The 58497-nt window shown below is 53.1% G+C and overlaps 1 protein-coding gene across 1 annotated transcript; it reads left to right on the top strand.

Moving 5' to 3' along the window:
* Nucleotides 1-46167: 46167 nt before the first annotated feature.
* Nucleotides 46168-54019, top strand: LOC139554378 (dynein regulatory complex protein 9-like). The gene is made up of 7 exons (XM_071367126.1): nucleotides 46168-46383; nucleotides 46980-47124; nucleotides 47280-47482; nucleotides 51336-51464; nucleotides 52574-53079; nucleotides 53317-53414; nucleotides 53513-54019. Exons 2-5 carry the CDS (start codon nucleotides 47086-47088, stop codon nucleotides 52617-52619), a joined length of 417 nt encoding a protein of 138 aa, XP_071223227.1. The 5' UTR covers nucleotides 46168-46383; nucleotides 46980-47085; the 3' UTR covers nucleotides 52620-53079; nucleotides 53317-53414; nucleotides 53513-54019.
* Nucleotides 54020-58497: the final 4478 nt, after the last annotated feature.

Raw genomic sequence — 58497 nt, forward strand, 5'->3', positions numbered from 1 at the left:
GCACCCTGACGCACCCTAACGACGCACCCTGACGCACCCTAACGACGCACCTTGACGAACCCTAACGACGCACCCTGACGCACCCTAACGACGCACCCTGACAAACCCTAACGACGCACCCTGACGCACCCTAACGACGCACCCTGACGAACCCTAACGACGCACCCTGACGAACCCTAACGAAGCACCCTGACAAACCCTAACGACGCACCCTGACGAACCCTAACGACGCACCCTATCGCACCCTAACGACGCACCCTAACGACGCACCCTATCGCACCCTAACGACGCACCCTGACACACCCTAACGACGCACCCTGACGCACCCTAACAACGCACCCTGACGACACAACGCACCCTGACGAACCATAACGACGCACCCTGACGCACCCTAGTGATGCACCCTGACGCACCCTAACGACGCACCCTGACGCACCCTAACGACGCACCCTGACAAACCCTAACGACGCACCCTGACGCACCCTAACAACGCACCCTAACGACACAACGCACCCTGACGCACCGTAACGACGCACCCTGACGCACCCTAACGACGCACCCTGACGCACCCTAACGACGCACCCTGACGCACCCTAACAACGCACCCTGACGAACCCTAATGACGCACCTTGACGCACCCTAACGATGCACCCTGACGCACCCTAACGACGCACCCTGACGAACCCTAACGACGCACCCTAACCCTGACAGGACGCACCCTGACGCACCCTAACGACGCACCCTGACGACACAACGCACCCTGACGAACCATAACGACGCACCCTGACGCACCCTAACGATGCACCCTGACGCACCCTAACGACGCACCCTGACGCACCCTAACGACGCACCCTAACGACGCACCCTGACAAACCCTAATGACGCACCCTGACGCACCCTAACAACGCACCCTAACGACACAACGCACCCTGACGAACCCTAACGGCGCACCCTGACGAACCCTAACGACGCACCCTAACGACAGGACGCACCCTGAAGCACCCTAACGACGCACCCTGACGCACCCTGACGCACCTTAACAACGCACCCTAACGACACAACGCACCCTGACGCACCGTAACGACGCACCCTGACGCACCCTAACGACGCACCCTGACGCACCCTAACGACGCACCCTGACGCACCCTAACAACGCACCCTGACGAACCCTAACGACGCACCTTGACGCACCCTAACGACGCACCCTGACGCACCCTAACAACGCACCCTGACGACACAACGCACCCTGACGAACCATAACGACGCACCCTGACGCACCCTAACGATGCACCCTGACGCACCCTAACGACGCACCCTGACGCACCCTAACGACGCACCCTAACGACGCACCCTGACAAACCCTAACGACGCACCCTGACGCACCCTAACAACGCACCCTAACGACACAACGCACCCTGACGAACCCTAACGGCGCACCCTGACGAACCCTAACGACGCACCCTGACGCACCCTAACGACGCACCCTGACGCACCCTAACGACGCACCCTGACGCACCCTAACAACGCACCCTAACGACAGGACGCACCCTGAAGCACCCTAACGACGCACCCTGACGCACCCTGACGCACCCTAACAACGCACCCTAACGACACAACGCACCCTGATTCACCGTAACGACGCACCCTGACGCACCCTAACGACGCACCCTGACGCACCCTAACGACGCACCCTGACGCACCCTAACGACGCACCCTGACGCACCCTAACAGCGCACCCTGACGAACCCTAACGACGCACCTTGACGCACCCTAACGATGCACCCTGACGCACCCTAACGACGCACCCTGACGCACCCTAACGACGCACCCTAACGACGCACCCTGACAAACCCTAACGACGCACCCTGACGCACCCTAACAACGCACCCTAACGACACAACGCACCCTGACGAACCCTAACGACGCACCCTGACGAACCCTAACGAAGCACCCTGACAAACCCTAACGACGCACCCTGACGAACCCTAACGACGCACCCTATCGCACACTAACGACGCACCCTAACGACGCACCCTATCGCACCCTAACGACGCACCCTGACACACCCTAACGACGCACCCTGACGCACCCTAACAACGCACCCTGACGACACAACGCACCCTGACGAACCCTAACGACGCACCCTGACGCACCCTAACGACGCACCCTGACGCACCCTAACGACGCACCCTGACGCACCCTAACGACGCACCTTGACGAACCCTATCGACGCACCCTGACGCACCCTAACGACGCACCCTGACGCAATCTAACGACGCACCCTGACGAACCCTAACGACGCACCCTAACGACGCACCCTATCGCACCCTAACGACGCACCCTGACGCACCCTAACGACGCACCCTAACGACGCACCCTATCGCACCCTAACGACGCACCCTGACGCACCCTAACAACGCACCCTGACGACACAACGCACCCTGACGAACCCTAACGACGCACCCTGACGCACCCTAACGACGCACCCTGACGCACCCTAACGACGCACCCTGACGCACCCTAACAACGCACCCTGACGAACCCTAACGACGCACCCTGATGCACCCTAACGACGCACCCTGACGAACCCTAACGACGCACCATAACGACAGGACGCACCCTGACGCACCCTAACGACGCACCCTAACGACAGGACGCACCCTGACGCACCATAACGACGCACCCTGACACACCCTAACAACGCACCCTGACGACACAATGCACGCTGACGAACCCTAACGACGCACCCTGACGCACCCTAACGACGCACCCTGACGCACCCTAACGACGCACCCTGACGAACCCTAACGACGCACCCTAACGACAGGACGCACCCTGAAGCACCCTAACGACGCACCCTGACGCACCCTGACGCACCTTAACAACGCACCCTAACGACACAACGCACCCTGACGCACCGTAACGACGCACCCTGACGCACCCTAACGACGCACCCTGACGCACCCTAACGACGCACCCTGACGCACCCTAACAACGCACCCTGACGAACCCTAACGACGCACCTTGACGCACCCTAACGACGCACCCTGACGCACCCTAACAACGCACCCTGACGACACAACGCACCCTGACGAACCATAACGACGCACCCTGACGCACCCTAACGATGCACCCTGACGCACCCTAACGACGCACCCTGACGCACCCTAACGACGCACCCTAACGACGCACCCTGACAAACCCTAACGACGCACCCTGACGCACCCTAACAACGCACCCTAACGACACAACGCACCCTGACGAACCCTAACGGCGCACCCTGACGAACCCTAACGAAGCACCCTGACAAACCCTAACGACGCACCCTGACGAACCCTAACGACGCACCCTATCGCACCCTAACGACGCACCCTAACGACGCACCCTATCGCACCCTAACGACGCACCCTGACACACCCTAACGACGCACCCTGACGCACCCTAACAACGCACCCTGACGACACAACGCACCCTGACGAACCCTAACGACGCAACCTGACGCACCCTAACGACGCACCCTGACGCACCCTAACGACGCACCCTGACGCACCCTAACGACGCACCTTGACGAACCCTATCGACGCACCCTGACGCACCCTAACGACGCACCCTGACAAACCCTAACGACGCACCCTGACGCACCCTAACAACGCACCCTAACGACACAACGCACCCTGACGAACCCTAACGGCGCACCCTGACGAACCCTAACGAAGCACCCTGACAAACCCTAACGACGCACCCTGACGAACCCTAACGACGCACCCTATCGCACCCTAACGACGCACCCTAACGACGCACCCTATCGCACCCTAACGACGCACCCTGACACACCCTAACGACGCACCCTGACGCACCCTAACAACGCACCCTGACGACACAACGCACCCTGACGAACCATAACGACGCACCCTGACGCACCCTAGTGATGCACCCTGACGCACCCTAACGACGCACCCTGACGCACCCTAACGACGCACCCTGACAAACCCTAACGACGCACCCTGACGCACCCTAACAACGCACCCTAACGACACAACGCACCCTGACGAACCCTAACGACGCACCCTGACGAACCCTAACGACGCACCCTGACAAACCCTAACGATACACCCTGACGCACCCTAACGACGCACCCTGACGCACCCTAACGACGCACCTTGACGAACCCTATCGACGCACCCTGACGCACCCTAACGACGCACCCTGACGCAACCTAACGACGCACCCTGACGAACCGCACCCTAACGACGCACCCTATCGCACCCTAACGACGCACCCTGACGCACCCTAACGACGTACCCTAACGACGCACCCTATCGCACCCTAACGACGCACCCTGACACACCCTAACAACGCACCCTGACGACACTAACGACGCACCCTGACGAACCCTAACGACGCACCCTGACGCACCCTAACAACGCACCCTGACAACACAACGCACCCTGACGAACCCTGACGACGCACCCTGACGCACCATAACGACGCACCCTGACGCACCCTAACGACGCACCCTGACGCACCCTAACAACGCACCCTGACGAACCCTAACGACGCACCCTGATGCACCCTAACGACGCACCCTGACGAACCCGAACGACGCACCATAACGACAGGACGCACCCTGACGCACCCTAACGACGCACCCTAACGACAGGACGCACCCTGACGCACCATAACGACGCACCCTGACACACCCTAACAACGCACCCTGACGACACAACGCACCCTGACGCACCCTAACGACGCACCCTGACGCACCCTAACGACGCACTCTGACGCACCCTAACGACGCACCCTGACGCACCCTAACAACGCACCCTGACGAACCCTAACGACGCACCTTGACGCACCCTAACGACGCACCCTAACAACGCACCCTGACGACACAACGCACCCTGACGAACCCTAACGACGCACCCTGACGCACCCTAACGACGCACCCTGACAAACCCTAACGACGCACCCTGACGCACCCTAACAACGCACCCTAACGACACAACGCACCCTGACGAACCCTAACGACGCACCCTGACGAACCCTAACGAAGCACCCTGACAAACCCTAACGATGCACCCTGACGAACCCTAACGACGCACCCTATCGCACCCTAACGACGCACCCTAACGACGCACCCTATCGCACCCTAACGACGCACCCTGACACACCCTAACGACGCACCCTGACGCACCCTAACAACGCACCCAGACGACACAACGCACCCTGACGAACCCTAACGACGCACCCTGACGCACCCTAACGACGCACCCTGACGCACCCTAACGACGCACCCTGACGCACCCTAACAACGCACCCTGACGAACCCTAACGACGCACCCTGATGCACCCTAACGACGCACCCTGACGAACCCTAACGACGCACCATAACGACAGGACGCACCCTGACGCACCCTAACGACGCACCCTAACGACAGGACGCACCCTGACGCACCATAACGACGCACCCTGACACACCCTAAAAACGCACCCTGACGACACAATGCACCCTGACGAACCCTAACGACGCACCCTGACGCACCCTAACGACGCACCCTGACGCACCCTAACGACGCACCCTGACGCACCCTAACAACGCACCCTAACGACAGGACGCACCCTGAAGCACCCTAACGACGCACCCTGATGCACCCTGACGCACCCTAACAACGCACCCTAACGACACAACGCACCCTGACGCACCGTAACGACGCACCCTGACGCACCCTAACGACGCACCCTGACGCACCCTAACGACGCACCCTGACGCACCCTAACGACGCACCCTGACGCACCCTAACGACGCACCCTGACGAACCCTAACGACGCACCTTGACGCACCCTAACGATGCACCCTGACGCACCCTAACGACGCACCCTGACGCACCCTAACGACGCACCCTAACGACGCACCCTGACAAACCCTAACGACGCACCCTGACGCACCCTAACAACGCACCCTAACGACACAACGCACCCTGACGAACCCTAACGACGCACCCTGACGAACCCTAACGAAGCACCCTGACAAACCCTAACGACGCACCCTGACGAACCCTAACGACGCACCCTATCGCACACTAACGACGCACCCTAACGACGCACCCTATCGCACCCTAACGACGCACCCTGACACACCCTAACGACGCACCCTGACGCACCCTAACAACGCACCCTGACGACACAACGCACCCTGACGAACCCTAACGACGCACCTTGACGCACCCTAACGACGCACCCTGACGCACCCTAACGACGCACCCTGACGCAACCTAACGACGCACCCTGACGAACCCTAACGACGCACCCTAACGACGCACCCTATCGCACCCTAACGACGCACCCTGACGCACCCTAACGACGCACCCTAACGACGCACCCTATCGCACCCTAACGACGCACCCTGACACACCCTAACAACGCACCCTGACGACACAACAAACCCTAACGACGCACCCTGACGCACCCTAACGACGCACCCTGACGCACCCTAACGACGCACCCTGACGAACCCTAACGACGCACCCTGACGCACCCTAACAACGCACCCTGACGACACAACGCACCCTGACGAACCATAACGACGCACCCTGACGCACCCTAACGACGCACCCTGACGCACCCTAACGACGCACCCTAACGACGCACCCTAACGACGCACCCTGACAAACCCTAACGACGCACCCTGACGCACCCTAACAACGCACCCTAACGACACAACGCACCCTGACGAACCCTAACGGCGCACCCTGACGAACCCTAACGAAGCACCCTGACAAACCCTAACGACGCACCCTGACGAACCCTAACGACGCACCCTATCGCACCCTAACGACGCACCCTAACGACGCACCCTATCGCACCCTAACGACGCACCCTGACACACCCTAACGACGCACCCTGACGCACCCTAAAAACGCACCCTGACGACACAATGCACCCTGACGAACCCTAACGACGCACCCTGACGCACCCTAACGACGCACCCTGACGCACCCTAACGACGCACCCTGACGCACCCTAACAACGCACCCTAACGACAGGACGCACCCTGAAGCACCCTAACGACGCACCCTGATGCACCCTGACGCACCCTAACAACGCACCCTAACGACACAACGCACCCTGACGCACCGTAACGACGCACCCTGACGCACCCTAACGACGCACCCTGACGCACCCTAACGACGCACCCTGACGCACCCTAACGACGCACCCTGACGCACCCTAACGACGCACCCTGACGAACCCTAACGACGCACCTTGACGCACCCTAACGATGCACCCTGACGCACCCTAACGACGCACCCTGACGCACCCTAACGACGCACCCTAACGACGCACCCTGACAAACCCTAACGACGCACCCTGACGCACCCTAACAACGCACCCTAACGACACAACGCACCCTGACGAACCCTAACGACGCACCCTGACGAACCCTAACGAAGCACCCTGACAAACCCTAACGACGCACCCTGACGAACCCTAACGACGCACCCTATCGCACACTAACGACGCACCCTAACGACGCACCCTATCGCACCCTAACGACGCACCCTGACACACCCTAACGACGCACCCTGACACACCCTAACAACGCACCCTGACGACACAACGCACCCTGACGAACCCTAACGACGCACCTTGACGCACCCTAACGACGCACCCTGACGCACCCTAACGACGCACCCTGACGCAACCTAACGACGCACCCTGACGAACCCTAACGACGCACCCTAACGACGCACCCTATCGCACCCTAACGACGCACCCTGACGCACCCTAACGACGCACCCTAACGACGCACCCTATCGCACCCTAACGACGCACCCTGACACACCCTAACAACGCACCCTGACGACACAACAAACCCTAACGACGCACCCTGACGCACCCTAACGACGCACCCTGACGCACCCTAACGACGCACCCTGACGCACCCTAACGACGCACCCTGACGCACCCTAACAACGCACCCTGACGACACAACGCACCCTGACGAACCATAACGACGCACCCTGACGCACCCTAACGATGCACCCTGACGCACCCTAACGACGCACCCTAACGACGCACCCTAACGACGCACCCTGACAAACCCTAACGACGCACCCTGACGCACCCTAACAACGCACCCTAACGACACAACGCACCCTGACGAACCCTAACGGCGCACCCTGACGAACCCTAACGAAGCACCCTGACAAACCCTAACGACGCACCCTGACGAACCCTAACGACGCACCCTATCGCACCCTAACGACGCACCCTAACGACGCACCCTATCGCACCCTAACGACGCACCCTGACACACCCTAACGACGCACCCTGACGCACCCTAACAACGCACCCTGACGACACAACGCACCCTGACGAACCCTAACGACGCAACCTGACGCACCCTAACGACGCACCCTGACGCACCCTAACGACGCACCCTGACGCACCCTAACGACGCACCTTGACGAACCCTATCGACGCACCCTGACGCACCCTAACGACGCACCCTGACGCAACCTAACGACGCACCCTGACGAACCCTAACGACGCACCCTAACGACGCACCCTATCGCACCCTAACGACGCACCCTGACGCACCCTAACGACGTACCCTAACGACGCACCCTATCGCACCCTAACGACGCACCCTGACACACCCTAACAACGCACCCTGACGACACAACAAACCCTAACGACGCACCCTGACGCACCCTAACGACGCACCCTGACGAACCCTAACGACGCACCCTGACACACCCTAACAACGCACCCTGACGACACAACGCACCCTGACGAACCCTAACGACGCACCCTGACGCACCCTAACGACGCACCCTGACGCACCCTAACGACGCACCCTGACGCACCCTAACAACGCACCCTGACGAACCCTAACGACGCACCCTGATGCACCCTAACGACGCACCCTGACGAACCCGAACGACGCACCATAACGACAGGACGCACCCTGACGCACCCTAACGACGCACCCTAACGACAGGACGCACCCTGACGCACCATAACGACGCACCCTGACACACCCTAACAACGCACCCTGACGACACAACGCACCCTGACGCACCCTAACGACGCACCCTGACGCACCCTAACGACGCACTCTGACGCACCCTAACGACGCACCCTGACGCACCCTAACAACGCACCCTGACACACCCTAACGACGCACCCTGACGAACCCTAACAACGCACCCTGACGACACAACGCACCCTGACGAACCCTAACGACGCACCCTGACGCACCCTAACGATGCACCCTGACGCACCCTAACGACGCACCCTGACGCACCCTAACGACGCACCCTGACAAACCCTAACGACGCACCCTGACGCACCCTAACAACGCACCCTAACGACACAACGCACCCTGACGAACCCTAACGACGCACCCTGACGAACCCTAACGAAGCACCCTGACGCACCCTAACGATGCACCCTGACGAACCCTAACGACGCACCCTATCGCACCCTAACGACGCACCCTAACGACGCACCCTATCGCACCCTAACGACGCACCCTGACACACCCTAACGACGCACCCTGACGCACCCTAACAACGCACCCAGACGACACAACGCACCCTGACGAACCCTAACGACGCACCCTGACGCACCCTAACGACGCACCCTGACGCACCCTAACGACGCACCCTGACGCACCCTAACAACGCACCCTGACGAACCCTAACGACGCACCCTGATGCACCCTAACGACGCACCCTGACGAACCCTAACGACGCACCATAACGACAGGACGCACCCTGACGCACCCTAACGACGCACCCTAACGACAGGACGCACCCTGACGCACCATAACGACGCACCCTGACACACCCTAAAAACGCACCCTGACGACACAATGCACCCTGACGAACCCTAACGACGCACCCTGACGCACCCTAACGACGCACCCTGACGCACCCTAACGACGCACCCTGACGCACCCTAACAACGCACCCTAACGACAGGACGCACCCTGAAGCACCCTAACGACGCACCCTGACGCACCCTGACGCACCCTAACAACGCACCCTAACGACACAACGCACCCTGACGCACCGTAACGACGCACCCTGACGCACCCTAACGACGCACCCTGACGCACCCTAACGACGCACCCTGACGCACCCTAACGACGCACCCTAACGACGCACCCTGACGAACCCTAACGACGCACCTTGACGCACCCTAACGATGCACCCTGACGCACCCTAACGACGCACCCTGACGCACCCTAACGACGCACCCTAACGACGCACCCTGACAAACCCTAACGACGCACCCTGACGCACCCTAACAACGCACCCTAACGACACAACGCACCCTGACGAACCCTAACGACGCACCCTGACGAACCCTAACGAAGCACCCTGACAAACCCTAACGACGCACCCTGACGAACCCTAACGACGCACCCTATCGCACACTAACGACGCACCCTAACGACGCACCCTATCGCACCCTAACGACGCACCCTGACGCACCCTAACAACGCACCCTGACGACACAACGCACCCTGACGAACCCTAACGACGCACCTTGACGCACCCTAACGACGCACCCTGACGCACCCTAACGACGCACCCTGACGCAACCTAACGACGCACCCTGACGAACCCTAACGACGCACCCTAACGACGCACCCTACCCTAACGACGCACCCTGACGCACCCTAACGACGCACCCTAACGACGCACCCTATCGCACCCTAACGACGCACCCTGACACACCCTAACAACGCACCCTGACGACACAACAAACCTTAACGACGCACCCTGACGCACCCTAACGACGCACCCTGACGCACCCTAACAACGCACCCTGACGAACCCTAACGACGCACCCTGACACACCCTAACAACGCACCCTGACGACACAACGCACCCTGACGAACCGTAACGACGCACCCTAACGACGCACCCTGACGAACCCTAACGACGCAGCCTGACGCACCCTAACGACGCACCCTGACGCACCCTAACTGACGCACCCTAACGCACGCACCCTAACGACGCACCCTAACACCGCACCCTGACGACACAACGCACCCTGACGAACCCTAACGACGCACCCTGACGCACCCTAACGACGAACCTTGACGCACCCTAACGACGCACCCTGACGAACCCTAACGACGCACCCTGACGCACCCTAACGACGCACCCTGACGAACCCTAACGACGCACCCTAACGACGCACCCTGACACACCCTAACGACGCACCCTAACGACGCACCCTATCGCACCCTAACGACGCAACCTGACGCACCCTAACGACGTACCCTAACGACGCACCCTATCGCACCCTAACGACGCACCCTGACACACCCTAACAACGCACCCTGACGACACAACAAACCCTAACGACGCACCCTGACGCACCCTAACGACGCACCCTGACGCACCCTAACGACGCACCCTGACGAACCCTAACGACGCACCCTGACACACCCTAACAACGCACCCTGACGACACAACGCACCCTGACGAACCGTAACGACGCACCCTAACGACGCACCCTGACGAACCCTAACGACGCACCCTGACGCACCCTAACGACGCACCCTAACGACGCACCCTGACACACCCTAACGACGCACCCTGACGCACCCTAACAACGCACCCTGACGACACAACGCACCCTGACGAACCCTAACGACGCACCCTGACGCACCCTAACGACGAACCTTGACGCACCCTAACGACGCACCCTGACGAACCCTAACGACGCACCCTGACGCACCCTAACGACGCACCCTGACGAACCCTAACGACGCACCCTAACGACGCACCCTGACACACCCTAACGACGCACCCTAACGACGCACCCTATCGCACCCTAACGACGCACCCTGACGCACCCTAACGACGTAACCTAACGACGCACCCTATCGCACCCTAACGACGCACCCTGACACACCCTAACAACGCACCCTGACGACACAACAAACCCTAACGACGCACCCTGACGCACCTTAACGACGCACCCTGACGACACAACGCACCCTGACGAACCGTAACGACGCACCCTAACGACGCACCCTGACGAACCCTAACGACGCACCCTGACGCACCCTAACGACGCACCCTAACGACCCTAACGACGCACCCTGACGCACCCTAACAACGCACCCTGACGACACAACGCACCCTGACGAACCCTAACGACGCACCCTGACGCACCCTAACGACGAACCTTGACGCACCCTAACGACGCACCCTGACGAACCCTAACGACGCACCCTGACGCACCCTAACGACGCACCCTGACGAACCCTAACGACGCACCCTAACGACGCACCCTGACACACCCTAACGACGCACCCTGACGCACCCTAACAACGCACCCTGACGACAAAACGCACCCTGACGAACCCTAACGACGCACCCTGACGCACCCTAACGACGCACCCTGACGCACCCTAACGACGCACACTGATGCACCCTAACGACGCACCCTGACGCACCCTAACGACGCACCCTGACACACCGCACCCTGACGCACCCTGACGACACAACGCACCCTGACGAACCCTAACGACGCACCCTGACGCACCCTAACGACGCACCCTGACGCACCCTAACGACGCACCCTGACGCACCCTAACAACGCACCCTGACGAACCCTAACGACGCACCCTGATGCACCCTAACGACGCACCCTGACGAACCCGAACGACGCACCATAACGACAGGACGCACCCTGACGCACCCTAACGACGCACCCTAACGAGGACGCACCCTGACGCACCATAACGACGCAACCTGACGCACCCTAACGACGCACCCTGACGCACCCTAACGACGCACTCTGACGCACCCTAACGACGCACCCTGACGCACCCTAACAACGCACCCTGACGAACCCTAACGACGCACCTTGACGCACCCTAACGACGCACCCTGACGAACCCTAACAACGCACCCTGACGACACAACGCACCCTGACGAACCATAACGACGCACCCTGACGCACCCTAACGATGCACCCTGACGCACCCTAACGACGCACCCTGACGCACCCTAACGACGCACCCTGACAAACCCTAACGACGCACCCTGACGCACCCTAACAACGCACCCTAACGACACAACGCACCCTGACGAACCCTAACGACGCACCCTGACGAACCCTAACGAAGCACCCTGACAAACCCTAACGATGCACCCTGACGAACCCTAACGACGCACCCTATCGCACCCTAACGACGCACCCTAACGACGCACCCTATCGCACCCTAACGACGCACCCTGACACACCCTAACGACGCACCCTGACGCACCCTAACAACGCACCCAGACGACACAACGCACCCTGACGAACCCTAACGACGCACCCTGACGCACCCTAACGACGCACCCTGACGCACCCTAACGACGCACCCTGACGCACCCTAACAACGCACCCTGACGAACCCTAACGACGCACCCTGATGCACCCTAACGACGCACCCTGACGAACCCTAACGACGCACCATAACGACAGGACGCACCCTGACGCACCCTAACGACGCACCCTAACGACAGGACGCACCCTGACGCACCATAACGACGCACCCTGACACACCCTAAAAACGCACCCTGACGACACAATGCACCCTGACGAACCCTAACGACGCACCCTGACGCACCCTAACGACGCACCCTGACGCACCCTAACGACGCACCCTGACGCACCCTAACAACGCACCCTAACGACAGGACGCACCCTGAAGCACCCTAACGACGCACCCTGACGCACCCTGACGCACCCTAACAACGCACCCTAACGACACAACGCACCCTGACGCACCGTAACGACGCACCCTGACGCACCCTAACGACGCACCCTGACGCACCCTAACGACGCACCCTGACGCACCCTAACAACGCACCCTGACGAACCCTAACGACGCACCTTGACGCACCCTAACGACGCACCCTGACGCACCCTAACAACGCACCCTGACGACACAACGCACCCTGACGAACCATAACGACGCACCCTGACGCACCCTAACGATGCACCCTGACGCACCCTAACGACGCACCCTGACGCACCCTAACGACGCACCCTAACGACGCACCCTGACAAACCCTAACGACGCACCCTGACGCACCCTAACAACGCACCCTAACGACACAACGCACCCTGACGAACCCTAACGACGCACCCTGACGAACCCTAACGAAGCACCCTGACAAACCCTAACGACGCACCCTGACGAACCCTAACGACGCACCCTATCGCACCCTAACGACGCACCCTAACGACGCACCCTATCGCACCCTAACGACGCACCCTGACACACCCTAACGACGCACCCTGACGCACCCTAACAACGCACCCTGACGACACAACGCACCCTGACGAACCCTAACGATGCACCCTGACGCACCCTAACGACACACCCTGACGAACCCTAATGAAGCACCCTGACAAACCCTAACGACGCACCATAACGACAGGACGCACCCTGACGCACCCTAACGACGCACCCTAACGACAGGACGCACCCTGACGCACCATAACGACGCACCCTGACACACCCTAACAACGCACCCTGACGACACAATGCACCCTGACGAACCCTAACGACGCACCCTGACGCACCCTAACGACGCACCCTGACGCACCCTAACGACGCACCCTAACGACAGGACGCACCCTGAAGCACCCTAACGACGCACCCTGACGCACCCTGACGCACCCTAACAACGCACCCTAACGACACAACGCACCCTGACGCACCGTAACGACGCACCCTGACGCACCCTAACGACGCACCCTGACGCACCCTAACGACGCACCTTGACGCACCCTAACGACGCACCCTGACGCACCCTAACAACGCACCCTGACGACACAACGCACCCTGACGAACCATAACGACGCACCCTGACGCACCCTAACGATGCACCCTGACGCACCCTAACGACGCACCCTGACGCACCCTAACGACGCACCCTAACGACGCACCCTGACAAACCCTAACGACGCACCCTGACGCACCCTAACAACGCACCCTAACGACACAACGCACCCTGACGAACCCTAACGACGCACCCTGACGAACCCTAACGAAGCACCCTGACAAACCCTAACGACGCACCCTGACGAACCCTAACGACGCACCCTATCGCACCCTAACGACGCACCCTAACGACGCACCCTATCGCACCCTAACGACGCACCCTGACACACCCTAACGACGCACCCTGACGCACCCTAACGACGCACCCTAACGACGCACCCTGATGCACCCTAACGACGCACCCTGACGCACCCTAACGACGCACCCTGACGCACCCTAACGACGCACCTTGACGAACCCTATCGACGCACCCTGACGCACCCTAACGACGCACCCTGACGCAACCTAACGACGCACCCTATCGCACCCTAACGACGCACCCTGACGCACCCTAACGACGCACCCTAACGACGCACCCTATCGCACCCTAACGACGCACCCTGACACACCCTAACAACGCACCCTGACGACACAACAAACCCTAACGACGCACCCTGACGCACCCTAACGACGCACCCTGACGCACCCTAACGACGCACCCTGACGAACCCTAACGACGCACCCTGACACACCCTAACAACGCACCCTGACGACACAACGCACCCTGACGAACCGTAACGACGCACCCTAACGACGCACCCTGACGAACCCTAACGACGCACCCTGACACACCCTAAAAACGCACCCTGATGACACAATGCACCCTGACGCACCCTAACGACGCACCCTGACGCACCCTAACGACGCACCCTGACGCACCCTAACAACGCACCCTAACGACAGGACGCACCCTGAAGCACCCTAACGACGCACCCTGACGCACCCTGACGCACCCTAACAACGCACCCTAACGACACAACGCACCCTGACGCACCGTAACGACGCACCCTGACGCACCCTAACGACGCACCCTGACGCACCCTAACGACGCACCCTGACGCACCCTAACAACGCACCCTGACGAACCCTAACGACGCACCTTGACGCACCCTAACGACGCACCCTGACGACACAACGCACCCTGACGAACCATAACGACGCACCCTGACGCACCCTAACGATGCACCCTGACGCACCCTAACGACGCACCCTGACGCACCCTAACGACGCACCCTGACAAACCCTAACGACGCACCCTGACAAACCCTAACGACGCACCCTGACGCACCCTAACAACGCACCCTAACGACACAACGCACCCTGACGAACCCTAACGACGCACCCTGACGAACCCTAACGAAGCACCCTGACAAACCCTAACGACGCACCCTGACGAACCCTAACGACGCACCCTATCGCACCCTAACGACGCACCCTAACGACGCACCCTATCGCACCCTAACGACGCACCCTGACACACCCTAACGACGCACCCTGACGCACCCTAACGACGCACCCTAACGACGCACCCTGACGCACCCTAACGACGCACCCTGACGCACCCTAACGACGCACCCTGACGCACCCTAACGACGCACCTTGACGAACCCTATCGACGCACCCTGACGCACCCTAACGACGCACCCTGACGCAACCTAACGACGCACCCTATCGCACCCTAACGACGCACCCTGACGCACCCTAACGACGCACCCTAACGACGCACCCTATCGCACCCTAACGACGCACCCTGACACACCCTAACAACGCACCCTGACGACACAACAAACCCTAACGACGCACCCTGACGCACCCTAACGACGCACCCTGACGCACCCTAACAACGCACCCTGACGAACCCTAACGACGCACCCTGACACACCCTAACAACGCACCCTGACGACACAACGCACCCTGACGAACCGTAACGACGCACCCTAACGACGCACCCTGACGAACCCTAACGACGCACCCTGACGCACCCTAACGACGCACCCTAACGACGCACCCTGACACACCCTAACGACGCACCCTGACGCACCCTAACAACGCACCCTGACGACACAACGCACCCTGACGAACCCTAACGACGCACCCTGACGCACCCTAACGACGAACCTTGACGCACCCTAACGACGCACCCTGACGAACCCTAACGACGCACCCTGACGCACCCTAACGACGCACCCTGACGAACCCTAACGACGCACCCTAACGACGCACCCTGACACACCCTAACGACGCACCCTGACGCACCCTAACAACGCACCCTGACGACAAAACGCACCCTGACGAACCCTAACGACGCACCCTGACGCACCCTAACGACGCACCCTGACGCACCCTAACGACGCACCCTGACGCACCCTAACAACGCACCCTGACGCACCCTAACGACGCACCCTGACGCACCCTAACGACGCACCCTGACGAACCCTAACGACGCACCATAACGACAGGACGCACCCTGACGCACCCTAACGACGCACCCTAACGCACCTAACAACGCACCCTAACGACGCACCCTGACGCACCCTGACACACCCTAACGACGCACCCTGACGCACCCTAACAACGCACCCTAACGACACAACGCACCCTGACGAACCCTAACGACGCACCCTGACGCACCCTAATGACGCACCCTGACGCACCCTAACGACGCACCCTGACGCACCCTAACAACGCACCCTGACGAACCCTAACGACGCACCCTGATGCACCCTAACGACGCACCCTGACGAACCCTAACGACGCACCATAACGACAGGACGCACCCTGACGCACCCTAACGACGCACCCTAACGACAGGACGCACCCTGACGCACCATAACGACGCACCCTGACACACCCTAACAACGCACCCTGACGACACAATGCACCCTGACGAACCCTAACGACGCACCCTGACGCACCCTAACGACGCACCCTGACGCACCCTAACGACGCACCCTGACGAACCCTAACGACGCACCCTGACAGCACCCACCCTGACGCACCCTAACGACGCACCCTGACGCACCCTAACAACGCACCCTAAAGACAGGACGCACCCTGACGCACCCTGACGCACCCTAACAACGCACCCTAGCGACACAACGCACCCTGACGCACCCTAACGACGCACCCTGACGCACCCTAACGACGCACCCTGACGCACCCTAACGATGCACCCTGACGCACCCTAACAACGCACCCTGACAATGCACCCTAACGACGCACCCTGACGCACCCTAACGACGCACCCTGATATACCCGAATAACGCACCCTGAACAACGCACCCTGACGAACCATAACGACGCACCCTGACGCACCCTAACGATGAACCCTGACGCACCCTAACGACGCACCGTGACGCACCCTAACGACGCACCCTGACAAACCCTAACGACGCACCCTGACGCACCCTAACAACGCACCCTAACGACACAACGCACCCTGACGAACCCTAACGACGCACCCTGACGAACCCTAACGAAGCACCCTGACAAACCCTAACGACGCACCCTGACTAACCCTAACGACGCACCCTATCGCACCCTAACGACGCACCCTAACGACGCACCCTGACGCACCCTAACGACGCACCCTGACGAACCCTAACGACGCACCCTAACGACAGGATGCACCCTGAAGCACCCTAACGACGCACCCTGACGCACCCTAACAACGCACCCTAACAACAGGACGCACCCTGACGCACCCTGACGCACCCTAACAACGCACCCTAACGACACAACGCACCCTGACGCACCCTAACGACGCACCCTGACGCACCCTAACGACGCACTCTGACGCACCCTAACGACGCACCCTGACGCACCCTAACAACGCACCCTGACGAACCCTAACGACACACCTTGACGCACCCTAACGACGCACCCTGACGCACCCTAACGACGCACCCTGACGACACAACGCACCCTGACGAACCATAACGACGCACCCTGACGCACCCTAACGACGCACCCTAACGACGCACCCTAACGCACCCGCACCCTAACGACACGCACCCTGACGAACCCTAACGACGCACCCTGACGAACCCTAACGAAGCACCCTGACAAACCCTAACGATGCACCCTGACGAACCCTAACGACGCACCCTATCGCACCCTAACGACGCACCCTAACGACGCACCCTATCGCACCCTAACGACGCACCCTGACACACCCTAACGACGCACCCTGACGCACCCTAACAACGCACCTTGACGACACAACGCACCCTGACGAACCCTAACGACGCACCCTGACGCACCCTAACGACGCACCCTGATGCACCCTAACGACGCACCCTGACGCACCCTAACGACGCACCCTGACGCACCCTAACGACGCACTCTGACGCACCCTAACGACGCACCCTGACGCACCCTAACAACGCACCCTGACGCACCCTAACGACGCACCCTGACGAACCCTAACGACGCACCCTAACGACAGGACGCACCCTCAAGCACCCTAACGACGCACCCTGACGCACCCTAACAACGCACCCTAAAGACAGGACGCACCCTGACGCACCCTGACGCACCCTAACAACGCACCCTAGCGACACAACGCACCCTGACGCACCCTAACGACGCACCCTGACGCACCCTAACGACGCACCCTGACGCACCCTAACGATGCACCCTGACGCACCCTAACAACGCACCCTGACGAACCCTAACGACACACCTTGACGCACCCTAACGACGCACCCTGACGCACCCTAACAACGCACCCTGACGACACAACGCACCCTGACGAACCATAACGACGCACCCTGACGCACCCTAACGATGAACCCTGACGCACCCTAACGACGCACCCTGACGCACCCTAACGACGCACCCTGACAAACCCTAACGACGCACCCTGACGCACCCTAACAACGCACCCTAACGACACAACGCACCCTGACGAACCCTAACGACGCACCCTGACGAACCCTAACGAAGCACCCTGACAAACCCTAACGACGCACCCTGACTAACCCTAACGACGCACCCTATCGCACCCTAACGACGCACCCTAACGACGCACCCTGACGAACCCTAACGACGCACCCTGACGAACCCTAACGACGCACCCTAACGACAGGACGCACCCTGAAGCACCCTAACGACGCACCCTGACGCACCCTAACAACGCACCCTAACAACAGGACGCACCCTGACGCACCCTGACGCACCCTAACAACGCACCCTAACGACACAACGCACCCTGACGCACCCTAACGACGCACCCTGACGCACCCTAACGACGCACTCTGACGCACCCTAACGACGCACCCTGACGCACCCTAACGACGCACCCTGACGAACCCTAACGACGCACCCTGACGCACCCTAACGACGCACCCTGACGAACCCTAACAACGCACCCTGACGACACAACGCACCCTGACGAACCATACGAACGACGCACCCTGACGCACCCTAACGACGCACCCTGACGCACCCTAACCCTGACGCACCCTAACAACGCACCCTAACGACACAACGCACCCTGACGAACCCTAACGACGCACCCTGACGAACCCTAACGAAGCACCCTGACAAACCCTAACGATGCACCCTGACGAACCCTAACGACGCACCCTATCGCACCCTAACGACGCACCCTAACGACGCACCCTATCGCACCCTAACGACGCACCCTGACACACCCTAACGACGCACCCTGACGCACCCTAACAACGCACCCTGATGCACCCTAACGACGCACCCTGACGCACCCTAACGACGCACCCTGACGCACCCTAACGACGCACCCTGATGCACCCTAACGACGCACCCTGACGCACCCTAACGACGCACCCTGACGCACCCTAACGACGCACTCTGACGCACCCTAACGACGCACCCTGACGCACCCTAACAACGCACCCTGACGAACCCTAACGACGCACCTTGACGCACCCTAACGACGCACCCTGACGAACCCTAACAACGCACCCTGACGACACAACGCACCCTGACGAACCATAACGACGCACCCTGACGCACCCTAACGACGCACCCTGACGCACCCTAACGACGCACCCTGACAAACCCTAACGACGCACCCTAACAACGCACCCTAACGACACAACGCACCCTGACGAACCCTAACGACGCACCCTGACGAACCCTAACGAAGCACCCTGACAAACCCTAACGATGCACCCTGACGAACCCTAACGACGCACCCTATCGCACCCTAACGACGCACCCTAACGACGCACCCTATCGCACCCTAACGACGCACCCTGACACACCCTAACGACGCACCCTGACGCACCCTAACAACGCACCCTGACGCACCCTAACGACGCACCCTGACGCACCCTAACGACGCACCCTGACGCACCCTAACAACGCACCCTGACGCACCCTAACGACGCACCCTGATGCACCCTAACGACGCACCCTGACGAACCCTAACGACGCACCATAACGACAGGACGCACCCTGACGCACCCTAACGACGCACCCTAACGAAAGGACGCACCCTGACGCACCATAACGACGCACCCTGACACACCCTAACAACGCACCCTGACGACACAATGCACCCTGACGAACCCTAACGATGCACCCTGACGCACCCTAACGACACACCCTGACGAACCCTAACGAAGCACCCTGACAAACCCTAACGACGCACCCTGACGAACCCTAACGACGCACCCTATCGCACCCTAACGACGCACCCTAACGACGCACCCTATCGCACCCTAACGACGCACCCTGACACACCCTAACGACGCACCCTGACGCACCCTAACAACGCACCCTGACGACACAACGCACCCTGACGCACCCTAACGACGCACCCTGACGCACCCTAATGACGCACCCTGACGCACCCTAACGACGCACCCTGACGCACCCTAACAACGCACCCTGACGAACCCTAACGACGCACCCTGATGCACCCTAACGACGCACCCTGACGCACCCTAACGACGCACCATAACGACAGGACGCACCCTGACGCACCCTAACGACGCACCCTAACGACAGGACGCACCCTGACGCACCATAACGACGCACCCTGACACACCCTAAAAACGCACCCTGACGACACAATGCACCCTGACGAACCCTAACGACGCACCCTGACGCACCCTAACGACGCACCCTGACGCACCCTAACGACGCACCCTGACGCACCCTAACAACGCACCCTAACGACAGGACGCACCCTGAAGCACCCTAACGACGCACCCTGACGCACCCTGACGCACCCTAACAACGCACCCTAACGACACAACGCACCCTGACGCACCGTAACGACGCACCCTGACGCACCCTAACGACGCACCCTGACGCACCCTAACGACGCACCCTGACGCACCCTAACAACGCACCCTGACGAACCCTAACGACGCACCTTGACGCACCCTAACGACGCACCCTGACGCACCCTAACAACGCACCCTGACGACACAACGCACCCTGACGAACCATAACGACGCACCCTGACGCACCCTAACGATGCACCCTGACGCACCCTAACGACGCACCCTGACGCACCCTAACGACTTACCCTAACGACGCACCCTGACAAACCCTAACGACGCACCCTGACGCACCCTAACAACGCACCCTAACGACACAACGCACCCTGACGAACCCTAACGACGCACCCTGACGAACCCTAACGAAGCACCCTGACAAACCCTAACGACGCACCCTGACGAACCCTAACGACGCACCCTATCGCACCCTAACGACGCACCCTAACGACGCACCCTATCGCACCCTAACGACGCACCCTGACGCACCCTAACGACGCACCCTGACGCACCCTAACGACGCACCCTGACGCACCCTAACGACGCACCCTGACGAACCCTAACGACGCACCCTGACGCACCCTAACGACGCACCCTGACGCAACCTAACGACGCACCCTGACGCACCCTAACGACGCACCCTGACGCACCCTAACGACGCACCCTATCGCACCCTAACGACGCACCCTGACGCACCCTAACAACGCACCCTGACGACACAACAACCCTGACAAACCCTAACGACGCACCCTGACGCACCCTAACGACGCACCCTGACGCACCCTAACGACGCACCCTGACACACCCTAACGACGCACCCTGACACACCCTAACAACGCACCCTGACGACACAACGCACCCTGACGAACCGTAACGACGCACCCTAACGACGCACCCTGACGAACCCTAACGACGCACCCTGACGCACCCTAACGACGCACCCTAACGACGCACCCTGACGCACCCTAACGACGCACCCTGACGCACCCTAACAACGCACCTTGACGACACAACGCACCCTGACGAACCCTAACGACGCACCCTGACGCACCCTAACGACGAACCCTGACGCACCCTAACGACGCACCCTGACGAACCCTAACGACGCACCCTGACGCACCCTAACGACGCACCCTGACGAACCCTAACGACGCACCCTAACGACGCACCCTGACACACCCTAACGACGCACCCTGACGCACCCTAACAACGCACCCTGACGACAAAACGCACCCTGACGAACCCTAACGACGCACCCTGACGCACCCTAACGACGCACCCTGACGCACCCTAACGACGCACCCTGACGCACCCTAACGACGCACCCTGACACACCCTAACAACGCACCCTGACGACACAACGCACCCTGACGAGCCCTAACGACGCACCCTGACGCACCCTAACGACGCACCCTGACGCACCCTAACGACGCACCCTGACGAACCCTAACGACGTACCTTGACGCACCCTAACGACGCACCCTGACGAACCCTAACAACGCACCCTGACGACACAACGCACCCTGACGAACCATAACGACGCACCCTGACGCACCCTAACGATGCACCCTGACGCACCCTAACGACACACCCTGACGAACCCTAACGAAGCACCCTGACAAACCCTAACGACGCACCCTGACGAACCCTAACGACGCACCCTATCGCACCCTAAGGACGCACCCTAACGACGCACCCTATCGCACCCTAACGACGCACCCTGACGCACCCTAACAACGCACCCTGACGACACAACGCACCCTGACGAACCCTAACGACGCACCCTGACGCACCCTAATGACGCACCCTGACGCACCCTAACGACGCACCCTGACGCACCCTAACAACGCACCCTGACGAACCCTAACGACGCACCCTGATGCACCCTAACGACGCACCCTGACGAACCCTAACGACGCACCATAACGACAGGACGCACCCTGACGCACCCTAACGACGCACCCTGACGCACCATAACGACGCACCCTGACACACCCTAACAACGCACCCTGACGACACAATGCACCCTGACGAACCCTAACGACGCACCCTGACGCACCCTAACGACGCACCCTGACGCACCCTAACGACGCACCCTGACGAACCCTAACGACAGGACGCACCCTGAAGCACCCTAACGACGCACCCTGACGCACCCTAACAACGCACCCTAAAGACAGGACGCACCCTGACGCACCCTGACGCACCCTGACGCACCCTAACAACGCACCCTAGCGACACAACGCACCCTGACGCACCCTAACGACGCACCCTGACGCACCCTAACGACGCACCCTGACGCACCCTAACGATGCACCCTGACGCACCCTAACAACGCACCCTGACGAACCCTAACGACGCACCCTGACGCACCCTAACGACGCACCCTGACGCACCCTAACAACGCACCCTGACGACCCAACGCACCCTGACGAACCCTAACGACGCACCCTGACGCACCCTAACGACGCACCCTGACGCACCCTAACGACGCACCCTGACGCACCCTAACGACGCACCCTGACAAACCCTAACGACGCACCCTGACGCACCCTAACAACGCACCCTAACGACACAACGCACCCTGACGAACCCTAACGACGCACCCTGACGAACCCTAACGAAGCACCCTGACAAACCCTAACGACGCACCCTGACGAACCCTAACGACGCACCCTATCGCACCCTAACGACGCACCCTAACGACGCACCCTGACGCACCCTAACGACGCACCCTGACGAACCCTAACGACGCACCCTAACGACAGGATGCACCCTGAAGCACCCTAACGACGCACCCTGACGCACCCTAACAACGCACCCTGACGCACCCTAACAACGCACCCTGACGACACAACGCACCCTGACGCACCCTAACGACGCACCCTGACGCACCCTAACGACGCACTCTGACGCACCCTAACGACGCACCCTGACGCACCCTAACAACGCACCCTGACGAACCCTAACGACGCACCTTGACGCACCCTAACGACGCACCCTGACGAACCCTAACAACGCACCCTAACGACCCTGACGACACAACGCACCCTGACGAACCATAACGACGCACCCTGACGCACCCTAACGACGCACCCTGACGCACCCTAACGACGCACCCTGACAAACCCTAACGACGCACCCTAACAACGCACCCTAACGACACAACGCACCCTGACGAACCCTAACGACGCACCCTGACGAACCCTAACGAAGCACCCTGACAAACCCTAACGATGCACCCTGACGAACCCTAACGACGCACCCTATCGCACACTAACGACGCACCCTAACGACGCACCCTATCGCACCCTAACGACGCACCCTGACACACCCTAACGACGCACCCTGACGCACCCTAACAACGCACCCTGACGACACAACGCACCCTGACGAACCCTAACGACGCACCCTGACGCACCCTAACGACGCACCCTGATGCACCCTAACGACGCACCCTGACGCACCCTAACAACGCACCCTGACGACACAACGCACCCTGACGAACCCTAACGACGCACCCTGACGCACCCTAACGACGCACCCTGATGCACCCTAACGACGCACCCTGACGCACCCTAACAACGCACCCTGACGCACCCTAACGACGCACCCTATCGCACCCTAACGACGCACCCTGACGCACCCTAACGACGCACCTTGACGAACCCTATTGACGCACCCTGACGCACCCTAACGACGCACCCTGACGCACCCTAACGACGCACCCTGACGCACCCTAACGACGCACCCTGACGAACCCTAACGACGCACCCTAACGACGCACCCTATCGCATCCTAACGACGCACCCTGACGCACCCTAACGACGCACCCTAACGACGCACCCTATCGCACCCTAACGACGCACCCTGACACACCCTAACAACGCACCCTGACGACACAACAAACCCTAACGACGCACCCTGACGCACCCTAACGACGCACCCTGACGCACCCTAACGACGCACCCTGACGAACCCTAACGACTAAGGGAATTCCATCGCCTCCATCCGGATCGCCCTGCGCCTCGCCCCCGGGGTCGTCCCCGAGGCCGGCGTCGGCGCGCTGCGGGGGCCGCGCGTCGGGAGGGGGGTACTGTCACGAATATTACCGAAGGTGACTCCCTTTCCCGTTCGGGTGGCACTCGGCGGTCGTCGTCGCCGGTCTACTAGCTGCCACCGATCCTTTTTTCCTTTTCGTTTATGTCTGTCTAATTGTTTTCACCTGTTTCTTGTTAGGGTTTTGGTAGAGGTTCTATTTAGGTTAGTTTCGCCCGCTAGTGTTTGTGCGGGCTTATTTTGTGTATTCATGTTGTACGTCGTGAGTGATTCTTTGATTGTGGGATTTTCGCTATTCAGCTTTATTTTAAACAGTGGACTGTGAGTTGTTTTACGCCTGTGTTTTGGCACCACCCGTTTGTACCTGTTCCTGTTTTCATGCTGTGGAATTAAAGCGTTTTTTCCCTGGAATACTTTTGCTCTCTCTGCGCCTGACTCTGCACCCATCATTCACCTGACGTTACAATACCATTATTTTCTATTGGGCACAAAATAATCTGAAACACAACCAAAGCAAACAGCAAATGCATCCAACAAGTTTGTAGAGTCACAAACTTGATGTAATTATTGCATGCTTGGAATATGGGACCAAATACTAAACTTTTGACTACTTTAATACATATACAGCGGACCACATGAAACATATGGGTAGGGTTAGGGTTGTAGAGAATCGAAGGACCATGAATGTAGAAACCTTAGGTGCTGGTTTAAGGCCGGTAGCAACCACTTGAGAATGTCCAGTCAGAACAAGGATGAGGCGGATGTCCAGGTTAATGAGAGTTTAACGGAAGAAGATGTCCACATTTACACAGACACACTGACCACTCATGGTTCAGATAACTGAGAATCATGTCCAGTGAGAACTGACATTGACTATGTGGTCGTTTAGATGCACGCACAATTAAACATCAGACATACATGGATTCAGTCCACAGGAGGATAAGTTCAGCAGAAGGGAAAACTGGAAGTGCTCATCAGGATGTGGAAAGCACGTTTCTGAACGCCCAGCGTGCTGGGACATAGACCAACTGAAACTGAAGTTGCAGGAATCAAGGCTGCTGATAGGCTGAACGAGATGTGGTGATAAGTATTTGGCGTCACCTTGACCAAGAAGACACTAACAAAAGTGGGGGTCCTCTGAATAGGAGACTAAGCTGCCCGACTAGAACTAACCATAAAGGATGGCTAGAATCAGCTAACTGAAGCTGGCCATTTTAATAACCGCCCTAAAATTTGTTGTACAGATTTGAAATAAAAAACAAAGGGCAGCAAGGGCTAACAGTTACTGAGAGGAATGACGTGAATACTTGTGGTCATCCAGAGAGGCAGAAATGTAGACCAGACGGGTGACTGGTCCAAAAGAAGGTCTGTCTTTTGGTGAACCCTGGCCACCCCATCACAAAGGTTCTTGTGGTCAACAGACCAGGGCGACTGAAACTGGTATTGCCAGTGCAGATTGTGAAGCAGTTCTGGAATGGGCTGCCCCTGCTGCCCAGGAACAGGCAACAGGAGTACCTCAATGGTGAGGGCTTGTACGATGTCCCAGGGGAGGAGCAGGAGTCCTATCTACCCCTGGCAAGGTGTCAGCTGAGGACGGAAACTGTGAAGCCACTAGGGAATCAGGAAACTCAGGGCTAAGATACTCTTGACCTCCTGGAGCTATAGACTTAGGACCTAGTAGGGCAAAAGGTGAAGTGTCTCCTAAGAAAGAACACTGAACACCTCAGTCAGGAGGGTCCCCCACGGGGACGTCAGGAGGGTCTCCCAAGGCTGAAACTAGCAGGAAACAGTTTGGAGAGGCTAGCAAGAACCCCAGGGCTGAGACCGGCAGGTTCCACCAGGCAGGAACTGACAGGGCCTGGACAGCAGATACTGACCGAGCCACTGCAGCAGAGATTGGAGGGGGCTCCCAGGGAGGAGCAGGGAGACATCTTTGGAGAGCAAGTAGGCTGTATGTCGAAGGTAGGAGTAGGCAGATCCCACCAGAGAGGTCTGAGTGGCAGGGCTGCTCATGGCGCCTTCAGCAACTACAGACAGGGCTCCCGCATTATGGACCAACTGACATCCAGAGGTGTCAGCTGGAGTAGGTGTAGGGTTCTCCATCAGGATGAACTCTGGTATCTCCTCCATCCCTGAAGAAGGCTGTAGATCTTCCTGCTCGCGAATAGGCAGGGAGGTAAGGATAAATCTTGGGTCCAGAACAGGGGTCGGCAGAACCTCTGTCACTGGAGATGGCACAACTGTGGGAACCAGTTGAGACTCTGTGACAGGAGCTGGTTGAAGCACAGTTGTGTGAGTGGCGAGCTGAAGCTCCATGGCAGGAGCCGGTGTAGTAGGCCCCACTACTAACTTGAGCTCCATTGTTGGAACAGGCTGGATCTGCACGGCTGGGGTCAGCTGGAGCACAGTGGTAGGGTCTCAGTGCAAGAGGCATCACTGCAGTCCCTGGTTCGAATCCAGGCTGCATCACATCTGGCCGTGGGCGGTGCACAATTGGCCCAGCGTCGTCCGGGTTTGGCTGGGGTAGGCCATCATTGTAAATAAGAATTTGTTCTTAACTGACTTGCCTAGTTAAATAAAGGTTATTATTATTTATTTTTTATAATAATCTTTCGACATCTAGCATTAATGAGCTGGTCGCACTGGCACTGCAGAACCTCATTCTGGCACTTCTGGTGTAGTATCTGTTGCATGACGATCTCTGAGATGATGTCATCAACTTCTTTGTCAGCTTGGTGGCACAGGTCCTTGTACTCCCCCTCTAAGACGTCTTTCAGTTGTAAGAGGAGAGAACTATTGAAGGACTGGCTGAGATGCTCAGGTGACAACTGGCAGTGTCCATCAGGTAAGTACTCCGACGGTGGTCACGTGGACTGTAGGAACCTTCCATCTTCTGGACTGCTTCAATGAGCACATCAATCTCGTCACACTGGCTGTGTAAACGCAGTGAGACCTTTCCGGTTGTCACTGGCGATCCATGCTCAGGTCGACGCTGATCTTGGCGATCTCTGGTCGAGGTTAGCCTGAGGTGGGAACTCTGTGAATTAGCAACTACTAAAAAGGCTGAGGCTCTGTCCTTTATTCTGCCGATCACTCTGGGTGGTGACTTGGACCGGTGATGAGTTGTGGAAGGGGAAGAAGGCCACTCTGACTGCTCAAGAAAACCCTCTAGCTGCTCTCCCTCGTAGGAGTGGTATGTTGATGTGTGTGGTAGTCTGTGCCTTGACTTGTAGCCGTCGCCGCCATTTTCAAGATGTTGTGGCAGGTGAGCTGGTCGGCGCGGACGGACCACATCTTGTGGAGAATCTTCTCTGTTAACTGGCATTCTTGGGCTTTAGCAGTTATCTGGATCCGGCTCGAAAGGACCATGAACAATAATGGTTGCTACCGGCCTTAATGCAGACTGTCAGCTTTAATTTGAGAGTATTCTCATCCATATCATGTGAATCGTTTACAAATTACAGCACTTTTTGTACAAATGTACTTAAACAGTATGAAAAATAGGGGTAGGATTAGGGTTGTAGAGAATCAAAGGACCATGAATGTAATAAGAAACCTTATGTGCTGGCTTAAGCACTTTAACCTCATAGTCATTGTATAATTTCAAATGCAAATGCCTGAGTACAGAGCCAAAACAACAACAAATGTGTCACTGTCCCAATAATTACAGAGGGCACTGTAAATACCTGTGTGAGTAACTAGCTTACTAACATTTACAAATGTGGGAGTAATGATTAATAAATGGTGAACAAACGGTTTGTAAATGCGTTATAAATGGTTTATTATGGAAAATGGTTTATTATGCTTTTGGGCTCAGTACTGTCAGTGTGGTCCCCTGGTCTTCTTGTTACAGTGATGCTAGGCTTAGCAGCAAACAGCTCAGCTGCTACTGCAGCAGTCAAGTGCAGTGGAGGTAGGAAAGAGACAGAGAGAGAGAGAGAGAGACACACACACTGACACATATGTACTACCAGTTTGGTATTAATATTTTAGCCCTATATTATGTATGCAATAGTAATGAACCCTTAGGATAGGGGGGCACATGTATGAAAGTCAGGCACTTTTATAAGGTATAGTGAGCCAATGGTCATCTATTAGGCATTTATTCAGTCATTTTGTTCTTGATCTTATAAATGTGTTTATTCATTCAGGCAGTGTGGTCCGCTGGTCTTCTGGTAACAGTGCTGTGGGAAAGGATGCTAGGCTTAGCAGAGACAGCTCACAGGTGAGTGCAGTGGAGGTAGGAAGAAAACAGAGAGACACAGATGTACTGCCAGTTCCTTAATATGTTGGCTCTATATGTAATAACAATTAACACGTAGGAGTGACAGACAGACAGACAGTGATAACAGAGGAGCACAAGGAGAAGCAAAGACAGACAGAGTGACAACACAGGAGATCACGCACGGTGATGTGGCTGGTGTGCTTAAAATGCCAGGGCTGAATTTTTGTCCCAGTCTACCCTTGAGAGCGATGATACATCCCTCTCTGCCTAGATAGCTGCAGAGAATGTGATGTCTCAGACAATAATGATGACAGGCGAGTGTACCGCCCGGTCTGTGTTAATCTGTCATTGCACTCCACATATACAAGCGTGTTATTAAACTAAATCCATTGCGATACCGCATCGGTTGGGGTGTAATAAGCGGTGGGGTTGGAAGGGGTATAGTAGAGCTACAGCTGAGAACTATACTGGCTTGACAGTGTGATAGCTCTCTCTCTCTCTCGCTCTCTCTCTCTCAGGAAGCATGCAGCTGATGCTCTACTCCAGAGCAGCTGGGTTAAACTCTAGGACACACTGACGCCGAGGGGTCCAGGGACACAGTGAGTAAACTGCTTTTCTTCTCACAAATCATGTTGTATATGTTTGTTCATTCTTTGTATTTATTTATCCTTTATTTATAGAGGTTGTCTCATTTAGGAGTGTTTTCAAATGACATGTTTACTTGTGGAGCTGGATGAGAAGTTGCTGGATGAGAAGTGGACAGGACGATTGCACTGCACTGAGTTTACCAATTAAGCCGAGTATACTTATTGAATTGTGGTTTAAGTAGTATTTCCCTACCATTACTCCACCTCTATTTGTAATCACATGCAAAGAAAATAGAGTATTACTAAGCCCAAACATACTTCAATACTGCAAAATCTTGTGTAAAATTTCACAGCTTTGTTAATTACGGAACACTCGTATGTGTTTATCTGATGTAACCTATGCAATTTGGGACATTTGTGTAGATACTGATAGCAATCCCTTGGCAAATCTGTATTCGTCTCTAGTGTTCACTGGGCTGAGTATAAAGGTCTTCCCCTCCTCATCCAGATACTACTCCTGGGACTGCTTGGCTGGCGTGGTAAGACACCAGGTGTGTTAGGAGAGTGAATGACCTCAGTGTGTGTGTGTGTGTGTGTGTGTGTGTGTGTGTGTGTGTGTGTGTGTGTGTGTGTGTGTGTGTGTGTGTGTGTGTGTGTGTGTGTGTGTGTGTGTGTGTGTGTGTGTGTGTGTGTGTGTGTGTGTGTGTGTGTGTGTGTGTGTGTGTGTGTGTGTGGGAGGGGGCGTGTTGTGTCATCTCTCTCTATATGATCTTAATGCTGCATAAACATATTTTCAAAAGCTCAGTGAAGTCTTCTCTAATCTTTTATGAAAGACTCTTCTTTGCTTAGTGGAGACAGTGATAGCAAATGCTTACCCAGGCTAATAGCTGTGCATGCTTTCAATGAAAGCAGCTTTTCTCCCAGTCATTTGCTTTAAACCTATTTAATTTCATCTGCCATCATAACCAATCACTCCAGAGTTGATAGTGGTTACATTGTGATAGGAAGCTTTATACTGTATATTAGGGGCGAAAGGTATCCTCGAGGTTAGAGCGCTGGGCCAGTTACCAAAAGATTGCTGGTTCGAATACCAGATCCGAAAATGTACAAAACTCTGTTGCTGTGCCCTTGAGCAAGGCGGTTAACCCTAATTGCTCCAGCCACACTGTAAAACGATGACCGCACTGCCTGCCCGTGTCTCCGGGGGAGTATGGATATGCAAGAAATATATTTCCATTACACACTTGTGTGTAACAGGACAAATATAAGCACCCCCAAATGATTGTATATGTACAGCTAACCTAGAGAGCTAGACAGAGAATACTAACACTCATGTAACAGGCTTAACTGTATAGCTACTTGCTTAACTCTATAGCGTCCTTACCGGTACTTGCTATCAGATCATCTGTCTCACAAACCCGCGACCACCCTCTTGACAATGTTTTAGCCAGCTGCACCATCTAAAAGCTAGCAATTCTTTGGCTTGGGAGTGGACATTTCAAGCTTTGTTACAGTCGCACAGCAGAATGTACACTGTTAATTTCTCTAGAAGGAAAGACTCATTCATGTTTATATTATCAACTCAGTCTTCTACCACAACCCTTGATCCTAGTGTTCGAATAGATTAAATGTGTGAAACAACTGGTGGTCCCAGAGACTGGGATGAGAAACAGCACCGCCACTATGAACACTGGGGCCCAGAGACGGAGATAGTTTGGGGGTTTGATGAATGTAAAACCCTCTCCTTATCACTCAGATCATCTAGGGTGGCAAAATTCTGGTACCTTACCAAACATTCCCAGGTGTTCCAGAAATTCAGGTAATCTAATAGGATATGTGAGATCAGAATTTTTGAATATCTCTGATGTGGTTGTTCTAAGAAACCTTACTGAAGGAGGAACAAGGATAAGCCGAGCTGAAGGGTGCTTTGTTGTACGTACACACAACACAATACAACCCCCTGATTAAGACCATACAGGCTTTCTGAGGATCAAAGAAACCACAGATTACAAATGCTCCCTGGCAACCATCTTTAATCTGACTGACTATCACGGCTCAGGCTAAGACCCAGATGCAGACACAGGTGGCGGATAGTACACGGGAACACGCTGGTAGAACTTGACGGGACAAGACGAACTGGCAACAGACAAACAGAAACCACAGGTATAAATACACATTAGGTAATGGGAGACACCTGTTGGGGGTTGGAGACAATCACAAGACAGATGAAACAGATCAGGGTTTGACAGTACCCTCCCCTCTAGGGGCACCACCTGGTGTCCTACCCTGGGACATACCTTATTGACCGGGGTGTCGACGGCAGACGTCTGCAATGAGGACTGGGTCCAGGATATTCCTGGCGGGGTCTCAACACCTCTACTCCAAGCCATAGCCCTCCCAGTCAACCAGGTACTGGAATCCCCTGTCTCGAGGTCGAACACTCAGTAGGCGCCTCACCATGTACACCGGATGGCAACAGAAGGCAAACAGCAGAGGGGCTAAGGACCTTAGAGATGGGGAAAGGGAGGATAATACGGGGGGAAAGTCTGCGGAACATCACTTGGATGGGCAGATGCAGAGTGGAAAGCCATACCCTCTGCCCAAAATGATGGCGGTCCGCCTGTCGTCGATACCTGGAGGTCTTGAGAAGAGCAGCCTGGGCTCTCTTCCAGGTATGACAACAGCAATGGACGAACATCTGGGCAGAAGGTATGCTGACCTCTTCCTCATGCTCCGGGAAGAGCAGGGGCTGATATCACAGGGAACACTAAAAAGGCGAGAGACCAGTAGTAGAACAGGGAAGGGTGTTGCGGGCATATAAACCCACACTAGTTGCTGGCTCCATGTGGTGGTATTGGTGTAGACAAGGCAGCAAAGTGTCGTCTCCAGGTCCTGATTGGCTCCCTCCGACTGGCCATTAGACTGGAGATGAAAACCAGAGGACAGGCTGGCCGACGACCCAATGAGGGTGCAGAATGCCTTCCAGAAACGGGATGAGAACTGAGGACCGTGATTGGAGACCATGTCGACCGGAAGTCCATGGATCCGGAAGACGTGCTGCACCATGAGCTGGGCCGTCTCCTTAGCTGAGGGCAACTTAGGAAGGGGGATAAAATGGGATACTTATCCACCACCATAAGGATGGTGATGTTGCCATGTGACGGAGGGAGACCAGTGACGAAGTCCAAGGATATATAGGACCAGGTGTGGTGAGGAACAGGGAGTAGTTGAAGGAGGCCAGCTCAACGTGGCTAGAAAATTACTCAAAGGTTACCTGTAAACTTTGCCAAAACATTTCAAACTACTTTTGTAATACAACTTTAGGTATTTTTTTACGTAAATAATCGATAAAATTAAAGACGAGATGATCTGTGTTCAATACAGGATTAAAACAAACTGTAGCATGCTTTCTGGTTACGCGCCTCTAACAAACAGTACACTTCACTCGACCCTCGTTCTGAACAGGGCTACTTCTTCATTACACAAAGGAAAAACCCTCAACCAATTTCTAAAGACTGTTGACATCCAGTGGAAGCGATAGGAACTGCAAGAAGGTCCCTTAGAATTCTGGATTCCCAATGAAATCTCATTGAAAAGAGAGTGACCTCAAAAATAAAATCTGAATGGTTTGTCCTCAGGGTTTCGCCTGCTAAATAAGTTCTGTTATACTCACAGACATGATTCCGCCAGCCGGAGCTTGCGTCGGAGTCTTGTTCTGCGCACACACAGTGCAGGCGGCAATGAAAGCGGAGACATCAGGAACCATGGTGGGCCACCAAAAACGTTGTCGGACGAAAGCCAAGGTCCGACGGGAGCCAGGATGACACGTGAGTCTCGAGGAATGTGCCCATTCCAGGACTGGAGCATGGGCAGAGTCCGGGACTGTAAGGCCTGGGTGTCGGAGTGCGAAGTCAAGCGCCGGAAACAGCAGGTGCAATAACAAATGTTCTTTAATGAACACGGAGAAACTAGGCCACCCTACTAACACACTGGGTGTACTCCTCAAACAACCCCAGACACGGGGGAAACGAACACAGTCCAGTAAACACTTTGAACGAAACAAACACCACTCTTACTAACAAACAATCCCGCACAAAGAAACGTGCGGGCCGGCTGACTAATAAGCCCAACTAATTACACCCTAATACAAAACAGGTGAACCCAAAAACACATAGGGAGGGGGAGAAAAGGATCAGTGGCAGCTAATAGGCCGGTGACGACGACCGCCGAGCGCCACCCGAACGGGAAGGAGAGCCTGCCTCGGTCGAAGTCGTGACAGGGACAAACATCCGGTTGGGCGAGGCTCTCCCCCCTTTGCACCCAGGGTGGTAGGAGGTAGTGAAACCAGATGAATAACAGGGCCCTGCCTGGATTTGAGGTGCGGCGATATTTCAGGTTCTTATGGTCCATTCACACCAAGAATGGATGTTCCTCCCCTTCTAACCAGTGCCATTCACTCCTACAACGCCATCTTAACTGCTAGTAATTCACGATTTCCCACGTCATAGTTCCTCTCAGCAGGGTTAAGACGATGGGAAAGGAAAGCGCAGGGATTCAGCTTCTGGTCCTGGGCAGAACGCTTGGACATGAGAGCCCCCACTCTGACGTCTGAGGTGTCAACCTCCACCACGAGCTGACGGGACGGGTCCGGATGTATTAACTTCTCTGGGATATGTGGGACGGAGCGTCCCACCTAACCAACAGCCAGTGAAATTGCAGGGCGCCAAATTCAAAACAACAGAAATCTCATAATTAAAATTCCTCAAACATACAAGTATTATACACCATTTTAAAGATAAACCTCTCGTTAATCCAGCCACAGTGTCTGATTTCAAAAAGGATTTACGGCGAAAGCACACCTTGCGACTATGTTAGGTCAGTACATAGCCACAGAAAAACACAGCCATTTTTCCAGCCAAAGAGAGGAGTAACAAAAAGCAGAAATAGAGATAAAATTAATCACTAACCTTTGATGATCTTCATCAGATGAGATGACACTCATAGGACTTCATGTTACACAATACATGTATGTTTTGTTCGGTAAAGTTCATATTTATATCCAAAAATCTGAGTTTAGGCGGGACGCTATTGTCTCACATGGCCAAAGGCCAGAGAAAATGCAGCACGCCAAATTCAAATAAATTACTATAAAAATCAAACGTTCATTAAATCACACATGAAAGATACCAAATTAAAGCTACACTGGTTGTGAATCCAGCCAACACGTCAGAATTCAAATAGGCTTTTCGGCGAAAGCAAACGATATTATTATCTGAGGATAGCACCATTGTAAACAAAGAGAGAGAAGCATATTTCAACCCTGCAGGCGCGACACAAAACGCAGAAATAAAAATATAATTCATGCCTTACCTTTGACGACCTTCTGTTGTTGGCACTCCAATATGTCCCATAAACATCACAAATGGTCCTTTTGTTTGATTAATTCCGTCGATATATATCCAAAATGTCCATTTATTTGGCGCGTTTGATCCAGAAAAACATCGGTTCCAACTAGCTCAACGTGGCTAGAAAATATCTCAAAGGTTACCTGTAAACTTTGCCAAAACATTTCAAACTACTTTTGTAATACAACTTTAGGTATTTTTTTACGTAAATAATCGATAAAATTGAAGACGAGATGATCTGTGTTCAATACAGGATTAAAACAAACTGTAGCATGCTTTCTGGTTACGCGCCTCTAACAAACAGTACACTTCACTCGACCCTCGTTCTGAACAGGGCTACTTCTTCATTACACAAAGGAAAAACCCTCAACCAATTTCTAAAGACTGTTGACATCCAGTGGAAGCGATAGGAACTGCAAGAAGGTCCCTTAGAATTCTGGATTCCCAATGAAATCTCATTGAAAAGAGAGTGACCTCAAAAATAAAATCTGAATGGTTTGTCCTCGGGGTTTCGCCTGCTAAATAAGTTCTGTTATACTCACAGACATGATTCAAACAGTTTTAGAAACTTCAGAGTGTTTTCTATCCAAATCTATTTGGGTATGCTTTTCATCCAAACGTGAAAATGCTGCCCCCTATCCTAGAGAAGTTTTAAGATGGGAGCTGTAGTGAATCGCTGCTTGAAGTCTGAGAACGCCCGGTCAGCTGCTGGAGACCATATGAACAAAATCTTGGGAGAGGTGAGTGCAGAGAGGGGGGATGCAAGGGTGCTGTAACCCCGGATGAAACAACGGTAGAAATGAGCAAACCCCAGGAAACGTTGCAATGCATTCTTGATGTGGGTTGAGGCCAATCCACCACTGCTCTCACCTTCTCAGGGTCCGTCTGAATACTCCCTGCAGCGATGACGTACCCTAGGAAGGAGATGGTGGAGCGATGAAACTCACATTTCTCTGCCTTCACGAAAAGCTGGATCTCCAGGAGACGCCGGAGGACCTGTCGGACATGTAGGACGTGCTCTTGAGCTTATCGGGAAAAGATGAGGATGTTGTAGAGGTAGACAAATAAATCGGTTCAACATGTAACAGAGCACATCATTGACCAGGAACACTGCTGGGGTGTTTGTCAGTCCAAACGGCATCACCAGGTACTCGTAGTGCCCGCTAGCCATGTTAAAGGCTGTCTTCCACTCGTCTCCTTCCGGTATCCGAACCAGATGGTAGGCGTTTCAAAGGTCCAACTTGGAGAAGATGACCGCCCCCTGGAAATGCTCAAAAGCCGAGGAGATAAGTGGTAGCGGGTAACGGTTTATAACCGTAATGCCATTAAGACCCCGGTAGTCAATACACGGACGCAGGGTCTTGTCCTTCTCCACAAAGAAGAACCCTGCGCCAGCGGGGGAGGCAGATAGATGCATAATCCCTGCAGCGAGAAAGTCCTCAATATAACCTTCCATCACTCTGGTCTCCGGACCCGACAGGGAATAAAGTCACTCCCGAGTTGTTGCAGTGCCCAGGAGAAGGTCGATAGTACAGTCGTAGGGCCAAAGCGGAGGAAGAGATGTGGCGCGGGCAGAGTTGAAAACCTCCCGTAAGTCCTTGTTCTCTGCGGGAATGGCGGAGAGATCCGAGGCTTTATCCCACAGGGAGATGTCCCGTGGCAGGCTGTGCCGACTTCAGTCAATGTGCATGGCAAAACGGACTCCAACTTCAACTCATGATGGAACCCGTAGTCCAGTCAGTTAGGGGGTTGTGCCTCTGTAGCCATGAAAACCCCAAAACCATGGGTACATGAGGAGACTCCAGGAGCAGAAAGTGCATAGACTAACTGTGGTTGCCTGACACTCGCAGGTTGATAGGAACCGAATTGTGGGTGACTCTGCCAATAGAGCGCCCATCCATCACTCTGACATCGATCGGGATGGAAAGGGGTTGAGTGGAGATACCCAGCTCCAACACCAGGGCAGTGTCCTTAAACTCGGGTGACACCGGATTCTCTTGGAAAAGTAGACTTCGGGGATTCCCGGGATTCATCAGAGGCGAGGTGGAATTCATGGATGAGAGAGAGCAACAAGGAACAGACCCCCTCTCCCTCCTACGTTCCCGCAACCGCCCATCGATCCGGATTGTCAAGACTATGAGGGAGTTGAGGTCCATGGGCAGCTCCCGAGCTGTGAGGTCGTCTTTAATCACCTCCGATAATCCGTGAAGGAACAAGGCTTCCGGGTTCCAGGCGCTCTCAGCCGCCAACGTGCGAAAATCCACTGCGCAGTCTGCCACACTACGGGAGTCTTGACGTAGTTAGAGCAGCTTACAAGCAGCCTCTCTCCCGGACAACGGAGAATCGAACACTTTATGTACTCCTCCACAAACTCCTCCAGACTGAGGCAAACGGTGGACTCTTGCTCCCACATCGCTGATGCCCTCCCGGACATCAGCGTTATCAAGTACGCTATTTTTGAGCGGTCCGAGGGGAACGAAGAAGGCTGCACCTCGAAGATGAGGGAGCACTGGGAGAAAAACGCCTGGCAGGTTCCAGAATCTCCAGCGTAGCGCTCCGGAGGTGGTAAGCGAGGTTCTCGGGACACCGGCGTAGGCTGGGAACAATCGCAGCTGATGGTGGGGTTGCTAAGAGTCTGAGGGTTTATTGTTACTTGCTGCCTAGTAGGGAATCCGCGGAATTGCTCCAGCAATGTATTGAACGCATGGCCATGGCGTTCTGCCAGGGTATGGAGTCCCTCCATAAGGCTTTGCAGTAACTCTGCGTGTCTTCCAATGGCAAGTGACAGCGTTGCGGAGCTGGTCCGAGTCTGCTGAGTCAGCCATGGCCAGTTCGTAAAATCACGGCTCAGATGCAGACACAGGAGGCGGATAGTACGAGTCTCAGAGTTTATTACAGTACAAGGGGCAGGCAATCGCTAGGTCAAGGCAGGCAAAGAGTCGTAATCCAAATCAGAGTCAGGCAGGTACAGGACGGCAGGCAGGATCAGGGTCAGGACAGGTAGAAAGGTCAGAACAGGGAGGACTAGGAAAAGCAAAAACTAGAGCACAGGAAACAAGACGAACTGGCAACAGAAAAACAGAAACCGCAGGTATAAATACACATGAGGTAATGGGAGACACCTGGTGTGGGTTGGAGACAATCACAAGACAGGTAAAACAGATCAGTGTGTGACACTGACTGTGATGGGATTATATTGTATGGTCATTATATCCCCTGGCCAGCCGGAAGCCTTTATGGTTGGAGTCAGGCCATGTACATAAAAAGATCAGAATGCATTAAAGAGGAGTCTTATTGAGGCCACGTACAGAAAGAAAGAGAGGAGCCAGGTCCTAGAGTGGTTCAGTGCACTTCTTCCAGGACTCCCAGAAAAAACTGTGGCAATGTCATCACTCCGCCCACCTTCCTTCTATCCCATGAAAATGCTGAACTCCTTGCTTCTGTCCAATGAAAATGCTGAACACCTTTCTTCTGTCCAATGAAAACGCTGTAGCTGTGTCAACCAGAAGGTAGCCTACTTGCAATAGTAGTAACCTTTCCTTAGAGTTTCCTTTACCTCAGATGGTCAAACCATTTTTACATTAGCAGTCACAAAGTGCTTTACAGTAACCTGGCCCAGACCCCAAAGAGCAAGTAAAGCAGAAGCGAAAGCACAGTGGCCAGTGAAAACTCCCTAGAAGAAAGAAGCCTAGAGAGGAACTCGGCTCAGAGGGTTGGTCTTTGATGATCCATCAGTATGTTGCCGCCCTGTGTCACGTTCTGACCCTAGTTATTGTGTTAATCCTTTGTTTTGTTGGTCAGGACGTGAGCTGGGTGGGCATTCTATGTGTTGTGTTTCTATGTTGGGTTTAATGTGCCTGATATGGTTCTCAATTAGAGGCAGGTGTTTGACGTTCCTCTGATTGAGAACCATATTTAAGGTAGGCTGTTCTCACTATAGGTTTAGGTGGGTGATTGTCGCTGTGTCTGTGTTTATTGCACCACACGGTACTGTCTCGTCTCGTTCGTTCGTTCTTTCCTGTTCGTGCGTTCTTCATTTTATGTAGTTTGCATGTTCAGGTCAGTCTACGTTGTTTGTTTGTTATTTTGTATTTATCAAGTATAGTTCGGTTCAGTGTTCGTCTTGTCTAATAAATTCATGATGTCGACATACCTCGCTGCGTATTGGTCATCTGATCCTTCTCGCCTCTCCTTGTCGGAGGAGGACGAAGTAGACAGTCGTTACAGAATCACCCAACAACAAAGGATCAAGCAGCGGGGAAAAGGGCAGCGACAGCAGCAGCAGAAATCCCAGGACTCCTGGACATGGGAGGAGATTTTGAACGGAGAAGGACCCTTGGGACAGGCTGGGGAGTATCGCCGCCCCAAAGCTGAGCTGGAGGAAGCGAAAGCTGAGCGGCGGCGATATGAGGAGGCAGCACGGCAGCACGACAGGTACGAGAGGCAACCCCAGAATTTTTTTTTGGGGGGGGGGCTGGAGAGGAGTGTGGCTAAGCCAGGTAGCAGACCTGAGCGCACTCCTCGTGCTTATTATAAGCAACGCGTCACTGGTCAGGCACCGTGTTATGCGGTTAAGCGCACGGTGTCGCCAGTGCGTGCCCATAGCCCGGTGCGCTATAGGGCAGCCCCCCGAAAGTGTCATGTGAGTGTGGGCATCCAGCCGGGGCGTATTGTGCCTGCTCAGCGCGTCTGGTCTCCGGTACGCAGTTTCGGTCCAGGGTATCCTGCGCCGGCTCTGCGTGCTGTGTCTCCGGGGAGCTGGGAGGGTGCAGTGCGTCCTATGCCTACGCTCCGCTCGTACCGGGCAAATGTGGGAGTGGAGCCTAAGGGAGAGGTGCGCGTAGTAGGCACTAGATCTCCAGTGCTCATCCACAGCCCGGTTCAACCTGTGCCTGCACTCTGGAGGGTACGGGCTGGAGTAGTATTCCAGCCTGGGGGAGTGGTGCCAAGGCTGCGCACCAGAGCTCCCCCACAGCCCAGTCCTTCAGGTGCCTCTTAACATCAAGCCTCCTGTAGGTCTCTCCAGCCTGGTGGGTCCTGTGGCAGCCCCACGCACCAGGCTGTCTCTCCGTCTCCTCCCTACAGGTGTGCCCGTCTGTCCAGAGCCGCCTGCACTGCCAGTCTGCCCAGAACTGCCCGTCTGTCCCGAGCCGTCAGAGCTGCCCGTCTGTCCCGAGCCGTCAGAGCTGCCCGTCTGTCCCGAGCCGTCCAGCCAGGACCAGCCAGAGCCGTCCAGCCAGGACCAGCCAGAGCCGTCCAGCCAGGACCAGCCAGAGCCGTCCAGCCAGGACCAGCCAGAGCCGCCAGAGCCTTCCGCCAGACAGAATCCGCCAGAGCCTTCCGCCAGACAGGATCCGCCAGAGCCTTCCGCCAGACAGGATCCGCCAGAGCCTTCCGCCAGACAGGATCCGCCAGAGCCAGCCAGCCAGGATCCGCCAGAGCCAGCCAGTCCGGAGCGGTCCCTCAGTCCGGGGCTGCCCCTAAGTCCAGCGGGACCCATGTCTAGGGTTCCCAGTCCAAGGTCGGTGGCGAGGGTCGCCACTTTGAGGAGGCCACAGAAGCGGACAAAGACAAGGGTGAAGTGGGGTCCACGTCCTGCGCCAGAGTCGTCGGCGCGGACAGATGCCCACCCAAACCCTCCCCTATAGGTTTAGGTGGTGCGGTCGCAGTCCTCACCTTGGGGGGGGGGGGGGTACTGTCACGTTCTGACCCTAGTTATTGTGTTAATCCTTTGTTTTGTTGGTCAGGACGTGAGCTGGGTGGGCATTCTATGTGTTGTGTTTCTATGTTGGGTTTAATGTGCCTGATATGGTTCTCAATTAGAGGCAGGTGTTTGACGTTCCTCTGATTGAGAACCATATTTAAGGTAGGCTGTTCTCACTATAGGTTTAGGTGGGTGATTGTCGCTGTGTCTGTGTTTATTGCACCACACGGTACTGTCTCGTCTCGTTCGTTCGTTCTTTCCTGTTCGTGCGTTCTTCATTTTATGTAGTTTGCATGTTCAGGTCAGTCTACGTTGTTTGTTTGTTATTTTGTATTTATCAAGTATAGTTCGGTTCAGTGTTCGTCTTGTCTAATAAATTCATGATGTCGACATACCTCGCTGCGTATTGGTCATCTGATCCTTCTCGCCTCTCCTCGTCGGAGGAGGACGAAGTAGACAGTCGTTACACCCTGGCAGTGTCTGAACTGCTCCTCGTAGCCTCCTAGAAAGGTCAACAGGTCCACCATGTGGCTCAACACATCACCACCCAGGGGGACAAAGTAGCCATCAACAAGGTTGCATTTCCTGTGACAAATTCTTAGGTTTTTACATAAAAATTTAATACGATGTGCAAGTGACTTTGTCCCACGTCATACCTCTGGGTCCTGTCCCCTCATCTTTTGAGTGGCTTGACGATTATATCATCACATTTCTGCCAGATGCCTTTTATGACATTTTTGCTCATTGAAGACCATTTAAAAAACCTACAAAGTAAAAAACTACAAGACTATTTCATGGAAAACTACGCATCACTTTCATACCGTATCTCGGCACCCCAAACCAAATCCGCTACTAATGTTAAGGCAAAAGACAATATGACTGTGGATATAGAAAAAACTTTGTGTAATACACTTCTCAGATCAGCTGAGCAGACTTTTCACTCAGTTCGTTGTATGAAATAACTAGAACAACATACTCCAGGCATTCAGCAAAGCAAGCAGAAACCAGTTCAACCTTCCTCCATCTGTCCATCCCGGTGTACAGCTGCAGTGGTAGGAAGTCAACATCTGGAACAGGGCAGCTAAAGCCACATAGCAGGGTCACTGCCTTTCCTCTCCTCTGCCTGCCTCTCTGACTGTACTGTCTAGCTGTCTATCTGTACTGGAAGACTTTACCATCAAGCCTTTGTTAAATGGATGGATATCTCACTGTGTTGCTGTCATAGCTCTGTCTCTGTGGTGTAAATCTCACTTGTGCACTGATCTGATGCACACATTGATCACACTCTCTGACTGACTGGGTGATGTAGAGAAGAATAGTACTCAATGTTCTCTTTATCTTTCTCAGCATTTAACAGTCTCTTTTTATCTTATTTTTCTTGAGTTACATTTTTATTTAAAAAAATCCTTCAATCCACCTTTTGGCTTTACTCTCTTGTCTCTCTCCTTTTATATTTTTGTCCCCCCCACCCCAGTCTCTTTCCGGGTCTGGGATGTCCATAGATATCGTCCCCACGTGTCTACTGCAGGTACTGCAAACTTGCACGTCTTCTTTTCAACCTCCCTTCGCCGTCTCTTTCTCTTTATTTCCTTACACTTTGGGTGTTAAAGCATGTTGCTAAACACTGGCCCAGGGCCAGTTAGGTGATTGTTAGGGTTTGGCTAGCGCATGTGTGGTGCGCTCTCCCTTGCAAAATGGCTGCCGTGGCATCACCCAGGTGTGAGCTGAGGTGTTTCTCCTGTACAATGTAAAGCACTTTGAGCACCTAGTAGGAAAACACTAGGTGTATATAAATCCAATCCATTAGAGATCAACCGATTTATTTTTCAACACCGATACTGATTATTGGAGGACCAAAAAAATCTGATTTTTATATATATATTTGTAATAATGACAGTTACAACAATACTGAATGAACACTTTTATTTTAACTTAATATAATACAAAAATAACATCTATTTAGTCTCAAATAAATAATGAAACATGTTCAATTTGGTTTAAATAATGCAAAAACAAAGTGTTGGAGAAGAAAGTAAAAGTGCAATATGTGCCATGTAAAAAAGCTAACGTTTAAGTTCCCTGCTCAGAACATGAGAACATATGAAAGCTGGTGGTTCCTTTTCACATGAGTCTTCAATATTCCCAGATAATACGTTTTTTTGTTGTGGTTATTATAGGATTGTTACTATAAAATAGATTGCTATTATGCATAGTGTTTCCTCATCTACCATTTGACTCGCCCCTGTCACTCCAATGTGTCCCAAATGGCACCCTATTCCCTTTACAGTGCATGGGCCCTGTATAAAAAAAGTAATGAGTGCACTATAAAGGGAATAGGGTGTAATTTGGGATGCAACGCAAGTTCCCCCCCTTGGTTTAAACCCTAATTCAAATTATTCTCACTCTGCATCTGTCCTCCCTCCACCTTGGACTATTAGGAGACACCTCCTGGTTTCATTTTTTCTCCTCTCCCTCTATCTCCCTTTTTATATTGCCTCTCTAATTGAGTAAGCACAGTGGAAACAGCATGCTGCACAGATAAGGGCAACAAAACAACAACTGTGTTTGTGGGTGTTTGATGGTATACTACATGACACAATGATGTGGACACCTGATACAACAGCCTCCACTCTTCTGGTTAGGCTTTCCACTAGATGTTGGAACATTGCTACGGGGACTTCAGCCACAAGAGCATTAGTGAGGTCGGGCACTGACGTTAGGTGATTAGGCCTGGCTCGCAGTCGGCGTTCCACTTCATCCCAAAGGTGTTCGATGGTGTTGAGGTCAGGGCTCTATGCAGGCCAGTCAAGTTCTTCCACACCGATCGACAAACCATTTCAGTATGGACCTCACTTTGTGCATAGGGGCACTGTCATGCTAAAAAAGGAAAGGTCCTTCCCAAACTGTTGCCACAACGTTGGAAGCACAGAATCTTCTGGAATGTCATTGTATGCTGTAGCGTTAAGATTTCCCTTCACTGGAACTAAAGGGCCTAGTCCGAACCATGAAAAACAGCCGCAGACCATTATTCCTCCTCCACCAAACTTTACAGTTGGCACTATGCATTGGGGCAGTCCTCCTGGCATCCACCAAATCCAGATACGTCACTCCAGAGAACGCGTTTCCACTGCTCCAGAGTCCAATGGCAGCGAGCTATACACCACTCCAGCCGACGCTTGGCATTGCGCATGATGATTTTAGGCTTGTTTGCGGCTGCTCGGACATAGAAACCCATTTCATGAAGATCCCAACTGAGAGTTATTGTGCTGACATTGCCTCCAGAGGCAATTTAGAACTTGGTAGTGAATGTTGCAACTGACAACAGATGATCTTTACACGCTATGCGCTTCAGCACTCAGCGGTCCCGTTCTGTGAGCTTGTGTGGCCTAACACTTCGCGGCTGAGCCATTGACGCTCCTAGACGTTTCCACTTCACAATAACAGCATTTACAGTTGACCGGGGCAGCTCTAGCAGGGCAGAAATTTGTCAAATGGACTTATTGGAAAGGTGGCATCCTATGACGGTGCCATGTTGAAAGTCACTGAGCTCTTCAATGAGCTATTCTACTGCCAACGTTTGTCTATGGAGATTGCATGGCTGTTTGCTCAGTTGTATTCACCTGTCAGCAGCAGGTGTGGCTGAAATAGCCAGATCCACTAATTTGAAGGGGTGTACACATACTTTTATATACACTGCTCAAAAAAACAAAGGGAACACTTAAACAACACAATGTAACTCCAAGTCAATCACACTTCTGTGAAATCAAACTGTCCACTTAGGAAGCAACACTGATTGACAATACATTTCACATGCTGTTGTGCAAATGGAATAGACAAAAGGTGGAAATTATAGGCAAATAGCAAGACACCCCCAATAAAGGAGTGGTTCTGCAGGTGGTGACCACAGACCACTTCTCAGTTCCTATGCTTCCTGGCTGATGTTTTGGTCACTTTTGAATACTGGCGGTGCTTTCACTCTAGTGGTAGCATGAGACGGGAGTCTACAACCCACACAAGTGGCTCAGGTAGTGCAGCTCATCCAGGATGGCACATCAATGCGAGCTGTGGCAAGAAGGTTTGCTGTGTCTGTCAGCGTAGTGTCCAGAGCATGGAGGCGCTACCAGGAGACAGGCCAGTACATCAGGAGACATTTGTGAAAAACTGAACAGAGAGACAACACAGACTGAAAATCTGCCAAAGAGCTGGACTCGTGTTTGTGTGAGTGAGTTATACTACATTATGCCAAATGTAGACTTAATAACATAGAAATTTCGATTTGATAAAAGTGGCCTTTTGTAATTCTCACCTTCACTGTAAGAAAAATGGCAGAAAAGGAAGTTGGAATGGAATGCTGGGAAATTCACGTAGTCGGTTACGACAGAAACGCATAATCAAAACATGTATTTATTTGTATCTAACTATTCAACTGTCACTTTATTGCATTCTCGTGCGTTTCACACAACATAATAATCAAAGTAGATAAGAATTTGTCATTTTTTGAAAACAATAATCAAATGTTGTGCGTTACCAGGGTAACCGGGGTAAACTACCAAGTGTGCTGCTAGACTAGCTAAACTACGCTCTAGTTAAACTACTGGCCTTTTATTGTCCATAAATATAGCTAGTAAACTTCAACACGTTCCGTGAAGACACGTAAGAAATATACCTAGCTACGAATCTGTTGATTGTGTTATTGAGCATTTTGCCCAGGATATTTTCTAACACAAAAATGTCACAGTTAGAAAACGGTATCGTTAGTAGCTAGCTAGATAGGTGATGTTGTAAATTGCTTGGCTAATTTCGCTCGAATTCAGTGTTCACAGACCATCAGGATGTCGGTTCCTTTGTCTGGGGTAGAGCTGCTCAGCGTGTGTACAGTGCTCCAGGACTGCTGCACAGCTGTCAGTGCTGGGTCACATCATGCCCGGCACCTACAGGGGTCGTCCAGAAGCTGATAAGGTATTATCTGATTATCCTCAGCTTACATTATACGCGGAGCTAATGTCAGTTGGCTTTTTCAAGCGATGATGCGTCTTTAGCAAATTAATGGTATGCTTGCTATCTAAGCTGTAATTTTCTCCTATTCAGCCCGTATTCATATGTTTTTGTGGAAGTTTGTGTCAGCCGACATTGGACAGGTCCTTGAACAGCAGAAAGGGGCAGAGCAGAACCTGAAAGCAGCCCGTCAGTTTGAGAGAGAGTCTGGGAGACTGTCAGATGCCACCCGTGAGCTGCACAGATCCCAGAAGGAACTGAACTGCACACTAGAGGAGAACCCACTATCCCCTGACAACCTGGCCAAGGTGCAGAGAGACAGGTGGGTTCCAGATAGCTCCTGTTCGGGGCTTTAGTGCACGTTCCGACTTGGACCAGAGCTAGGTTCCAGACAATTTAATAAAATAGAAGCCCACAACTCTGTGCTTCAAACAGAGATGTATTATGATTTATTATGCACACATTTACATTTACATTTAAGTCATTTAGCAGACGCTCTTATCCAGAGCGACTTACAAATTGGTGCATTCACCTTATGATATCCAGTGGAACAACCACTTTACAATAGTGCATCTAACTCTTTTAAGGGGGGGGGGGGGTTAGAAGGATTACTTTATCCTATCCTAGGTATTCCTTAAAGAGGTGGGGTTTCAGGTGTCTCCGGAAGGTGGTGATTGACTCCGCTGACCTGGCGTCGTGAGGGAGTTTGTTCCACCATTGGGGTGCCAGAGCAGCGAACAGTTTTGACTGGGCTGAGCGGGAACTGTACTTCCTCAGAGGTAGGGAGGCGAGCAGGCCAGAGGTGGATGAACGCAGTGCCCTTGTTTGGGTGTAGGGCCTGATCAGAGCCTGAAGGTACGGAGGTGCCGTTCCCCTCACAGCTCCGTAGGCAAGCACCATGGTCTTGTAACGGATGCGAGCTTCAACTGGAAGCCAGTGGAGAGAGCGGAGGAGCGGGGTGACGTGAGAGAACTTGGGAAAGTTGAACACCAGACGGGCTGCGGCGTTCTGGATGAGTTGTAGGGGTTTAATGGCACAGGCAGGGAGCCCAGCCAACAGCGAGTTGCAGTAATCCAGACGGGAGATGACAAGTGCCTGGATTAGGACCTGCGCCGCTTCCTGCGTGAGGCAGGGTCGTACTCTGCGAATGTTGTAGAGCATGAACCTACAGGAACGGGTCACCGCCTTGATGTTAGTTGAGAACGACAGGGTGTTGTCCAGGATCACGCCAAGGTTCTTAGCACTCTGGGAGGAGGACACAATGGAGTTGTCAACCGTGATGGCGAGATCATGGAACGGGCAGTCCTTCCCCGGGAGGAAGAGCAGCTCCGTCTTGCCGAGGTTCAGCTTGAGGTGGTGATCCGTCATCCACACTGATATGTCTGCCAGACATGCAGAGATGCGATTCACCACCTGGTTATCAGAGGGGGGAAAGGAGAAGATTAATTGTGTGTCGTCTGCATAGCAATGATAGGAGAGACCATGTGAGGATATGACAGAGCCAAGTGACTTGGTGTATAGCGAGAATAGGAGAGGGCCTAGAACAGAGCCCTGGGGGACACCAGTGGTGAGAGCACGTGGTGCGGAGACAGATTCTCGCCACGCCACCTGGTAGGAGCGACCTGTCAGGTAGGACGCAATCCAAGCGTGGGCCGCGCCGGAGATGCCCAGCTCGGAGAGGGTGGAGAGGAGGATCTGATGGTTCACAGTATCAAAGGCAGCCGATAGGTCTAGAAGGATGAGAGCAGAGGAGAGAGAGTTAGCTTTAGCAGTGCGGAGCGCCTCCGTGACACAGAGAAGAGCAGTCTCAGTTGAATGACTAGTCTTGAAACCTGACTGATTTGGATCAAGAAGGTCATTCTGAGAGAGATAGCAGGAGAGCTGGCCAAGGACGGCACGTTCAAGAGTTTTGGAGAGAAAAGAAAGAAGGGATACTGGTCTGTAGTTGTTGACATCGGAGGGATCGAGTGTAGGTTTTTTCAGAAGGGGTGCAACTCTCGCTCTCTTGAAGACGGAAGGGACGTAGCCAGCGGTCAAGGATGAGTTGATGAGCGAGGTGAGGTAAGGGAGAAGGTCTCCGGAAATGGTCTGGAGAAGAGAGGAGGGGATAGGGTCAAGCGGGCAGGTTGTTGGGTGGCCGGCCGTCACAAGACGCAAGATTTCATCTGGAGAGAGAGGGGAGAAAGAGGTCAAAGCACAGGGTAGGGCAGTGTGAGCAGAACCAGCGGTGTCGTTTGACTTAGCAAACGAGGATCGGATGTCGTCGACCTTCTTTTCAAAATGGTTGACGAAGTCATCAGCAGAGAGGGAGGAGGGGGAGGAGGAGGAGGATTCAGGAGGGAGGAGAAGGTGGCAAAGAGCTTCCTAGGGTTAGAGGCAGATGCTTGGAATTTAGAGTGGTAGAAATTGGCTTTAGCAGCAGAGACAGAAGAGGAGAATGTAGAGAGGAGGGAGTGAAAGGATGCCAGGTCCGCAGGGAGGCGAGTTTTCCTCCATTTCCGCTCGGCTGCCCGGAGCCCTGTTCTGTGAGCTCGCAATGAGTCGTCGAGCCACGGAGCAGGAGGGGAGGACCGAGCCGGCCTGGAGGATAGGGGACATAGAGAGTCAAAGGATGCAGAAAGGGAGGAGAGGAGGGTTGAGGAGGCAGAATCAGGAGATAGGTTGGAGAAGGTTTGAGCAGAGGGAAGAGATGATAGGATGGAAGAGGAGAGAGTAGCGGGGGAGAGAGAGCGAAGGTTGGGACGGCGCGATACCATCCGAGTAGGGGCAGTGTGGGAAGTGTTGGATGAGAGCGAGAGGGAAAAGGATACAAGGTAGTGGTCGGAGACTTGGAGGGGAGTTGCAATGAGATTAGTGGAAGAACAGCATCTAGTAAAGATGAGGTCAAGCGTATTGCCTGCCTTGTGAGTAGGGGGGGAAGGTGAGAGGGTGAGGTCAAAAGAGGAGAGGAGTGGAAAGAAGGAGGCAGAGAGGAATGAGTCAAAGGTAGACGTGGGGAGGTTAAAGTCACCCAGAACTGTGAGAGGTGAGCCATCCTCAGGAAAGGAACTTATCAGGGCGTCAAGCTCATTGATGAACTCTCCAAGGGAACCTGGAGGGCGATAAATGATAAGGATGTTAAGCTTGAAAGGGCTGGTAACTGTGACAGCATGGAATTCAAAGGAGGCGATAGACAGATGGGTCAGGGGAGAAAGAGAGAATGTCCACTTGGGAGAGATGAGGATCCCAGTGCCACCACCCCGCTGACCAGAAGCTCTCGGGTGTGCGAGAACACGTGGGCAGACGAGGAGAGAGCAGTAGGAGTAGCAGTGTTATCAGTGGTAATCCATGTTTCCGTCAGTGCCAAGAAGTCGAGGGACTGGAGGGACGCATAGGCTGAGATGAACTCTGCCTTTTTGACCGCAGATCGGCAGTTCCAGAGGCTGCCTGAGACCTGGAACTCCACGTGGGTCGTGCGCGCTGGGACCACCAGGTTAGAGTAGCAGCGGCCACGCGGTGTGAAGCGTTTGTATGGTCTGTGCAGAGAGGAGAGAACAGGGATAGACAGACACATAGTTGACAGGCTACAGAAGAGGCTACGCTAATGCAAAGGAGATTGGAATGACAAGTGGACTACACGTCTCGAATGTTCAGAAAGTTAAGCTTACGTTGCAAAAAATCTTATTGACTAAAATGATATAGTACTGCTGGCTGGTGAAATAGGCTAGCTAGCAGTGGCTGCGTTGTTGACTTTGTTTGAAAGTGTAGCTGGCTAGGTAACCTCGACAATTACTCTAGACTACACAATTATCTTGGATACAAAGACGGCTATGTAGCCAGCTAAGATCAAACAAATCAAACTGTTGTACTGTAATGAAATGAAATGTAATACTACCTGTAATACTACCTGTGGAGCAAAGCGGAATGCAACTACTCGCTCCAAACCAAACCGGAAGTGCGTATCGTAGAGGGAGAGGCAATAGAAGTGTTGTGTGCACGAGACAACTTTTCATTGGGATCTTTTTCAGGTCAACCACTGAACTAAACACATTGCCATTGTTTACATTTGTCAAACATTTCCAAGGTGCAGAGCAGACTGTATTAACTGTGAATCCAAAAAGTACCCTGTATGCCATCTACCTCATACATAACGATCATGCTCTCTCTCTCTCTCTCTCTGTCTTCCTGGCATACAGTCAGTTTGTGGGTCACGTGATTGCTGATGTGTTGGCAGAGCTGCAAGAGAAAGGGACCTTTCACAGCTTGCTTTTCGCTGTGGAAGAAGAGAAAAGAAGGAAGGCCAACCTCCAGGACATAATAATCAGGTCAGGTTATGGTCAATATGAATATGTAGGCTAATAATTCATTGTCTGTGCAGGCAATAGTCAAATTCTTTCAAAACCCACACAAAGAGGAGGCTGCTGAGGGGGAGGGTGGCTTGTAATAATATCTGGAATGTTGTAAATGGAATGGTATCAAACGCATGGATGTGTATGATACCGTTCCAGCCATTTCTATGAGCCTGTTTTATTTTGATTGAAAACAGAGCTATAATTTGTCTTTGCTTATTATAGGACTTGCATACAGTGTCTGTACTGAATGCAGCCCAGGTTCAGTGGGCTATTTTATTATTGCTGGGACAATGCATGTATTATTTTTATTTGGGGGGCGGCATTTGCCATGCTGACAGCGTTACCCAACCCTTCCCCTTTTTTCAACTGGTAGTTGAGTACAGCACCGTTTCCGTTAAATTAAACGTTCCAGAACATAAAAACGTACTGAATGCAGCCCAGGTTAAGTGATCCTTTCCCATTTTTTAGTTGACTTGTTCTAGTGAAGTGTAGACTGAAGTTAAGTGTCCACAGCCGGTGTTTTGCTTATTGAGTGGGATATAAATGATACCCCCGCTCGTTTTACCAGGCTTTGTGCGTTTTGCTTAGAAAGTAATCACGTTCAGAACTCTAAAAGGAGGCTAGTAGACATGTTGTTGGCGAAGCAGAGCCAGCATTGGCAAGCTAACCTTCAAGCTTAGGTTATAGTAGCTAGAAAGATAGGTACATATTGTCCTCTCCTGGGTAAAGAGAACCACGATGAAGGATCCTCTCCAGTAGTCGACTGTCTTGTTTTGCACACTTTGTACAAAATAATAAAATGCAGTACTACAGGATATTTCTTAACGTAGCTCTTTATTAGCTAGCTATAACTGGCATGTTCACGTATCGCCAACCAGGATCAAACTGACCATGACCTAACCATTTGGGTGGTCTTAACCAATCATAGCACAGTATGATATGGCGGTAAAATGCATCCAATTATAATTCAGTATGTTTACACATGTGATTATTACATCCCCCTTCTTTTAAAACAAAAGAAAAATGTTTACATATTCTAAGCGTTTTTTTTTGTTGTTGTTGTTTTTAAACATGCTCTGCAGTTTGAACTCAAGGTTGTCAGGACCCGGTGAGAGAAACAGTCACTAATAGTCGGCAGAACCCAGAAGATTATGCAGACACAGCAGTACTAGAGACGGTGGTTTAATCAAGGTAAAAGATCTTCAGGCAAAAAATATAAATCCACAACGTCAAAAGTAATGCCAAGAGAAAAAATGAATATCCTCCAAGATACAATGAAAATCCACAAAGTGGTAAGAACAACAGGGAAAAAACAAACCTCAAAAGAATAATACAAAATAAACAAGAACAAAACCAGAGTACCTCAGGAAAATCCAACTAGAGAAACATATGTTCACAGCATGGCTGGGGCTGGGTGCTAACATACAAACACAGAGCAAAGAACTAAGGAACACTAAGGGTTTACAAGGAAATGAGGCACAGGTGCAAATAATTACTAGAACAAGGGAAAAAACAAAAGGTTCAAAAAGGCGCAATGGGGGCATCTAGTGACCAAAACCTGAACAATCCTGGCCAAATCCTGACAAAGGTAAGTAATATTGCATACTACACCAACTGAATCAACATAGACTCTGAAACAATGATCCAACATACTGTTACTTTCGTACAAGGGATTCTCAGCAACTCAGCTATCACAGTAGAAATACATCTTAACATTTCAAACAAATACAATACCAAAGCATTTCAAATTAACTTTCAATAACAAGTTTACAGTCTGGAACTCTTTTAGGGCAGTGATCCACCTACACCCTTTGACATTTCACAGGTCTAGGACAGCTCTGGGCTTGACCTCTTTTCCTGACCTTGTGCGATATGATGCTGAGCATGCTTCTGTGTCAGTCAACAGCTCTTGTGGTGTTGCAGGTAAGTATGGTGTATGTTGTGTTGTGTGTGTTTAGTCCATCACGCTCTCTTTCAGGGGAACAGTTCATCACATCAGTGTGTTGTTCTTTTGTGTTCAGTAGGTGACGACGATTGCGGCGGTACACCGCTCCTTCTGCGGTGCGGACGTGATATGAACGTTCAGTGTTAGCTGGCTGGATGACGACTGCTGGCTTCCAGAGGCCATTCTCCTGGATTCTAACTGACTCTCCGTCGATCAGTGGTGGCAGTGGTCTAGCTGACCTGTTGTAGTATCGCTTTTGTTGTTGTTGTCTCTGTGCACGTTTTTCATGCATTTCCTTGTAGCTGACGACCTCAGGTTGCAGCTGCTGGTTGGTGCTGGGAAGGGTTTAGAAGTATCTGCTGTAGTAGTCCACTGTTACGATGTAGTCCTCATTGTTCCAGGTAAACAGATCGGTTGCCACGACCTGCCAGGGTCGGTCTGGGATACAGTGAGGTAACATTGGCTCTTTGGTGTTTGAGGGGCGTCGTTCAAGACATATGGCGCATTTACCAACAATGTCCTCTATTTGTTTGCACATTCCAAGCCCATGTTTCCAGCATGGATCTTTGTCATAATCTCTTCTCTGAAACTGGTAGGAATTATGATTTTTCTCTCCTTTGAAAATTATTCCGTTGATCTGTGATAGTTCATCACGATGGTTCCAGAATTCTGAGACGCTCTGAGGGCATTTTCTCCTCTCCTCAGGCCATCCATCCTGTATGACTTTCCTCAGCTGTGCAAGTTGCGAGTCCTTTTCTGTTTCTGCTTGGATCTCCTTCAGTTTTGTATCACTAACTGGTAAGTTGCTGTACACAGTGTGCACTTACATGTCCATGCCTTCACTGAGGCTGCTGTCCTTATAGGTAAGACACTTCCTGGAGAGTGTGTCTGCGACAGGGATGTCTTTGCCTGGACGGTGAGTGATTGTGAAGTCGTATTTTTGTAGTTGAAGAATCATTCTCTGTAGCCTTGGTGGGGCTGCGGCTAGTGGTTTCCTCATGATTGACTCAAGGGGCTTGTGGTCGGATTCCACAATGACTTGTCGTCCATATATGTACTGATGGAAACATCCGAACAGAATGGCGTAGACCTCCTTTTCAATTTGAGCGTAGTTGATTTCACAGTCTGTGAGAGATTTGGAAGTGTAGCCAATGGGCTTTCCTTCTTGCAGTAGCACTGAACCTAGTCCTACTTCAACGCGTCCACTTGGAGTCTGAGCTCTTTGTCGGGGTCGTAGTAGGCACGGATTGGTCCTGGTTCTCTCGTGATCAAGTCTTTCACATTCTGGAAAGCAATGTCGTGTTGCTTGTCCCAGAGAAACTCACTGGACTGCTTTAGCAGTTGATGCAGGGGTGCATTAGCATTGGAGAGGCTGGGTAGTAGTTGACCATGCCAAGCACTGTTTCCAGCTCTGCACGGTTCTTTGGTGGCTCAATTTCTTTTATGGCTAAGATCTTCTGTGGATCTGGCTTGATTCTAGTCGCTGTAAGAACATGTCCGAAGTAGCTGACCTCTGTAGCGCCGACTGTGCTCTTCTCGGGGTTGAGCCAGACTCCTCTCTCGCAGGACCTTTGCAGCATCGGGCGGAGGTTTCGGTCGTGCTCCTCTTTGGTTCGACCATAGACAAGGATGTTGCCCACAATTGCCACAACTCTGTTGAGGCCTTCGTACACTTCGTCGATCTTTCGCTGAAACTCGTCTTGGGCTGAGATAATCCCAAAAGGCAGGCGACAGAACCTGTAGCGTCCAAACTATAAAGGATTTGCGTCAATTCAAATCTGGTATCAGGACAAAATGTGATTCAGAGTCCCCGAATATATTTTAAGTATTTTTTATTAAACTCAAGCGATAAATGGTAAATGCAATTTTCGTATATACAGGTTCACTGTAACACCTCGCAGGGTAGAACAGGGAACTGGCAGGATGTAAGTAAACAGCTGTTCTTATACTGTGATGGACGTAGTTCCAACCCGTATGTTGGCCTATCACAGTAGAGGCTGAGCGTGGTTTAAACTTGCTTAGCCTATCGCCAGCGCTCAGGCTGGTCCCAGCCTCTTGGCGCTCCTTGGTGTCCGGCGCTGTTGCTGTGTAGATTACGCTCCCCCACCCCAGAGACTGAGGTCAGACAGTTCTGTAACATTGTTTGAGCCACTTGCACCTGCATAGAAAGCACACTGTTCTCGCTCAAGGCTAACCACAGCTTCCCAGCACACTTATCTGGGGCTAACTGTTATTTCCAGCACAGACACAGACACCCAGGCGCCCAGGCCAACAGTTGCTAATATTCAATCACGTGATGTAGTATTGGGTTATAGTGCAATAAACACAGATCCTCACAAAACGGTGTGTTGAATGTTGTGAGCTTAGATGACTCTTCTGTGAGCTTGATAGCCCAGTAGCCTGATCTAGCTTCAGTCCATGACACTGAAGTAGTGTGCTCCCGCTAGCTTGTGTGTGATGCCATCTAGCGTCGGTAAAGGATAATGGGGGTGTTCGGAATGGCCGATTAATTAGGCCAATTTCACGTTTTCAGAACAATCGGAAATCGGTATTTTTTGGCGCCGATTTGCCGTTTTTTTTTCTCGTATTTTACACCTTTATATAATCTTTATTTAACTAGGCAAGTCAGTTAAGAACACATTCTTATTTTCAATGATGGCCTAGGAACGTTCTGCCTCGTTCAGCGGCAGAACGACAGATTTTTAACCTTGTCAGCTCGGGGAATCCAATCTTGCAACAGTTAACTAGTCCAATGCTCTAACACCTGATTACATTGCACTCCACGAGGAGCCTGCCTGTTAGCGAATGCAGTACGCTAAGGTAAGTTGCTAGCTAGCATTAAACTTATCTTATAAAAAACAATCAATAAATAACTGTCATTGCTCCAATGTGTTACTTAACCATAAACATCAATGCCTTAAAATCAATACACAAGTATATATTTTTAAACTTGCATATTTAGCTAAAAGAAATCCAGGTTAGCAGGCAATATTAACCAGGTGAAATGGTGTCATTTCTCTTGCGTTCATTGCACGCAGAGTCAGGGTATATGCAACAGTTTGGGCTGCATGGCTCTTTGCGAACTAATTTGCCAGAATTTTACGTAATTATGACAACATTGAAGGTTGTGCAATGTAACAGGAATATTTAGACTCATGGATGCCACCCGTTAGATAAAATACGGAACGGAATAAACGTTTTGTTTTTGAGGTGATAGTTTCCGGATTAGTCAAAGGTATATGGTTTAGAGAGAAATAGTCGACGCGTTATAATTCCTGTAATAACTTGCCGCTGAACGTGAAAGGGGTTCCCTCGTTATTTTACCGTTCATGTCTTCCATAGAGAATGTCTTGATCTACTTCAAATAAGGTCTGTGTTTCGTGCAGGTTTAAACCGCCTGTCACGTTCCTGACCAGTTTTCTGTTGTTTTGTATGTGTTTAGTTGGTCAGGGCGTGAGTTGGGGTGGGCATTCTATGTGTTGTGTTTCTATGTTGGGTTTAATGTGTTGCCTGATATGGTTCTCAATTAGAGGCAGGTGTTTGACCTTTCCTCTGATTGAGAGCCATATTTAAGGTAGGCTGTTTTCACTGTTTGTTTGTGGGTGGTTGTCTTCCGTATCCGTATCTGTTACCACACGGGACTGTTTCGTTTTGTCTAGTCTGTTCGTGCGTTCTTCGTTTCATGTAAATTCTTAAGTTTAGGTCTGTTTAGTTCGTTTTGTTATTTCTAAGTGTGCTTCGTGTTTCGTCTTGGTGTCTAATAAATCATTATGTCAACATACCTCGCGGCGTGTTGGTCTGATCCATGCTCCTCCTCATCCGAGGAGGAGGAATATGACGACGATCGTTACACCGCCTCGATGTTTTGATACCCGTGTAAATCTCACTAGGATAAGGTGACGTTTGTCAACATATTTTCATAAATCCACTCTACAAAAAAAATAATCTTCGCTTATATTTAGCCAATATTGATCAGAGTTACCTTGTCCTGTGGATATCTACACAGTTATAAAATTGGCACGGTGGTGTAAGCCTACACGAAACACAGACCTTATTTTAAGTGAATCTAAAAATATCCTATGGAATAAATGAAGGAACCGCTTTTCAGATTTTGCTAGAAGGTGTCATGGGAATTATGATTCGCACTTTGGTTGTCAATTCTTACCATGCCCATTATTAAAATAGGATTTTGTTGATAAAACGTTTACTGGAGACAGGAGATCAAGTGGAGACATAGGACGAGGTGGATAATTATATAATAAGGCCATTTATTCACATGTAAAAATATCTTAGTAAATCGTGCAGCACGGCCCCTTCTGTCTGACTCGTATGGAATCGTCGGAAAAAGAGGCCGCTCTAAACAGTTCATACAGATTATATAGGCAACAAGCAAAGTAGGTTGATCTTGTAGTCTGGCCTTCCGATTGGTCGATCTGGGTCGTGGGTAGTCCTGTCCGGGCCGGATGTCGACGTTCCATTGGCTCTTCACACAGTTCTTTGTCTTAGTCTCATCCAAAAGCATCCATCCATTCATGGGGGAGGGGATGTGTGTGTGGGTCTATGGTTATTTATAAGGGTACAAAGTGTGGGGGTATAGTGGGGATGGGTGCATGTTGTGCCAAGTATAGCTTGTGTTGAGAAGTGGTTAAAACAAGTTACCAGTATCCATTACAATTTCTTACAATTTCCTGCATATAGAAATTAAAGTTTTTGTTTTCAACATTCATCACAGGTAACTTAAACTCTATTTTTATTCAAACAGTTGAGAGTATTTGTCTCCTAAGCAGACTCTTCAGTATCATTGTCACTTCAGAGCTGTGTGTGTGTATTTATGTATTATATTAAGTTAAAATAAAAGTGTTCATTGTTCATTCAGTATTGTTGCAATTGTCATTATTACAAAAATGTGTGTGTATGATATATATATATATATATATAATAAATAAAAAAAATCTAATAAATCGGCCGATTAATCGGTATCTGCTTTTTTTGGTCCTCCAATAATCGGTATCGGCGTTGAAAAATCATAATCGGTCGACCTCTAGTGGAGACATACTCTGA

The sequence above is a fragment of the Salvelinus alpinus genome, chromosome 26, assembly GCF_045679555.1.
Source record: "Salvelinus alpinus chromosome 26, SLU_Salpinus.1, whole genome shotgun sequence".
NCBI lineage: Eukaryota > Metazoa > Chordata > Actinopteri > Salmoniformes > Salmonidae > Salvelinus > Salvelinus alpinus.

Coding starts and splice junctions, on each gene's coding strand:
- LOC139554378 (XM_071367126.1), top strand. CDS start 47,086: ATGCCCGGCACCTACAGGGGTCGTCCAGAAGCTGATAAG. Junction 47,483..51,335: donor GCCAAGGTGCAGAGAGACAG/GTGGGTTCCAGA, acceptor CCTGGCATACAG/TCAGTTTGTGGGTCACGTGA. Junction 51,465..52,573: donor CTCCAGGACATAATAATCAG/GTCAGGTTATGG, acceptor CATGCTCTGCAG/TTTGAACTCAAGGTTGTCAG.